The 72,089-nt window shown below is 44.1% G+C and overlaps 1 protein-coding gene across 1 annotated transcript; it reads left to right on the forward strand.

Annotated features, from left to right (window-relative positions):
* Positions 1–47,090: 47,090 nt before the first annotated feature.
* LOC124619862 (GTP-binding protein Rit2-like) lies at positions 47,091–47,956 on the forward strand. The gene has a single exon (XM_047146480.1). The coding sequence runs from the start codon at positions 47,113–47,115 to the stop codon at positions 47,785–47,787; it is 675 nt and encodes a 224-aa protein (XP_047002436.1). The 5' UTR covers positions 47,091–47,112; the 3' UTR covers positions 47,788–47,956.
* The last annotated feature ends 24,133 nt before the right edge of the window (positions 47,957–72,089 follow it).

The following is a 72,089-nucleotide window of genomic DNA, read 5'->3' on the forward strand; positions in this document are numbered from 1 at the left end:
AGAAACTCGCCGTGTGCAATATGTACATTATGTGTCAGGAGCCAGTCTCTCTCGCACCACATACCGCGTGTGCGTCACGGATAACAATGTTTCACTACTGTTGTCGTAGATCTCTAAAATGATCTTGAGATATAATTCTGCTCACGGAGCTTTTCATAAATCCGAGATCGATGCTGCCAATTGTTCTGTTTCAGATCTAATATTTCAGATGAAAACTTATTTGTTCGTCATAAACTAAATTCTACATAATAGAAGTTGATGCAGATAAAACATACAGACACTTTTAGTCACTACACAAATTTGCTTGGAATTATCCGTCCTTTTCAATACAAGACTTATTATTTACTTCTACTTCAGTCCGCCCTCGGTAGCTGAGTGGTCAGCGCGACGGACTGTCAATCCTAAGGGCCCGGGTTCGATTCCCGGCTGGGTTGGAGATTTTCTCTTCTCGGGGACTAGGTGTTGTGTTGTCCTAATCATCATCATTTCATCCCCATCGACGCGCAGGTCGCCGAAGTGGCGTCAAATCGAAAGACTTGCACTAGGTGAACGGTCTACCCGACGGGAGGCCCTAGCCACACGACATTCCATTTCATTTCTTCTACTTTATCAGCTTCTCCCACGTGGTTAAAATTTGCATATTTCATATGTCTTTTAGAAATTACCCCAGCGTTCCTGACGTTTCTTGGAAATCAGAACCCCTCTTATTCGCCGTGACGTAACAGATTATGTGGGGTGTGGATTCCATCCACTAATCTTTCCAGCCTGGTATGAGAACACTGTTCACTTTAATTTGGACTTTTATTTAGAAGTAAATGTACAAGTAGAGACAAAAAAATGATTATAATTTCAGAAAAAAATTGATAATTTATTCAAGACAAAGAGTTTCACATATTGAGTAAGTCAATAATAACGTGTTGGTCCAGCAATCTCCAGCCCTTATGCAAGCAGTTATTCGGCTTGGCACTGATTGATGGAGTTGGATGACATACTGAGTGACATCGTGGCAAATTCCCTCCAATTAGCGCGTTAGATTGTTAAAATCCCGAACTGGTTGGAGGACCCTGCGATCCTGCGATCTTGCTGGCCAAGGTAGGATTTGGCGTGAGTGAAACCATACAGCAGAAACTCTCGCCGTGTGCGGGCGGCGATTATCTTGCTGAAATGTAAGCCCAGGATGGCTTGCGACGAAGGGCAACAAAACGGGGGTAGAATATCGTCGACGTGCCACTCTACTGTAAAGGTGCCGCGGATGACAACCAAAGGGGTCCCGCTATGAAAAGAAAGCTGGTGGAGGCTCTGTAATGGTGTGGGGCGTGTGCAGTTGGAGTAATATGGACCCCTGATACGTCTAGGTACGACTCTGACATGTGACACGCACGTAAGCATCCTGTCTCATTACCTGCATCCACTCATGTCCATTGTGCATTCCGATGGACTTGGGCTATTTCAGCAGGACAATGCGACACCCCACTCCTCCAGAATTGGTACGGAGTGGCTCCAGGTATACTCTTCTGTGTTTAAACACTTCCGCTGGCCAACTAATTGCACAGACATGAACATTATTGAGCATAATTGGGATGCCTTGTAACGTGCTGTTCAGAAGAGGTCTCCACCCCCTGAATTTACGGACAGCCCTGCAGGATTCATGGTGTCAGTTTCCTCCAGCACTACGTCAGACATTAGTCGAGTCCATCCCACGTCGTGTTGCGGCACATCTGCGTGCTCTCGGGCGCCCTACACGATATTACGCAGGTGTACCAGTTTTTTTTTTTTTTTGGCTCTTCGGTGTAGGAATTTGTGCATTTCTAGGAATGGTAGGGAAGCTTCATTACATACTTCGCCTTTTCTGCATTCACTAGGTGTATCTTGTGAATAATCGCAGCACGTTTCGTGGTTTTGAACGAAGGAATGCCCTTCTTCAAAACACCACAACATACTTCTGATCCAGAGAAATGCGTCATTCCAACAGCACATTGATTCTTACCATTGGTTTGTCCGTAAGTTACTGTTCGTATATTCACCATTTTGACAGGTAAGGTAGACTTCAGCATTTCTTTAGAAATCCGTTTCGAGTCCTAGGAAAACCAGTGTTCTCTCTGCCTCGACACCTTTATAATTTTCGCTAGAATATTCCTGTATTCACAAGCTGGTATTATCTCTTTTTTTCTTCCGATGTTCCTTCTCAGCTCTACTGAATACACGATCCTGTGGCATGAGACTACGTTCACGAACAGAAAAATTGTGGTTGAAATCAGAGAACAGTGTAGTGCATTCCATAAAATTTACCAGCATGCAGAGCACTGTGGAATTCTTGTTCTGGCTGGTGCCGAATCTGAAAAAATCTCAAACCTCTCTTAGCAATACTTCTAGTCCTCTCTTCCAAATAATGTAGGAGAACATGTAGTGCAGATGTGATTTCATTTGCATCTCTTCCAGCTTCTGTTTCACACCAATTATACTGAAAAATTCATCAAATGTATTCGCAACTGTCGATTTTGATAGCTGTATAATGGTGATAGAAGGGTTAATGAACCACACCTGTCGCGTATAAAAGACTTTTCCAATAGAGAGGTTTGGCAGACGTTGATTTCGTTGCATGTCAAAGATAACTTTTACAGTGTATTAAGAGTATTTGTTCGTGATACTGTGGAACTTCTTTACAGGGGCTTTACGCAATTGCAGGATAGTCTTTGGTTTCTGTGACCTTTATTTCAGTTCGAGCTCCTTGCATATTGTACATGTGTCACTGTTTGGGTTACCAAACCTGGGATTAAAATTCTTATAAGGCACTGTCTCAAATTTTGAGACAGGACAGCTTTTATTGCTGCTTGTCTGTGTTCTTTACAAAAATAAGTTTTCTACATTGTACACTCCTGGAAATGGAAAAAAGAACACATTGACACCGGTGTGTCAGACCCACCATACTTGCTCCGGACACTGCGAGAGGGCTGTACAAGCAATGATCACACGCACGGCACAGCGGACACACCAGGAACCGCGGTGTCGGCCGTCGAATGGCGCTAGCTGCGCAGCATTTGTGCACCGCCGCCGTCAGTGTCAGCCAGTTTGCCGTGGCATACGGAGCTCCATCGCAGTCTTTAACACTGGTAGCATGCCGCGACAGCGTGGACGTGAACCGTATGTGCAGTTGACGGACTTTGAGCGAGGGCGTATAGTGGGCATGCGGGAGGCCGGGTGGACGTACCGCCGAATTGCTCAACACGTGGGGCGTGAGGTCTCCACAGTACATCGATGTTGTCGCCAGTGGTCGGCGGAAGGTGCACGTGCCCGTCGACCTGGGACCGGACCGCAGCGACGCACGGATGCACGCCAAGACCGTAGGATCCTACGCAGTGCCGTAGGGGACCGCACCGCCACTTCCCAGCAAATTAGGGACACTGTTGCTCCTGGGGTATCGGCGAGGACCATTCGCAACCGTCTCCATGAAGCTGGGCTACGGTCCCGCACACCGTTAGGCCGTCTTCCGCTCACGCCCCAACATCGTGCAGCCCGCCTCCAGTGGTGTCGCGACGGGCGTGAATGGAGGGACGAATGGAGACGTGTAGTCTTCAGCGATGAGAGTCGTTTCTGCCATGGTGCCAATGATGGTCGTATGCGTGTTTGGCGCCGTGCAGGTGAGCGCCACAATCAGGACTGCATACGACCGAGGCACACAGGGCCAACACCCGGGATCATGGTGTGGGGAGCGATCTCCTACACTGGCCGTACACCACTGGTGATCGTCGAGGGGACACTGAATAGTGCACGGTACATCCAAACCGTCATCGAACCCATCGTTCTACCATTCCTAGACCGGCAAGGGAACTTGCTGTTCCAACAGGACAATGCACGTCCGCATGTATCCCGTGCCACCCAACGTGCTCTAGAAGGTGTAAGTCAACTATCCTGGCCAGCAAGATCTCCGGATCTGTCCCCCATTGAGCATGTTTGGGACTGGATGAAGCGTCGTCTCACGCGGTCTGCACGTCCAGCACGAACGCTGGTCCAACTGAGGCGCCAGGTGGAAATGGCATGGCAAGCCGTTCCACAGGACTACATCCAGCATCTCTACGATCGTCTCCATGGGAGAATAGCAGCCTGCATTGCTGCGAAAGGTGGATATACACTGTACTAGTGCCGACATTGTGCATGCTCTGTTGCCTGTGGTTCTGTCAGTGTGATCATGTGATGTATCTGACCCCAGGAATGTGTCAATAAAGTTTCCCCTTCCTGGGACAATGAATTCACGGTGTTCTTATTTCAATTTCCAGGAGTGTATTTCCATTTAATGCAGGGGGCAAATGTGACCTACTGATTTTCCCTCTGCTATAACGACACACTCTAGACGTATACTTTAAAATGTGCTCTTTCGCTTGTTGGATCACAATTTTGTCTGCTTGAGTTGTTCTTGAGTCACCTCTTTGTTAGTGTAATGCTGTCCTATGTTCTGATAGTGCCGAGAAATCCGGGCTTTTTGACCCCTCGATAGACCCAAAATTTTATTAAATGTAGTTGCACAAACTGGTAATTGGGATCAATCTCGAAATTTTGCCTTATATTTGATAGACACTTATTTAGAAGCCTTAGCTTCAGTGGAATCTACAACATATGTAGCTGGTTCTGAGATATCCGTGTATCACAGAATGAATGCTTCTTGCTTGCTCTTATCTCCTGAAGAATATAACAGATTACTGAACTAAAATAAGTTGGCATAAGAGAGCTTACCTGTATGACAGTGTTTGCCTCCAAGGTTGCTTGTCCCTCTTCTTTCAGCATGTCGGCAGTCAACATCAGGCGCTGCATTTTGGTTTGAATGTCCAGATGATTTTGCTTTGGAGATGGTTTAACTGCTTCGTTTCTCTTCTTTTATGCCAACCACGTGTTTTACTCACGTGAATACTGTGTTCACCATTACCTCCAATATTCACTATTTAACGCAAATCTAGTCTTCTACAGTTAATTTCCACGAAATACCTGGCAACCACATCACATAACAGCTGTTGTTGTGGTCTTCAGTCCTGAGACTGGTTTGATGCAGCTGTCCATGCTACTCTATCCTGTGCAAGCTTCTTCATCTCCCAGTACCTACTGCAACCTACATCCTTCTGAATCTGCTTAGTGTATTCATCTCTTGGTCTCCCTCTACGATTTTTACCCCCCACGCTGCCCTCCAATACTAAATTGGTGATCCCATGATGCCTCAGAACATGTCCTACCAACCGATCCCTTCTTCTGGTCAAGTTGTGCCACAAACTTCTCTTCTCCCCAATCCTATTCAATACTTCCTCATTAGTTATGTGATCTACCCATCTAATCTTCAGCATTCTTCTGTAGCACCACATTTCGAAAGCTTCCATTCTCTTCTTGTCCAAACTATTTATCGTCCATGTTTCACTTCCATACATGGCTACACTCCATACAAATACTTTCGGAAATGACTTCCTGACACTTAAATCTATACTCGATGTTAACAAATTTCTCTTCTTCAGAAACGCTTTCCTTGCCATTGCCAGTCTACATTTTATATCCTCTCTACTTCGACTGTCATCAGTTATTTTGCTCCCCAAATAGCCAAACTCGTTTACTACTTTAAGTGTCTCATTTCCTAATCTAATTCCCTCAGCATCACCTGACTTAATTCGACTACATTCCATTATCCTCGTTTTGCTTTTGTTGATGTTCATCTTATATCCTACTTTCAAGACACTATCCATTCCGTTCAACTGCTCTTCCTAGTCCTTTGCTGTCTCTGACAGAATTACGATGTCATCGGCGAACCTCAAAGTTTTTATTTCTTCTCCATGGATTTTAATACCTGCTCCGAATTTTTCTTTTGTTTCCTTCACTGCTTGCTCAATATACATATTGAATAACATCGGGGAGAGACTACAACCCTGTCTCCCTCCCTTCCCAACCACTGCTTCCCTTTCATGTCCCTCGACTCTTATAACTGCCATCTGGTTTCTGTACAAATTGTAAATAGCCTTTCTCTCCCTGTATTTTACCCCTGCCACCTTCAGAATTTGAAAGAGAGTATTCCAGTCAACATTGTCAAAAGCTTTCTCTAAGTCTACAAATGCTAGAAACGTAGGTTTGCATTTTCTTAATCTAGCTTCTAAGATAAGTCGTAGGGTCAGTATTGCCTCACCTGTTCCAACATTTCTACAGAATCCAAACTGATCTTCCCTGAGGTCGGCTGCTACTAGTTTTTCCATTCGTCTGTAAAGAATTCGCGTTAGTATTTTGCAGCTGTGCATGCATTTCTTCAATTTCTTCGTCATCTGCAGAGCTAGTTGGCATATAAACTTGGCACATAACAGCTATCGCCAACAATCCTAATGTAATACTGCCCACGCAAACTAAACAGGCACTTGGCACGGTAGCTAATGTTAGCTCCAATCAGCCACAGCGGCGGCTGTCAGCTTAGTTGGCACGCACAGTAATACGCTGTGCCATGTACAGCCAAGCAAAACAGTTATTCCAGGAGTGCCATAACACAGTCAGAAAATTACTTATCTGACACATATCACCCGCAATGGAAATTACGAGAAAACCCACCAATACCTCTAACGTATTTGGGAAACCATGGCATAAAGAGGATGAGCCGTGGTCAGCTCGCGCTGATGCCATTTTTCTTTTTTGGCATTTTGTCACCATCGAGTGGCGTCTTATAGCTCCCTCAGTTACTGCCTGAACGAGTTCCTCACTTACCTCTGTCAGTGACAGCAGCAGTGTTTATCGATACTATTATTGCTGCACCTCCTTTGGTGTGGCCCCTATATTTCCGTGTCGTGGTGTGTGTGTGTGGGGGGGGGGGGGGGGGGGGCAGTGGGTCGGTTGCGACGGAGCAGCGACGAAGTCTCCGTCTCCGCGGCGTGAGGTCAGGCCGGGGACGTTGGCGGCGTGCACGCGCGGTCGGAGTTGTGTGGCACTAAAGTGCGCGTCATTTATGTTGGCGGCCGAGTTTAGGTTCGTTCTGCACATCTGACGTCACAAAACACAGTCAGCCAATGAACAGAGAACGACGTTGCCACATCTCGACTGCAGTGCAGAGCATGGACGAGTGTCTTCAGTTTTAGAAACGTTCAGTCATAAATAAAGTAACAGAACAAAAGCAATGTCTTGATAGCAGACATTCTTTTATAGAAAGTTTGGAAAAAGCATTCTTTATACCAATTGCTTCATATTCTATGAATTAATTAAACCAAACAAGCAATAAGACTCCTAATTCAGGCGATAGCAAGGAAAGGTGTTTGTATCAATCTCACGAACCACTTTTTCGCAATAAAGAACAGCGGTAATTGTTTATTTCCTGTTGTACTTCGACGAAGCGTGAGTAATTCATAGTCATACCAACAGTGTTTGTCAGTATTTTCCCAGTTATAGTGCTCGTGGCATTGTGTAAGCAGACGAGGTTCGTTAGCGTAATGGTTAAGGTGTTGGGCTGCTATGCAAAAGGTTATGTGTTCAAACCTTGTGTGGTGCTTAATACGTTCATTATTTAAAAACAATATCGAAGTGCCTTACTTCACAAATTATATTCGTTTGAATACAATTTTTTGAAATTTCTAATGTTGTGTCTCTTCATTAGCCCTTTCGCTGCTCCAGACACGTGCTCGCCACATTCCACACTGTGCGCGATTTTGTCATCACTGCACTGCACTGCACTGCACAGTAAATTTTATATGAAATTTAGGTATCTTGTCCACATTTCATTCTCAACATTGTGGCAACTAAAATCGACCATTTGGAAAGTATACGCTATGGACTTCTACCGCTGTAAACTCTTCAAAATTTCGTGCAATGGTTTACTAGATTTAATGCTGCATAATAACTGCGTTGAACATCGAAACAAAATTAAGTCATTTATGGGGGGAAGGTGTCAGTCAAGAAGACGTGTAAAAATCAAAGTTTTGGGCCAAATAGTTTTTGCGAAATCGAATGATAAGTGTGTCAAAGCAGTGGGAACACCATGCGTCTGCACAGGCGAGCAGTGCAGTGACAAAATCGCGCACAGCGCGGAATGCAGGGAGCACGTCTTTGTAGCAGCGAAAGGGTTAATGCGGCCGTGGTGACTTTACTTCATGAATTGCGCGCTCCCCCCTAAACGTAAGCTTGCGAACTATGCTATACTATGGCGCTGCTTCTATTGGCGCGTGCGTCGTGTGCAACTGGCAACGCAGCAATCTCCGCGTCTGGGCGGGCATGCGCGAGCCGCCAAGATAAAAGAATTCAACTATAGCTGCGAGAGCTGCAAAGCTCGTCGCCCACCGAACCTGCATACTGGAGTCGAGTAATCAGTGAACCTGTTATGAAACCTCACCTGTTGTGACATCTCTTCGTTGATTACTGGTTGTTGTTTCCTGGGCTGTTTCCACATGAAGCAACGTGATGGGGTGCTGGAGTCGGCAAAATTTAGCAGCCGTCTTCCTGTACGGTGTTTAACTTTTGAAACGATTATAATTTATTAGTGAAGTGCACCAGCAGTATCTTCTGCCTTGTGGCCGTTAACGTTCCGGTTACCTGCCCTGGTCGTTAGCGTAGTTTTACGGCTGTGTGTTTTTCCCGCCGTGTTGATGCTGTCCGGCACGGCGTGTAGTTCGACAGCTTGATGTTGTTCTCCCTTTTTCTTTGAGCGGTTATTGTGCCTTGATTGTGTTTAGACGCCAATTATTAAGACATACAAGGGGAGGCCGCCAATTGTGAAATTCAGATTGGATTCATACTGCGCATAATAGAAGCTCATGGCCAGAGGTGTAATGTGGCAAAGCACCAAGATGCACTTCTCAGCCGTTGTCGAGAAAATCGACAGTTAAAAGAAACCGTTGCGGTGAAATACTCTCTACGATTAATAATTTCCTACAGCGTCGTGGCGCAGCGGTAAGCGCTCGGGTTCGTAATCTGAAGGTCGCTGGTTCTTCAGCCGTCCCTAGGTCATGCTGCCACCCGATTATTTAGTGTTACGCTTGGCTGCTTGTCTCACCTAAACTGTTGTTGGAGCTTCCTCCCCAGGCTGACCCTTGGAACGATTCTGAGAATCACTGTTCTGTTGTTTGTGATTGTGATTTTCTTTTGTCACAAGTACTGTGCCAGGCCTTCAGCCGTGTATTAATTTTGTCTGTTCTATGTTCAGTATATAGCCTTCAGCCTCACCTTATGTGAAGTATTTTTAGATTAGGGTTTCAGCCCTGTTTTATTTAAAATTCTTGTTTGCTCTGTATTTAGGCCTTCAGCCACGTTTGTTTAGAATTTGTGGCTTTCAGGCGTAATGTGTAAATTTCTGTCTGTAAGGTTTATCTTTAATTATCTTGAATTCTTAAAATGGCCTTCAGCTGTACTGTGTAAATGCTTATCTTAAGGTTTGTCTTTAATTATTTCGAATAATTGTTTGGGCCGTCAGCCGTTAAGACATGTCAAGTTTTCTTAAGATGGTTTTTTGCTGTATTGTGTAAATGCTCGTCTTTAAAGGTTGCCTCTTATCATGTTGATATATTATTGGGCTTTCAGCCGAGGGCCGGCGGAAGTGGCCGTGCGGTTAAAGGCGCTGCAGTCTGGAACCGCAAGACCGCTACGGTCGCAGGTTAGAATCCTGCCTCGGGCATGGATGTTTGTGATGTCCTTAGGTTAGTTAGGTTTAACTAGTTCTAATTTCTAGGGGACTAATGACCCCAGCAGTTGAGTCCCATAGTGCTCAGAGCCATTTTTTTTTCAGCCGAGGAATTAATTCAAATTTTCATTAATATGGCTTTTAGCCGAAATTAGTAAATGCTTGTCTTTTACAGAATTTCATTTGTTGATCTGAAATATTATTCGGGCTTTTAGCCGAGAAGATATTTTAATTTTACTTAAGCAAGGCCTTCAGCTATTTATCCAAATTCTTGTGCCTTAAAAGGATATTTTAAGCATATTTTAATTTTACTTAAGTAAGGCCGTCAGCCATTTCTCTAAATACTTGTCTTTTAAAAGGAATTATTACAACCTTATTATTGAGAAGTTACTCCGGCCGTCAGCCGTGAATTGATCCTTGTTGTTTTAAAGAGAAAACTGTGCATTTTGTTTTCGTGGAATAAAGTTGTCTGTGCTCGTGTAACTAACAGTAAATGATCTTGGCGACTTTCCGCAACGTGATCCGCTCTGTAAAGCGAAACCAGATTTCAGCGATTTTTGAAGAACCTCTACATACGCAAGAGGGAAGTTATGCAAAAACGGGCTGTATTCTCTGTTCTGTAAGTGTGGAAAAAGCAAGCTTTGCTGAAGGCGGCTGCGTAGACTTGTACAGGAAGCCGAGCAGTATGTGTTAAGTTAAAAAAAATGTTTTTGGAAATATAAAAGAATAAATAAATTGTAAATTGGGTTTTGCGAAAACGGTCCTCAATTCCACGCTAGTCAATAAGATTCCATACCAAAGCCGCGTCTAGAGACGACCAAGTACACTACTGGCCATTAAAATTGCTACACCACGAAGATGACGTGCTCCAGATGCGAAATTTAATCGACAGGAAGAAGATGCCGTGATATACAAATGATTAGCTTTTCAGAGCATTCACACAAGGTTGGAGCCGGTGGCGACACCTACAATGCGCTGACATGAGGAAAGTTTAGAACCGATTTCTCATACACAAACAGCAGTTGACCGGCGTTGCCTGGTGAAACGTTGTTGTGATGCCTCGTGTAAGGAGGAGAAATGCGTACCATCACGTTTCCGACTTTGATAAAGGTCGGATGTTGTACAGGGCTATTACAAATGATTGAAGCGATTTCATAAATTCACTCTAGCTCCATTCATTGACATATGGTCACGACACACACTACAGATACGTAGAAAAACTCATAAAGTTTTGTTCGGCTGAAGCCGCACTTCAGGTTTCAGCCGCCAGAGCGCTCGAGAGCGCAGTGAGACAAAATGGCGACAGGAGCCGAGAAAGCGTATGTCGTGCTTGAAATGCACTCACATCAGTCAGTCATAACAGTGCAACGACACTTCAGGACGAAGTTCAACAAAGATCGGCCTGCAGTGAGCGAAGAAACGGTTGAACGCGTGCGGGCAAGTTTCACGCTTAGCTCGCGGAAGTCGACGAATAAAGCAAGCAGGGAGCTAAACGTACCACAGCCGACGGTTTGGAAAATCTTACTGAAAAGGCTAAAGCAGAAGTCTTACCGTCTAAAATTGCTACAAGCCCTGACACCCGATGACAAAGTCAAACGCTTTGAATTTTCGGCACGGTTGCAACAGCTCGTGGAAGAGGATGCGTTCAGTGCGAAACTTGTTTTCAGTGATGTAGCAACATTGTTTCTTAATGGTGAAGTGAACAGACACAATGTGCGAATCTTGGCGGTAGAGAATCCTCACGCATTCGTGCAGCAAATTCGCAATTCACCAAAAGCTAACGTGTTTTGTGCAATCTCCCGGTTTAAAGTTTACGGCCCCTTTTTCCTCTGCGAAAAAAACGTTACAGGACACGTGTGTCTGGACATGCTGGAAAATTGGGTCATGCCACAACTGGAGACCGACAGCGCCGACTTCATCTTTCAACAGGATGGTGCTCCACCGCTCTTCCATCATGATGTTCGACATTTCTTAAACAGGTGATTGGAAAACCGATGGATCGGTCGTGGTGGAGATCATGATCAGCAATTCATGTCATGGCCTCCACGCTCTCCCGACTTAACCCCATGCGATTTCTTTCTGTGGGGTTATGTGAAAGATTCAGTGTTTAAACCTCCTCTACCGAGAAACGTGCCAGAACTGCGAGCTCGCATCAACGATGCTTTCGAACTCATTGATGGTGACATGCTGCGCCGAGTATGGGAGGAACTTGATTATCGGCTTGATGTCTGCCGAATCACTAAAGGGGCACATATCGAACATTTGTGAATGCCTAAAAAAACTTTTTGAGTTTTTGTATGTGTGTGCAAAGCATTGTGAAAATATCTCAAATAATAAAGTTATTGTAGAGCTGTGAAATCGCTTCAATCTTTTGTAATAACCCTGTATATGTGTAGGAGTAATTTAATTCGATCTACATTGCATGTTTTTGAACAATAGTAGATACCTCAGATAAATTACTGTAATGTGTAAGCATATAATATTTTTCCGCTAATCAGAGGGTTTCAGTTATATTCCCAATGTATATCCTAGTGCACAATGTAGGATATTCTTTTTTTTTTTTGTCTTCACTTACTTTATATAATTTTGTTTATGTTGCTTCACTTATTTTATACGTAGTTTTATCTAATTAGCTTTGTGAACGTTCTTGTGTTCGCAGACATAAGTTTGTATAAAAAAGCTACATTGTCGTGTTATGGAAAGAATAGCTTCTCAGTTTTTTAGACTGGACTACGTTTTTTACGGGGGCTAACCTTTCAATAGCATTGCGTGAGGTTAGAGAGCTGCCGTAACCGCCAGCTTCCATTAGCAGACTGATGCTGTTGCAACGGGTCGAAATGTTATTATCACCTGGTGAAGGCTGCGCACGTGTATTTGCTTTTGATTTCTGTGGTGCCACAGACGTTTAATGCGACGGCTATATCATTTGTTTCCCGGTGGGATATACAGGCTGTATCAAAAAGAATCATCTAATTTTCAAAAATCATAACTATTATGTTATTTGAGATACAGGGTGTTTCAAAAATGACCGGTAGATTTGAAACGGCAATAAAAACTAAACGAGCAGCGATAGAAATACACCGTTTGTTGCAATATGCTTGGGACAACAGTACATTTTCAGGCAGACAAACTTTCGAAATTACAGTAGTTACAATTTTCAACAACAGATGGCGCTGCGGTCTGGGAAACTCTATAGTACGATATTTTCCACATATCCACCATGCGTAGCAATAATATGGCGTAGTCTCTGAATGAAATTACCCGAAACCTTTGACAACGTGTCTGGCGGAATGGCTTCACATGCAGATGAGATGTACTGCTTCAGCTGTTCAATTGTTTCTGGATTCTGGCGGTACACCTGGTCTTTCAAGTGTCCCCACAGAAAGAAGTCACAGCGGTTCATGTCTGGCGAATAGGGAGGGCAATCCACGCCGCCTCCTGTATGTTTCGGATAGCCCAAAGCAATCACACGATCATCGAAATATTCATTCAGGAAATTAAAGACGTCGGCCGTGCGATGTGGCCGGGCACCATGTTGCATAAACCACGAGGTGTTCGCAGTGTCGTCTAAGGCAGTTTGTACCGCCACAAATTCACGAAGAGTGTCCAGATAGCGTGATGCAGTAATCATTTCGGATCTGAAAAATGGGCCAATGATTCCTTTGGAAGAAATGGCGGCCCAGACCAGTACTTTTTGAGGATGCAGGGACGATGGGACTGCAACATGGGGCTTTTGGGTTCCCCATATGCGCCAGTTGTGTTTATTGACGAAGCCGTCCAGATAAAAATTAGCTTCGTCAGTAAACCAAATGCTGCCCACATGCATATCGCCGTCATCAATCCTGTGCACTATATCGTTAGCAAATGTCTCTCGTGCAGCAATGGTAGCGGCGCTGAGGGGTTGCCGCGTTTGAATTTTGTACGGATAGAGGTGTAAACTCTGGCGCATGAGACGATACGTGGGCGTTGGCGTCATTTGGACCGCAGCTGCAACACGGCGAACGGAAACCCGAGGCCGCTGTCGGATCACCTGCTGCACTAGCTGCGCGTTGCCCTCTGTGGTTGCCGTACGCGGTCGCCCTACCTTTCCAGCACATTCATCCGTCACGTTCCCAGTCCGTTGAAATTTTTCAAACAGATCCTTTATTGTATCGCTTTTCGGTCCTTTGGTTACACTAAACCTCCGTTGAAAACTTCGTCTTGTTGCAACAACACTGTGTTCTAGGCGGTGGAATTCCAACACCAGAAAAATCCTCTGTTCTAAGGAATAAACCATGTTGTCTACAGCACACTTGCACGTTGTGAACAGCACACGCTTACAGCTGAAAGACGACGTACAGAATGGCGCACCCACAGACTGTGTTGTCTTCTATATCTTTCACATCACTTGCAGCGCCATCTGTTGTTGAAAATTGTAACTACTGTAATTTGGAAAGTTTGTCCGCCTGCAAATGTACTGGTGTCCCAAGCATATTGCAACAAACGGTGTATTTCTATCGCTGCTCGTTTAGTTTTTATTGCCGTTTCAAATATACCGGTCATTTTTGAAACACCCTGTATATGCGTGAACAGTGTACTATTGGAAAGAGCAAACTCTCGAATTGTACATGGTTTCCGCTAGGTGCGCCCACTTCAGTTCTAGTAAAAATGGTGTCAGGACAACAGAAAGCGTTTTGTGTTCTACGTTTTGCGCACTGCGGGTGAGTAATAACTGTTCAGCGTGACTTTCGTACTAGGTATATTGTGGATCCTCCTAGAGCACAGAGCTTTATACGATGGCATGAACAATTCTGAGAAACAGCTTGTTTGTGTAAAGGAAAATCCCCGAGCCGTCGCCGAGTATCTCACAAAGATGTCGAACGCATCCGCCGTAGTTTCACAAGGGCTCCGCAGAAATCCGTTCGCCGTGCAGCCCGACAGCGCAACATGCCCCCGATGTCCGTCAGGCGTGTGTAGCGTCAGCTACTGCAAGCTCTTATTGAAGGTGACAAACAACGTGTTGTGTTATGTAATTTAGTTCTTGGCAAGATGGAGGACGACAGTTTTCTTCCACGCGTAGTGTTTAATGACGAGGCAACATTCCACTGAAATGGAAAGGTGAACCGTCATAATGTGAGAATATGGGATACGGAAGAACCCCATGGCGTTGCACAACATGAGAGGGACTCTACCAAATTTAATTTGTTTCGTGCAGTTTCATGGGGAAAGGTGTATGGTTCATTTTTCTTTGCCGAGAACACTATTACAGGAAGCACATATCTCGATACGCTGGAGAACTTTCTTTTCCCAGAGTTGGAGACTGATTCGAACGACTTCATTTGCCAACAGGATGGGGCAACGCCACACTGGCATCCGGAAATGCGGGAATTTTTAAATCAAAGTATTACTGGACAATGGATCGGTCGCACTGGACCTAGTGATTCAGCCTTACATTACTGGCTTCCAGAGTCACCTGCATCTACATCTACATCTACATCTACATGGTTACTCTGAAATTCACACTTAGGTGCCTGGCAGAGGGTTCATCGAACCATTTTCATACTATCTCTCTGCCATTCCACTCTCTGATGGCGCGTAGGAGAAAGGAACACCTAAATCTTTCCGTTCGAGCTCTGATTTCTCTTATTTTATAATGATCATTTCTTCCTACGTAGGTGGGTGTTAACAAAATATTTCCGCATTCGGAAGGGAAAGTTGGTGATTGAAATTTCGTAAATAGATCCCGCCGCAAAGAAAACCGCCTTTGTTTCAGTGACTGCCACCCCAACTCGCGTATCATTTCAGTGACACTCTCACCCCTATAGCGCGATAACACGAAACGAGCTGCCCTTCTTTTCACTTTTTCGATGTCCTCCGTCAATCCTACCTGGTAAGGATCCCACACCGCGCAGCAATATTACAGCGGAGGACGGACAAGTGTAATGTAGGCTGTCTCTTGAGTGGGTTTGTCGCATCTTCTAAGTGTTCTGCCAACAAAGCGCAGTCTTTGTTTCGCCTTCCCCACAATATTATCTGTGTGGTCTTTCCAATTTAAGTTGCTCATAATTGTAATTCCCAGGTGTATAGTCGAATTGTCAGCCCTTAGATATGTACGATTTATCGTATACCCAAACTTTAACGTATTTCTTTTAGTACCCATGTGGATGACCTCGCACTTTTCTTTGTTTAGTGCTAATTGCCACTTTTCGCACCATACAGAAATTCTCTCTAGATCATTTTGTAATTGGAATTGATCGTCTGATTTTACTGGGCGGTAAATTACAGCGCCATCTGTAAACAATCTAAGGGGGCTGCTCAGATCATCACCTAAATCATTTATGTAAATCAGGAACAGCAGAGATCCTATGACAATACCTTGCGGAACGCCAGGTAATACTTCTATTCTACTCGATGATTTATCGTATATTACCACGAACTGTGACCCCTCTGAGAGGAAATCACGAATCCAGTCACACAATTGAGACGGTACTCCATATGCACGCAATTTGATTAATAGTCGCTTGTGAGGAACGGTATCAAAAACCTTCTGGAAATCTAGGAATATGGAATCGATCTGAGATCCCCTGTCGACAGCACTCATTACATAATGGGAATAAAGAGCTGTACAAGAACGATATTTTCAGAATCCGTATTGGTTATGTATCAATAGGTCATTTTCTTCAAGGTGATTCATAATGTTCGAGTACGGTATAGTATATGCTCCAAAATCCTACCGCAAATTGAGGTCAGTGATGTAATTCAATGGGTTACTCCTATTTCCTTTCTGTAATACTGGTGTGACCTGTGCTACTTTCCAGTCTTTAGGAACAGACTTTTCGTCAAGTGAGTGGTTGTATATGATTCCTAAGAAAGGCGCTATTGTGTCTGCTTACTCTGAAAGGAACCTGATTGGTATACCATCTGGACCGGAAGACTTGCCTTTCTTAAGTGATTTGAGTTGTTTCGCAACACCTCAGATATCTACTTTTATGTCACTGATGCTAACAGATGTTCTGGTTTCGAATTCTGGAATATTTACTTCATCTTCTTTCGTGAAGGAATTACGGAAAACTGTATTTAGTAACTCTGTTATAGTGACACCATCATCGGTAACATTTCCATCTCTAACGCGCAGTGGCGGTATTGACTGTTCTTTGCCACTGGTGTACTTTACATACGAGCAGAATCTCTTTGGGTTTTCTGCCATATTTTGACACAGTTTCACTGTGGAAACTATTAAAAGCTTCTCGTACTGACCTGACTGTAAGTGATTATTTCTTGTGGAGGTTTGTAAAAGATCCTGTTTGTGTGCCTTTGTTACCAACAACAGTAAATGAACTGAGACACCACATAACAGCAGCTGTGGAGGCTGTAACTGAAAACATGCTGGCTGCAATGTTGGAACAATGTGAATACCGCATTGGCATATGTCGGGCATCTCAAGGGGTATATTGAATACCTATGAAAAGGTACGAAAAAGAACTTTTTGAGTTTCCCGTTCATCAAAAAACAAAATTCATTGTATATGTTCATTACTTTTAGAAATATAGACGTGCCAAATCGGATGATTCGTTTTGGCACACCATATGTCTTCTACTAAACTCGGTAATATCATTCAGTGCCTCTTTCGAATGAAGGTATTTAGTATTTATAGGTGTAAAAGTAACGCCTAAATTTAGAGCTGGATGTGTTTGGTTTTCTCATCTAGTCAGCTGTTACAAGGAATTCGTTACTCGTTAATGACCAAAATTATTTTGACTGCTCAAGAGGTTGTTACTCGAGTGCTGCAACTTTTTGTCGTTGCACATTATACATTATTTAAACTTTATCTCAGTAAACGTAAATTAAGCATCAATAGCTGCAGTAACTCGCCCAAAGTTTTTGCATTTGGTCTCTATGAAGTTTAGTATGTCAACAGAATCTTAATTTTATACACTGGAAGAAAGATGGAAATTTTAATTTAAGACTAGTTTTTTTACAACGTTACGATCATGAATTCACGCAGAACATGAAAGATATTACTATTTTTATTGTTTTACATGTATACAAGTACCCGTATTGTGAACAAGAAAACATTATTCCAGTTACTGTTCTGTAAACGTACATCTCCATGGATGAATAGCACTTCTATCTTGTCTTCGTTAGGATGTATTGTACTCAACAAACCTTCAACTGAAGACGGTCGACTTAATGGCCGGTGTGCATTTTTTTGTTTCCACTTGTTTACTGTCAACTCGAGCATGTGGATGAGTATTTGCCCTGTATGTGATTACTGGAGAGTCAAAGTCTGTTTCACATTACGTTTTTAATCCCGCCATTTTTACGTGAATGATACAGGCTTATTCGGTTTTGAACGAGTGTTGAGAAAAAGAGAGTGGATTAAAAAAAAAAAAATATTGGGTGCTATTTAGAAGAGACGCACCACTGTTCATATCTTAGTAACGAACAAAGTTACAAGAGAGGCAAACAAGTTTTCCTGGTGGCTAAATAATTTCTACTTGATACCTATTTTAATCCGGAAGTCTATGAATGCCACGCCAAAAAACAGTTCTTCTTTTGAAGCGAACCAGTCAGCGAGCCATTTTCGTACATTTTCATACGAACTGGAGCGTTGGTCAACGAGAGAATGTCCCAGTGATGCAAATAGATGATAATCGGGCGGAGCTAAATCTTGAAAATATGCCACATGCCCTAGTATTTCCCAACTGAATGCCTCGATCATTTCCCTGACCCGTTTTGCTGTGTGAAATGGGGCGTTATCATGGAGCAATATGACTTTGTGTTGCCTTTTTCCATATTTCGGTCGTTTTTCACCTAATGCTCGATTTAAATCGATCATTTGCTGTTGGTAGCGATCAGTGTTAACGGTTTTACCAGGTTTTAGCACCTCATAGTAGATGACACCCTACTGATCGCACCAAACACACAGCATTATCTGCTTTCGAAAGCGATTTGGTCTTGAAGTAGATATCCATGGTTTGTCTGGATTCGCCCATGGTTTACGGCGCTTATGATCCATTTTTATGACCTGTCGCTATTCTCTGGAGAAACGACTTTCTTTTGTATTAGGTGAGAAGCATTTCATATTAGGTCTTTCGATTTGCTTGCTGTCTTTCATTCAGTTCATGCGGAACCCATTTTCCCACTTTCTGCACCTTTCCCATAGCTTTCAACCGAAGAGAAACGGCTTTCTGTGTCATCTACATATATACTCCGCTGGCCACCAAGCGGTGTGTGGTGGAGGGCACTACTCGCGCCAGTCATATTCCCCCCCCCCCCCCCCCCCCCCTCCATCTGTTGCACTCGCGGATCGCGCGAGGGAAAAACGACTGTCTGAACGCCTCAGTACGAGCTGTCATTTCCCTTTGAATGGTGCGCGATTTGAAAGTTGGTGGTAATAATATATGCTCTACATCCTCGGCCAAGACTGGATTTTGTAATTTAGTGAGCAGCTCCTTCCGTTTTGCGCATCGTCTATCTGCAAGTGTGTCCGACTTCAAACTTTCTATGAGATTTGTAACGCTCTCGCGATGGCTAAATGTACCAGTCACATTCAATTGTTCCGCGAGGTCATGTTGAGTCTGAGTATCATCTTCATCCAATAAGGCCTGTAATTCGTTGTCTCTGAACTTTTTCAGTGGTTTCCGGCGCTCGTCGTTTCTCACGTCAAAATCTCCACTTTTGAATTTTTGGAACACTCGAAACACTGTGTTTTCAAAAATGATTCAAAAGGCTCTAAGCACTATGGGACTTAACATCTGAGATCATCAGTCCCCTAGACTTAGAACTACTTAAACCTAACTGACCTAAGGACAGCACACACATCCCTGCCCGAGGCCTGCGACCGTAGCAGCAGCGCGGTTTTGGACTGAAGCACCTAAAACCGCCCGGTCACAGCGGCCGGCCATTGTGTTTTCCCAAGAACATGTTCGCCGAAAGCTTCGACAAGCATTCGATGAAATTCTGCAGCAGTTTTCTTCAAATTGCAAAAGAAAAACAATGCTGTCCGCAAATCGTAGTTCGTAGGCACGAAACTCGACATGTTTACGGTTTTGAAACAATTCAGACGTTTGGTACTTGGGTTACTGTGTGTTGATATTTGTCGTCAGCCGTTACAGGAAGCAGATGGCGCTGCAGACGCGGTCTCACGGGCCCTACACTGACGGCTAGCACCATTTGTAGGGAAATTCCGGTTTCATACTTCTACGCCACTGTTAAATGCAGGGGAGAGAGCAGATAGGTGGAAAGAATACATTGAATGCCTCTATGAGGGTGAAGATTTGTCTGATGTGATAGAAGAAGAAACAGGAGTCGATTTAGAAGAAATAGGGGATCCAGTATTAGAATCGGAATTTAAAAGAACTTTGGAGGACTTACGGTCAAATAAGGCAGAAGGGATAGATAACATTCCATCAGAATTTCTAAAATCATTGGGGGAAGTGGCAACAAAACGACTATTCACGTTGGTGTGTAGAATATATGAGTCTGGCGACATACCATCTGACTTTCGGAAACGCATCATCCACACAATTCCGAAGACGGCAAGAGCTGACAAGTGCGAGAATTATCGCACAATCAGCTTAACAGCTCATGCATCGAAGCTGCTTACAAGAATAATATACAGAAGAATGGAAAAGAAAATTGAGAATGCGTTAGGTGACGATCAGTTTGGCTTTAGGAAAAGTAAAGGGACGAGAGAGGCAATTCTGACGTTACGGCTAATAATGGAAGCAAGGCTAAAGAAAAATCAAGACACTTTCATAGGATTTGTCGACCTGGAAAAAGTGTTCGACAATATAAAATGGTGCAAGCTGTTCGAGATTCTGAAAAAAGTAGGGGTAAGCTATAGGGAGAGACGGGTCATATACAATATGTACAACAACCAAGAGGGAATAATAAGAGTGGACGATCAAGAACGAAGTGCTCGTATTAAGAAGGGGGTAAGACAAGGCTGTAGCTTTTCGCCCCTACTCTTCATTCTGTACATCGAGGAAGCAACGATGGAAATAAAAGAAAGGTTCAGGAGTGGAATTAAAATACAAGGTGAAAGGATATCAATGATACGATTCGGTGATGACATTGCTATCCTGAGTGAAAGTGAAGAAGAATTAAATGATCTGCTGAACGGAATGAACAGTCTAATGAGTACACAGTATGGTTTGAGAGTAAACTGGAGAAATACGAAGGTAATGAGAAGTAGTAGAAATGAGAACAGCGAGAAACTTAACATCAGGATTGATGGTCACGAAGTCAATGATGTTAAGGAATTCTGCTACCTAGGCAGTAAAATAACCAATGACGGACGGAGCAAGGAGGACATCAAAAGCAGACTCGCTATGGCAAAAAAGGCATTTCTGGCCAAGAGAAGTCTACTAATATCAAATACCGGCCTTAATTTGAGGAAGAAATTTCTGAGGATGTACGTCTGGAGTACAGCTTTGTATGGTAGTGAAACATGGACTGTGGGAAAACCGGAACAGAAGAGAATCGAAGCATTTGAGATGTGGTGCTATAGACGAATGTTGAAAATTAGGTGGACTGATAAGGTAAGGAATGAGGAGGTTCTACGCAGAATCGGAGAGGAAACGAATATGTGGAAAACACTGATAAGGAGAAGAGACAGGATGATAGGACATCTGCTAAGACATGAGGGAATGACTTCAATGGTACTAGAGGGAGCTGTAAAGGGCAAAAACTGTAGAGGAAGACAGAGATTGGAATACGTCAAGCAAATAACTGAGGACGTAGGTTGCAAGTGCTACTCTGAGATGAAGAGGTTAGCACAGGAAAGGAATTCGTGGCGGGCCGCATCAAACCAGTCAGTAGACTGATGACCAAAAAAAAAAACTTCTACGCCTTGTAGGTTCAGCCATCTAATCGGAAAGGATTTCCTTGCGTAGCGAACAACAGTCCCTTTCTCAATGCTGTATGAGTGTTGCGTCCTAAGTGTCGCTATAGGGTCAGGGTGACTATACAGATGCGTGTGTAACGTGGTGTAGTTTCTGTGTTGTATGAGAAGAGAGAAGGGAGAGGATGCGTGAAAAACGGCGCTGGGCTTCGGTGATCTGACGGGAACAGGTGTTACCAGTGCGGCAAGGCCGTTGGCTTTGATTGCATAAATCACAAATAATTACATTTTTTTTCAAATATCTACTAGAATCAACGAGTGACATAGTTTGGTGGAGGTTACTGCTTGTGAAGCGAATATATGAACACCTTCCTCACATAGTGCGCCCACTATAGACGTATTTTGTACTTGTACCAGTGACAGTAAAACTGAGATATATTCATTACATATACTTAGCTACGTGATGAAGACGCCTTCTCGTAGTTGTGCCAGTTTCCGCAACAGACCATTATTTGCTGCATTAATTACTTCACAACTGTAAGCTAATTGACAGCACAGCGCAGCAGTAACTAAGAAATGGCTACTGCACTGCTACAAGACTTACAACGTATTGTTGTTGTTGTTGTTGTGGTCTTCAGTCCTGAGACTGGTTTGATGCAGCTCTCCATGCTACTCTATCCTGTGCAAGCTTCTTCATCACCCAGTACCTACTGCAACCTACATCCTTCTGAATCTGTTTAGTGTATTCATCTCTTGGTCTCCCTCTACGATTTTTACCCTCCACGCTGCCCTCAAATACTGAATTGGTTATCCCTTGATGCGTCAGAATCTGCCCTACCAACCGATCCCTTCTTATAGTCAAGTTGTGCCACAAATTTCCCTTCTCTCCAATTCTATTCAATACCTCCTCATTAGCTATGTGATCCACCCATCTAATCTTCAGCATTCTTCTGTAGCACCAGATTTCGAAAGCATCTATTCTCTTCTTCTCTAAACCATTTGTTGTCCACGTTTCACTTCCATACATGGCTACACTCCATACAAATACTTTTAGAAACGACTTCCTGACACTTAAATCTATACTCTATGTTAACAAATTTCTCTTCTTCGGAAACGCTTTCCTTGCCATTGCCAGTCTACATTTTATATCCTCTCTACTTCGACCATCATGTATCATCAGTTATTTTGCTCCCCAAATAGTAAAACTCCTTTACTACTTTAAGTGTCTCATTTCCTAATCTAATTCCCTCAGCATCACCCGACTTATTTCGACTACATTCCATTATCCTCGTTTTGCTTTTGTTGATGTTGTATTAATAATCGTATTAGTGGCAGTGGTCAGGCACAAAGCATCGGCTCCCTGAAGTTTTGCACCAGGTCTGAAGTAAAGAGAGGGAAACAATGGACATAAGTATAGAGCACGCATGTTAATTTGGTTGATATTAAATGGGGATGTAGGGTGTGGTCGTGGCAGATGTCGCTGGGTTCTAATGGCTCTAAGCACTATGGGACTTAACAGCTTAGGTCATCAGTCCCCTAAACTTAGAGCTACTTAAACCTAACTAACCTAAGGACATCACACACATCCATGCCCGAGGCAGGATTCGAACCTGCGACCGTAGCAGCCGCGTGGTTCCGGACTGAAGCGCTTAGAACCGCTCGGCCACCGCGGCCGCTACGGTCGCAGGTTCGAATCCTGCCTCGGGCATGGATGTGTGTGATGTCATTGGGTTAGTTGGGTTTGAGTAGTTCTACGTTGTAGGGGACTTATGACCACAGCAGTTGAGTCCCATAGTGCTCAGAGCCATTTTAGTCACCGCGGCCGGCCAAATATCGCTAGGGAGAGTAGTTTTGTAATTAGTGTCTGACCTCAATGTGGAGAGTTAGCTTTCTTTTCTCAGAAGCAGTTGTCGGTGGCACTCCCGATGCACTGAGAATTGCTTTAGCATTTTTTAAAAATAGGTTGTTAGCAATAAGTGGCACTAGTACGTCTTTCGAGTTGTAGTCTTTGGAAATTAGCCTATACCATGCTACTGGTTGACAGTGTGACAACTATTGAACTTTATGAAAAAGAAAACGTAAATTGTTTACAAATTACGGCGTGTACACAGTTTACTCAACATGTAAACATCACTTCAGATATTCGGATTTAAATAGATAGATATCTAGCGACCACAGGCCCTGCAGACCACGCGCTGCTTCCAGAAACTGCCTCCATTCCTTCCTGTTTTGTGCCCGGTTTCTCCAGGTCAATACCCAAGGCTGTTAGGTCCTTCGCCAGGTCGTCCATCCAGCGCTGCCTTGGTCGTCCAGTGGGGCGTTTGGTGTTTGTTTTCCCCGCTAGTGCCATCTTCGCCTGTCTTCCATCTGGCATACGGGCTACATGGCTCATCCATTGCTCTTTTGCTCTTTATCTTCTGTAGGATAGTTGGTTGTCGTATCAGAAGGTACATTTCCTCGTTTTTCCTCCTCCTGCCTTCTCCGTTATCTAAAACTGGTCCCCACATCTACCTCATTACTCTTCTTTCAAATATTAATAGTTTTCCCTTTCTCGCTTAGTCATGCTCCATGTTTCTGAACTTTACATTACTGCTGGGCATATCACAGTGTTGTAGATTTTCATCTTAGTGTTCACTGAGATAGATTTAGAGCCGAGAGTCTCTCTGGGGGAATGCATGCATTTCATTCCTACTGCTATTCTTTCCTTGATGTCCATTTTTATGTTGTTGTCCGTGGTAAACCAAGATCCCAAGTATTTGAACTGGTGTACTCTCTTGAACCTCTTGCCATCTTTCTCAAGGAATTCTTCCTGCTCTTGTCTTCTTCCTAACTGCATGAACTTTGTTTTGTCTTGATTCAGTTTGAGCCCTACCTTCTACATCTACATCTACATCTATATTTATACTCCGCAAGCCACCCAACGGTGTGTGGCGGAGGGCACTTTACATGCCACTGTCATTACCTCCCTTTCCTGTTCCAGTCGCGTATGGTTCGCGGGAAGAACGACTGTCTGAAAGACTCCGTGCGCGCTCTAATCTCTCTAATTTTACATTCGTGATCTCCTCGGGAGGTATAAGTAGGGGGAAGCAATATATTCGATACCTCATCCAGAAACGCACCCTCTCGAAACCTGGCGAGCAAGCTACACCGCGATGCAGAGCGCCTCTCTTGCAGAGTCTGCCACTTGAGTTTGCTAAACATCTCCGTAACGCTATCACGGTTACCAAATAACCCTGTGACGAAACGCGCCGCTCTTCTTTGGATCTTCTCTATCTCCTCCGTCAACCAGTTCTGGTACGGATCCCACACTGATGAGCAGTACTCAAGTATTGGTCGAACGAGTGTTTTGTAAGCCACCTCCTTTGTTGATGGACTACATTTTCTAAGGACTCTCCCAATGAATCTCAACCTGGTACCCGCCTTACCAACAATTAATTTTATATGATCATTCCACTTCAAATCGTTCCGCACGCATACTCCCAGATATTTTACAGAAGTAACTGCTACCAGTATTTGTTCCACTATCATATAATCATACAATAAAGGATCCTTCTTTCTATGTATTCGCAATACATTACATTTGTCTATGTTAGGGGTCAGTTGCCACTCCCTGCACCAAGTGCCTATCCGCTGCAGATCTTCCTGCATTTCGCTACAATTTTCTAATGCTGCAACTTCTCTGTATACTACAGCATCATCCGCGAAAAGCCGCATGGGACTTCCGACACTATCTACTAGGTCATTTATATATATTGTGAAAAACAATGGTCCCATAACACTCCCCTGTGGCACGCCAGAGGTTACTTTAACGTCTGTAGACGTCTCTCCATTGATAACAACATGCTGTGTTCTGTTTGCTAAAAACTCTTCAATCCAGCCATACAGCTGGTCTGATATTCCGTAGGCTCTTACTTTGTTTATCAGGCGACAGTGCGGAACTGTATCGAAAGCCTTCCGGAAGTCAAGAAAAATAGCATCTACCTGGGAGCCTGTATCTAATATTTTCTGGGTCTCATGAACAAATAAAGCGAGTTGGGTCTCACACGATCGCTGTTTCCGGAATCCATATTGATTCCTACATAGTAGATTCTGGGTTTCCAAAAACGACATGATACTAGAGCAAAAAACATGTTCTAAAATTCTACAACAGATCGACGTCAGAGATATAGGTCTATAGTTTTGCGCATCTGCTCGACGACCCTTCTTGAAGACTGGGACTACCTGTGCTCTTTTCCAATCATTTGGAACCTTCCGTTCCTCTAGAGACTTGCGGTACACGGCTGTTAGAAGGGGGGCGCATAATTGTCCATTTTCTGGTACATTTCTTTCAACTCGAATTTAGGTTATGAAATTTTCGTTATGGCTGCCATTATTGGCGATGTTCTGGCGCAGACGAAAGCGAAATTCTGCGTGACTCGCTGAAGCGTCGGTACATTGATGCTATCGATTTCCTCCTGAGCCGGCGGTGGTGGCCGAGCGGTTCTAGGCGCTACGGTTTGGAACCGCACGACCGCTACGGTCGCAGGTTCGAATCCTGCCTCGGGCATGGATGTGTGTGATGTCTTTAGGTTAGTTAGGTTTAAGTAGTTCTAAGTTCTAGGGGACTGATGACCTCAGAAGTTAAGTCTCATAGTGCTCAGAGCCTTTTTTTGTCCTCCTGAATGTCTGTTTTCAGCTCAGCAATGGTTTTGCCTTGTCTTTAATATAGCCCCATAAAAAGGAGTCGCATGTGTTCAGATCCTGAGAATAGGGCGGCCAATTGAGGCCCATGCCAGTGGCCTCTGGGTACCCCAGAGCCAGAATGCATTCCCCAAAGTGCTCATACAGGATATCAAACACTCTCCTGCTTCGATGCGCGTCGAGCTCCGTCTTGTATGAACCACACCTTGTCGAATTCATTGTCGCTTTGGATAACAGGGCTGAAATCGTCTTCCAAAACCTTCACGTAGTGTTTGCTAGTTACCGCGCGGTGAAGGAACATCGCCCCGATTGTTCCGTGACTGGACAATGCACACCACGCAATCACCCGTTGAGGGTGAAGAGACTTCTTGATCGCGAAGCGTGGATTCACAGTACCTCATATGCGCCAATTTTGTTTATTGACAATCCCATCCAAATGAAAGTGGGTTGGTTCAAATGGTTCAAATGGCTCTGAGGACTATGGGACTTAACTTCTGAGGTCATCAGTCCCTTAGAACTTAGAACTACTTAAACCTAACTAACGAAAGGACATCACATACGTCCATGCTCGAGGCAGGATTCGAACCTTCGACCGTAGCGGTCGCGCGGTTCCAGACTGTAGCGCCTAGAACCGCTCGGCCACTCAGGCCGGCAAATGAAAGTGGGCTTCGTTGCTAAACCAAACTATACGATTCCCATCATGCTCCGCAGCCAGCTGTGCAGTTTGAAAGTCCCAACGCAAAACCATTGAGAAGTTGACTTTTTTTCACGTAGTTCAGTATTGTCTCCCTGTAACTACTTGTTCAGCAGCAGCAACCATTCCGCTTGATGCATCAATGTGAACGTTCAGCAACTAACAGATAGAAAAGTAAAGCTCTGCGCTCAGGCCCTAGAAAACCAAATGGAGACCGACCGGCCGCCGTGTCGTTCTTAGCCAAAGGAGCTAGCGGATGCGATACGGAGTTGCACGTGGTCAGCACACCGCACTTCCTCCCGTTGACGGGTTTCTTGAGCTTGGGACCGCAACAACTCGGTCGTGAGGCTCCTCAGCCGGCCTCGCCATGCTCGGGGAACCCCGTACCAGTCCTCCCACCGAGGAAAAATCCCTGACAGTACCGTGAATCGAATAAGGGTCACGGACATGGAAGTCAGAAGTGATGACCACTCACCAGCAGATGTGGAAAGGTAACAGATAAGATTGCACATAATACAATTAAAATATTTCTGCATGTATACTCTCCGAGTGAACGCTATTGCGTTCCACCGTTTGCTACTGCTTTACACTCACCAGTTGCGAAAGGACCAAGGTGTGTGTGTGTATGCCTCTGTACACGATCTAATCTCTCTTATCTTGTTGCTGTGGTCCTGACGCGAGATATAGGATGGGATGAGTAGAGTCGTCTTACAATCTCCCCCAAGCATCCGTTTTCTTAGCTGGTCCAGCAACAGCTCAGAGGAAGAACTTCTTCTTTTCTCGAAATATTCTGTCTTTTATTACTGAGAATCTCCGTAAGACTTCTGCTGACCACGCTGACTGGTTCTGAACCTAATATCACGCATGTCAAATACTTCGATCTATCGATCTCTACCTTTACAGTAAAACGACACGCTAAGGATCCCCAACACAGACGCCCTACTGTTTATCGTATCAAAGTCGTCCATGTGTACCTCCCTGGCGCACGTCACCACCTCTCTTCCCTTACCAGATACTGACAGTGAATATTTCTCTAGCAATTTTGGCAAAGAATAGTCTTTCTTCTCTTTCCTTTTGTTTCAATTACTTACTTTCTGACAGTGAGAAAGTTGTCTATGTTCAGCCATTTCATTAGCAAAAATTTCTCGTTTAACGTAAAATAATGTAGCAAATTAAAAAGTAGGTGACAATGTTACTGAATCGTTCTTGGTAGAACAACATTATAATAAATGAAAAGCACTAGTTTGCTTTTATTCTACAGTATTATTTTTCTTGTGTTAACCAGTTCTCGGCTTGCAACGCCAGCATCAGACATTTACTGACTTTTGTCGCCAAAGAAGCTACAAAGTTTGTAAACAATATTGGAAGAGAAATTACACATCTACATTGAAGCAGAAACATACAGTAAGTAACATCTTTGACAGAGTGGTGGTAATGCAATGTAAAAAGTAAAAAAAAATTGAACAGTAAATAAATAAAAATATAAACGGAGTAGACAAGAAAAGAATTTAACACAAAGTAGGAACAGCATGCCTACACAACAGTTTCTAGAATGAGACTTTCACTCTGCAGCTGAGTGTGCGCTGATATGAAACTTCCTGGGAGATTAAAACTGTGTGCCCGACCGAGACTCGAACTCGGGACCTTTGCCTTTCGCGGGAAAGTGCTCTACCAACTGAGCTACCGAAGCACGACTCACGGCCGGTACTCACAGCTTTACATCTGCCAGTACCTCGTCTCCTACCTTTATGTTATTACTCCCTGAAAATTTGAATACTCTACTCGAAGTGGTTTCTGAGATTTAGGGAAAATGCAACAGAAAATGTAAATTTTCAGAAACGGCTTCTAAAGTTTCAAAAGATTTTCACTTGATATAAGCTTAAAATTTTATTTTTAGTCACTCAGCAGCACCCTGCACCATACTGTATATCATACTCATGACCTTCTTCCAAGTTTTTTTCTTCTTTTCTTCTTTGTGGATTCCTTAGTGGCCAACTGTGCTGCATTCTCTGTTTTATCAACGCAAACTATGTCCATCCGTTCAAGTTCTCTGATGCAGTTTGCTCCAGGATTAATTCCCATACGCTGTAGCACTTTCACCCTACCAATGTTGCCATCATTAGAAGCAATAACAGCATCATTTTCCCCCCACTTTAGTGTCCTCATTCCAACAAAAACATTTTTTGATAACGAGTCCATATAAGATTACTGAACGACTCATTCGGATTTTGAGTCTGACCATCCAGACACTTCTTCAGTAATTCAGGATTTGCCAGGTCTCTGTGATTAGGTTTTATGACATCCATGACTGCTGCTAGAATGGAATGTTTATGGCTGTATGAACTGTTAGAGTACTAGACATTGCAGTAATTGCACCGTGAATGAGGTCCAGGAGGGCAAAGGTGGTGTACTGGATTTTCATCAGTTGACAGTCTGCGGAAGAAGGTAGCCCATACTGCCTGCTTCATTTTCAACAAATCCTCAATATTACTTCTAATGGACATTCTATAATACTGCTGTAGTTCATCATACATTTTGCCTGTCGCCTGCCTCTTATGGTTTTACCATCAGAAAGTTTCTTGTCTCTCAAACTTTGTTTCAACTTCCTCAACCTGGTGCCCATCCTCTTCTGGATATGACCAACAAATTTCAGTTTTGTGATAATCTTCTCACCACACGGCTGACGGCTACTACACTGTTATATGATTTTGCGTCTCCATCACCTAAGAACTTAGTGTAACACACTTCCCTTTCGTTCTCAGATCGACTAAAAATTTCAATAGTTGCAGATGCCTCCATACCACCATTTGTTCCTTCATAATATCTGTCACAGATATTCCCTTCTTCATTCCCTGATTTACACTTTTAACAATGTTTGGTTAAAATATGGAAATCTATTACCTTTCCAGTATCCACACTGATCACCGTAGCAATAGAATTCTTAGAACTGTAGCCGCGCTTCTGCCAAGTGCCATCAAAAGCTACTGGTATGTCAGTCATACCATCATTTATTTCCACAGCTTCTTTTGCAGCAGCCTCCATTGACTCACATGCAACAGATTCCATATCAGCTCCAATAAATCCTGCACACATGTCGATTTTACAAGGTGGGCGTGGCATATTCATCACGTCACACATTGTTTCTGATGCAGTGTGTCTTTTCCCAGTAGCTCTAAATCCATGAAACCACCTAAGATTTACTTCAAAACAATTATTCTTCTACTTATCAGAATTCCAAAATGAATGAGTATATTTACAACTTGCACAATTAATGATAAGTTTCCTGGCTAGTGTATTTGATACCTCATAGTCTTCATAAAAACTAACTGGCCCTCCACATATTTTACAACATACATTCACCTAACACTCTTGTTAGGATGTGTAAATCAACCAGAATATAATCTAACCTATCATTTACATCACTTTCGTTTTGAGAAACGGTGTGTCACAACGTTTTACTTTAATCGTCGAAGCATTAATGCGTGTTTTTCTAGATACTGACGAGTTTGCCTGTATTTCATTGTCTGTAACTTCACATGCCACACGTTGAACACAGTGTTTCCCTTTATTCGAAAATCTATTACCGTGAAACCCACGTTTCTTAAAAACACTTCATTTTGGCGTCGTACTTTACTTTTTGAGAGATTTGCCAATCTATCTGTCACTTTTCCTCAGAAAAAAGTTAGCACTTCGAATACAACACGTGTTTATACTATGAAACGATATGATACTGTTTGTAACAGTGCTACCAATACAAACACGTAATTTAACCTTTATAACACAGCGTTCCACAGCCTTCTATATAAAAAATTACCGATTTTATTAGATCTTGAAGTAGCGCAAGTAAAAATTTTAATATTTTCAACTGGTGAAGATTATGTTTAAAAAGAAATAAAATAAAATACTTCCATGTGAGTTTATAAGTGATATATATATATCATTTTATTCGGAAAATTGCATATTTTATAATGAGATAAAAATCCGAAAATGTGAAAAAACCTTTTTGCGTTCTAACTCCCCTTAAGGAAAAAAAATATCCTGCCCCGAGAGTTCCAAAAAACACGAGCGTTTTCGGCATCAGTGAGCGTCTCCTTACAACTAAGTAAGGCATTAGCTTCACGGAGTTAGGTGTAGCATGTCTACATACGTATCAGGCTGAATCCATAACTGAAAACGAACTCATAACCAATTGTCACATATTTGGCAGAAAATTCAACTCCCATGCACATCTTGGAAACACACTAAGTAACAAGAAGTTCATAGATTATATGCACCTACTGTTTTGTCTTGTAGTTACACGCCGACCTTTTATCCACTTACGCGCCAAAACAGTTACAGAAGGTCAGAGTTCAGTCGTTTCTGTTTAATAAATACGTATTGCTGTGTCAATGTACAAGTAAATATTAGAGCTAGTTGATTTCTGGTTTCAGTTAGTTAGCTCTGAAGGCGCTGTTTTGAAAAATATTTACAACTTATTACATGGAGAATTGAAACAACCTTAGTTTCTTTGCTTTCGGAAAACATTCTGCCCATTGTAAGTCTCACTGAAGATATTTTTCTTTCAGCCAAATTCCAGCTGGATGGGTAAGAGAAACTCGAAAGCAAATATATGAGAGCGGGTCACTAGTTCCAGCTATTGGTTTCATCCGAGGTAAACCTGTCGAAAACATAGAACGGTAGGACTGGAGCTATTTTTAATATATTTCTGGGACAATATGTTCTAGACCAAAATGTAAACAAGAAATGTATTCAAATGGCTCTGAGCACTATGGGACTTAACATCTGAGGTCATCAGTCCCCTAGAACTTAGAACTACTTAAACCTAACTAGCCTAAGGACATCACACACATCCATGCCCGAGGCAGGATTCGAACCTGCGACCGTAGCAGTCCCGCGGTTCCGGACTGAGCGCCTAGAACCGCTAGACCACCGCGGAGAAATGTATTCGCAGTTGCGAATATGGACTACCATTAGCTGTATAATGGAATGAAGACAATGAAAATCTGTACTGGATCGGGAATCTAACTCGGATTTCCTGCCTGTCGCGAGCGACCGCCTTACCATTCTTTCCTTTTTTTTTTATCTGTGGTGTGTGGGAGGAGATCAGGCTGCAGAGTGGGCAGCGGTCGCATCTCGAGGCCTGGCCAGCTGCACTTTGTGGCGAGGGGAGAGAAGCGGAGGTATACGGCAAACCAAAAAAATAACACAAATATCGTAATATAGAGCTATAAGGCAACAATTTTTTTCGATTTTTTTTCACATGAAGAAGGCAAAGACCTATGATACGCCATGCTAATCCGGAGGGGAAGAACTAAATGACACTTCTAGCTCCTGACATTGAGGACGAAAATGAAAAATCAAAATAGTAACAGACACTGTGGAAGTGACGCACCATCCATACGTGGTGCTGGGACGCCCCGCGTAACTGACTCGTTTCAGTCGGTGCTGTACCAGGTTCGTTAAGGTGTGTAATCAGTCGATCAGCTTCTCGTGCCGGGGACGTTACAGCCACTCGGTGGATGGTGCAATACACTCCATAGCTAGTGTAGCAAAAGCTGACCGTATTGTGGGTGGCGAAAGTGGCGTGGTGCCGCTCTTGGAGACAACACCAGAAATCACGGCGCCATTCAGCTATCCGAGCACAACTCACTGCGAGACCCAAACCTCCATATGTCGTCAACTATGTGTCTACAAACTGTACTCGTACATACATTATGAATATTCCCATACGGAGAAGATATTTTACTTGAAGGTCACTTGCCCAGTGTCGGTGCATAAATGTGATATTGCAGTGTGTGCGTTGTTCCGAGTACGGCCTATCGTCGCCGCAGTGCTTGTTCTGTCGCACAGGTGCGTGTGGACGAAGGAGCATTGTATCGTAATTCGGAATAACCGAGGCAGTGCAATACGGCAATAGGTAAACGCCTAGTGTATGTTTGCGTGTCGTCTTTCGTGTGAAAGAGAGCAAGATCAATCACTTTTGCAGTGTTCCTGTCTCATTAGAAATTCCACTTTTCCTGAGTGAGATTTTCACTCTGCAGCGGAGTGTGCGCTGATATGAAACTTCCTGGCAGATTAAAACTGTGTGCCCGACCGAGACTCGAACTCGGGACCTTTGCCTTTCGCTGGCAAGTGCTCTACCAACTGAGCTACCGAAGCACGACTCACGCCCGGTACTCACAGCTTTACTTCTGCCAGTTAGAGTTCGAGTCTCGGTCGGGCGCACAGTTTTAATCTGCCAGGAAGTTCCCACTTTTCCTTTTTAGTGGCCTTTTCATTCATCACCCCTAAAATTATGGTGTGCTATTATTGAGTGCCGATCTAGTGTAGAGGCAGGATACTTTCAGTAAAATCCCAGAGGAGCTGGTATGAGACGGAGGTAGACCTTTCCGGGAATAGTTCTTGGAGGTGACGCGGCATGGTGCGCAGTGACCGATTCAGAAGGATGAAAGAGTGGTTCTTCTATAACAACGGAAAAAATCGCAACACTGCGGGCATTTCAATTAATAACAAATTGAATGATATGGCGTGATGAATAAAAGGAGGTGGCCCTCAACTACGTACCCTCCAACTCAGAGTTTCAATATTAAAAGTTTTGGCTGGTTTCGTTGTCTGGGGGCTGGGATACATAGTTGCCGTATACCAGGACAAATACTGCTGAGCCTACAGGATACAATATGAATCCACACATGAATCGAGTGGTCGAAGGTTTCTATCACTTGGCAGTTGCGAATTATGAATGTAACATATAAATTTATAAATGATAGATTCCAATTAAATATAATCTGCAGGTACCATCTTAACAACTTTAAATGATGTGTACGATAGTAGTAGTACTTTTGAGAATGCGGTATATTTCTGCGAAACACTTACTGGTGTCGATGGTCCAGCAATTAAATAAAATATAAGTCGAATAACAGGGAAACAATAGATTTCTACTTCACGTAATTAGTTATGAACAGCAACATAGCTCACGACATATTCACTTCTAAACACATACTAAGTCTTCACTGCTGAAGCCACGGAAATCACACAAGAGCACAAGTCGGCACTCCGAAATATTTCTATCTCTAATGACCACGCGCAAACTGTTCTACTGTCTCAGTCTTTCCCTGAGACCCTGTGTCCGTCGCATTCCTCGCGCTGCACCCTTCAGCACTCCTCGCGTGCTCCCCAGAAACGATGCTCTTCTCCCACTTCCATCCAGTCTCCCCATTCACGAGTGCTGTGATTGGCTAGAGCGCTCCCTCCATGTCTCCGAGCCGATGCAAACCTACAAACATATTGAAACACATACGAAATGCTGGACTTATATTTAAACAACTCTAAATTAAATAAATATTCCTATGGCTGGACCATAAACACGCTCTAACACACATTATTAAAAACATAAACAAATTAAATAGATATATATCAAAGGAATAGCAAGTAAAGGTAGGCCAGTAGCCTAACGTCTCTGTGCGTTCTAAAACAGAGTAGATAATTGACCAGTTCGTTCATAAATAGCGCATGTCGGATATAAACAAAGACATAGATGAATAAATATATGTATAAGCATGCTGCTACCGTTTTTTCGTGTAACTATGGAGTACTTATGACCTGACGCGATCGATAGTACTCGGCCACTTTGACCTACAATAACTCATGTACTATTCAGGTTACATGCCTGTAATTCATACCAATTTAGGTTTACACTAATAGCTTTCTAAAGACACGTAGATCGACGAAATCGGACGAACCGTTTAGAATTTGGAAATTTGTTGCTGGGTGTTACTTGTATAATTTATCGTCAGATACTAAATTTTAAACTATAAAGATATTGAAAATCTGATCACACCATCCGAATCGTCATGCAAATAATGATAATGTACATGTTTCTTTTTGAGCTATCATGATTCATCTGGCTACTGTTAATTTCTATACGAACTACGAAATGTCTGCCATAATGGTCTCACAAAGTCCGCCATCTCTGGCGCTACCGGCGTACAAATCTCCTTCATCGACACAAAGCAGAGTCCTCGACACAGTGTGAACATGGAATTCCCAGCCACGCGGTCGGCCTGGACCACTTGCTGGGGCTTTGAATATTTTCAGGGCGCCACAATTCACCCGTTACCTCACAACACGAACAATGAGTTGTGCGACATAAATGAAAGTTGGTAGGCGTGTCTCGACATCTGAAAGAAGACATCAGTTCAAATTTCAAGCCAGTCGCCTGAGAACGGCGTTAGTAGCGCCACTAGGAGCATGCAAATCAGATTTGCTGAACACACACGCCGAAGCGGTCGTGAGCTTTAGTTACCTTTGAGACTGGATATTGTGAGTTGATGTTAGTCAAGAGCGCCTTTGAGGCGGCAAAGACGCCGCTATCGACATCTCACTGACAAGGGGAGGCCGCCAATTGTGAAATTCAGATCCGATTCATACTGCGCATAATAAAAGCTCATGGCCAGAGGTGTAATGTGGCAAAGCACCAAGATGCACTTCTCACCCGTTCTCGAGAAAATCGACGGTTAAAAGAAACCGTTGCGGTGAAATACTCTCTACGATTTGTAATTTTCTACAGCGTGGTGGTGCAGCGGTAAGCGCTGGGGTTCGTAATCCGAAGGTCGCCGGATCGAATCTCGCTCCATGCAACTTTTTTTTTTTTTAGTATTTGTTTTTTGTAATTCACACACACACACACACACACACACACACACACACACATATATATATATATATATATATATATATATATATATATATATATATATATATATAATTCCCGGCAATCAGTTGCAACAATTATGCATATAACAAGTTGTTGAAAGTGGTTTGTCGTGGAAAAACTGGCGACTTCGAACATCATTAGGTTTTCCGCAAACAAAGTTGTATTTCACAAATGTTATTAATTGCCTTCATAATGTTAACCACGTATAGTTAACGGAAGACGTCGAAACGAATACGTATAGCGTAAGTCAAACGTTCGAATTAGAATAGAGACCCCACGAACACAAACTTGCTGTGGCAGATATGAAATATAAACTCCGTTACTTGCTCGTTACACTTGAAGGACAGATGTTGAATGGGCCGAAACGAGCCGCCCCATAACAGCGTAGTTGCCTGCTAACTTCGAAAGAAGGCAGATGCGGTCCCTAGCGCAACTTACAACATCGTCGAAAATCAGTGCGGACGTGAGAGCTTTGGTACACCCTGTTAAACAAACGGAAAAATGGAGGCGGTACAATTGGACAGCGACCCGCCTTCACCAACATGCATAAGCAATTCATGAATTGCAAAAAACTAATAATAAAAAAATATTGCATGGCGCGGGATTCGATCCGGCAACCTTCGGATTACGAAACCCAGCGCTTACCGCTGCACTATGATGCTGTAGAAAATCATTAATCGTAGAGAGTATTTCACCGCAACGGTTTCTTTTAACTGTCGATTTTCTCGACAACGGCTGAGAAGTGCATCTTGGTGCTTTGCCACATTACACCTATGGCCTTGAGCTTTTATTATGCGCAGTATGAATCGAATCTGAATTTCACAATTGGCGGCCTCCCCTCGTGAGTTTAAACGACGTCGTGTGGAAGGGCTACGAGAAGGCTGATGTTGCTTCTGCGGCTTGGCAGCAATGTAGCCACAGAACATACCTCTTGGCAGCGTTATGTACGGTCACGAGCAGACCGGGGTCCGAACGGTCATGTGTCACTACAGACAGGGTTCAAATGGTTCAAATGGCTGTAAGCACTATCAGACTTAACATGTGAGGTCATCAGTCCCCTAGGCTTAGAACTACTTAAACCTGACTAAGAACCTCACACACTTCCATGCCCGAGGCAGGATTCGAACCTCCGTCTGTAGCAGCAGCGCGGTTCTGGACTGAAGCACCTAGAACCTTTCGGCCACGGCGGCCGGCGCAGAATGGGAGGACCATCGTGTTCGGTGTGTGGCGCTGTCGCATCGTACTGCATCTGCAGCGGCAATTTGAGCAGCAGGTGGCTCCAGAATGACCCGAACTGTTACAACTCGGTTACTTCGAGAGCAGCTCCGAGCCAGACGACCTGTAGCGTGTATTCCACTGACCCCAAACCACCGCCATTTGCGACGTCTGAGATGTCAACGAGCGCTCAGTGGAGGGGAGTGTGGGTCTGTTGGGTTTTCTAACAAGGGAACCTCCCCATCGCACCCCCCTCAGATTTAGTTATAAGTTGGCACAGTGGATAGGCCTTGATAAACTGAACACAGATCAATTGAGAAAACAGGAAGAAGTTGTGTGGAACTGTGAAAAAATAAGCAAAATATAGAAACTGAGTAGTCCATGGACCACGTAGGCAACATCATGGACAATGTGAGCTCAGGAGCGCCGTGGTCCCGTGGTAGCGTGAGCAGCTGTAGAACGAGAGGTCGTTGCTTCAAGTCTTCCCTCGAGTGAAAATTTTTATTTTTTTATTTTTGCATAGTTATTATCTGTCCGTTCTTTCATTGACGTCTCTGTTCACTGTAATAAGTTTAGTGTCTGTGTTTTGCGACCGCACCGCAAAACCGTGCGATTAGTAGACGAAAGGACGTGCCTCTCCAATGGGAACCGAAAACATTTGATCGCAAGGTCATAGGTCAACCGATTCCTCCACAGGAAAACGCGTCTGATATATTCTATACGACACTGGTGACGGCATGTGCGTCACATGACAGGAATATGTTGTCGACCCACCTAACTTGTACACTTGGCGAATGGGTAAAAAGATTCTTCTACCTTGCCCGATTTATGTTTTCTTGTGGATGTGATAATCACTCCCAAAAAAGTGATGAAAACATAAGAGTTTGTCACACAAACTGAAAATAAAAAATTAAACTTTTCACTCGATGGAAGATTTGAACCAAGGACCTTTCGTTCCGCAGCTGCTCACGTTACCACGAGACCACGGCGCTCCTGCGTTCCCAGTGTCCTTGATATTAAATATCTTCCCATGAACCACTCAGTTTGTATATTTTGCTTATTTTTTCACAGTTCCACACAACTTCTTCCTGTTTTCTCAATTGATCTGTGTTCAGTTTATCAAGGCCTATCCACTGTGCCAACTTATAACTAAATCTGAGGGGGGTGCGATGGGGAGGTTCCCTTGTAAGGAAAGCTGATGACGGCTGTATGTTGGTTAGAAGCAGGCCTGTTGAGAGTCTGAAAGCAACCTGCTGCACTAGACGCACTGAATTTACACCTGGAAGTACGGTCAGGAGTGCGGCTTCGTACGACAGAAGGAGCACTCTCGTGGTTATCCCACGCACCTGGTTGCAAAATTGTACGTCAGTCTGGTGATTCTGTCTGTTGTGTTGCCATTCGTGTATTCCAGGGAATGTTTCCTAAAAAGATAACGCTCGTCCACATACCGCTGGTGTAACCCAAAACGCTCTTCAGAGGGTCGACGTGTTACCTTGGCCTGCTCGATCTCCATCCAACAAACTGACATCTGGCACCTGTACAACAAACTGCATGACCGTTTGCATGTTTGCATTCAACAATGTGGTGGTTACACCGGTTAGTAATGTACCAGCATTTCACATTTGCTGTAGTTTAGCTCACACATTCATTAACATGTCGTCTTGCTGTGTTAATCACAAAGTTGTAAGGTGACAGAATAAATGAAGGTCACATTCGCACCTTACATGAGAGCTTTACACATTGCAACGGGATGGTGAAAATGACACCTAACTTAATTCGGCGGTTATGAGCAAATTTGCCTACCAGTATGTAATGCAAAATAGGGATGACACTCAATCGATGGTAATTAAGACACCGGTCCTATATAATGGATGTCTACGAGCAGAATCAACGAAAGGATAACGTTCTACGAGTCGGGGCGTGGAATGTCAGAAGCTTGAACGTGGTAGAGAAACTAGAAAATCTGAAAAGGGAAATGCAAAGGCTCAATCTACATATAGTAGGGGTCAGTGAAGTGAAGTGGAAGGAAGACAAGGATTTCTGGTCAATTGAGTATCGGGTAATATCAACAGCAGCAGAAAATGGTATAACAGGTGTAGGATTCGTTATGAATAGGAAGGTAGGGCAGAGGGTGTGTTACTGTGAACGGTTCAGTGGCCGCGTTGTTCTAATCAGAATCGACAGCAGACCAACACCGACAACGATTGTTCACGTATACATGCCGACGTCGCAAGCTGAAGATGAACAGATACAGAAAGTGTATGAGGATATTGAAAGGGTAATGCAGTATGTAAAGGGGGACGAAAATCTAATAGTCATGGGGGACTGGAATGCAGTTGTAGGGGAAGGAGTAGAAGAAAAGGTTACAGGAGAATATGGGCTTGGGACAAGGAATGAAAGAGGAGAAAGACTAATTGAGTTCTGTAACAAGTTTCAGCTAGTAATAGCGAATACCCTGTTCAAGAACCACAAGAGGAAGACGTACACTTGGAAAAGGCCGGGAGATACGGGAAGATTTCAATTAGATTACATCATGGTCAGACAGAGATTCCGAAATCAGATACTGGATTGTAAGGCGTACCCAGGAGCAGATATAGACTCAGATCACAATATAGTAGTGATGAAGAGTAGACTGAAGTTCAAGACATTAGTCAGGAAGAATCAATACACAAAGAAGTGGGATACGGAAGTACTAAGGAATGACGAGATACGTTTGAAGTTCTCTAACGCTGTAGATACAGCAATAAGGAATAGCGCAGTAGGCAGTACAGTTGAAGAGGAATGGACATCTCTAAAAAGGGCCATCACAGAAGTTGGGATGGAAAACATAGGTACAAAGAAGGTACTACGAAGAAACCATGGGTAACAGAAGAAATACTTCAGTTGATTGATGACAGGAGGAAGTACGAACATGTTCCGGGAAAATCAGGAATACAGAAATGCAAGTCGCTGAGGAATGAAATAAATAGGAAGTGCAGGGAAGCTAAGACGAAATGGCTGCAGGAAAAATGTGAAGACATCGAAAAAGATATGTTTCTCGGAAGGACAGACTCAGCATATAGGAAAGTCAAAACAACTTTTGGTGAAATTAAAAGCAACGGTGGTAACATTAAGAGTGCAACGGGAATTCCACTGTTAAATGCAGAGGAGAGAGCAGATAGGTGGAAAGAATACATTGAAAGCCTCTATGAGGGTGAAGATTTGTCTGATGTGATAGAAGAAGAGACAGGAGTCGATTTAGAAGAGATAGGGGATCCAGTATTAGAATCGGAATTTAAAAGAGCTTTGGAGGACTTCCGGTCAAGTAAGGCAGAAGGGATAGATAACATTCCATCAGAATTTCTAAAATCATTGGGGGAAGTGGCAACAAAACGACTATTCACGTTGGTGGGTAGAATATATGAGTCTGGCGATATACCATCTGACTTTCGGAAAAGCATCATCCACACAATTCCGAAGACGGCAAGAGCTGACAAGTGCGAGAATTATCGCACAATCAGCTTAGCAGCTCATGCATCGAAGCTGCTTACAAGAATAATATACAGAAGAATGGAAAAGAAAAATTGAGAATGCGCTAGGTGACGATCAGTTTGGCTTTAGGAAAAGTAAGGGGACGAGAGAGGTAATTCTGACGTTACGGCTAATAATGGATGCAAGGCTAAAGAAAAACCAAGACACTTTCATGAGATTTGTCGACCTGGAAAAAGCGTTCGACAATATAAAATGGTGCAAGCTGTTGGAGATTCTGAAAAAAGTAGGGGTAAGCTATAGGGAGAGAGGGGTCATATACAATATGTACAACAACCAAGAGGGAATAATGAGAGTGGACGATCAAGAACGAATTGCTCGTATTAAGAAGGGTGTAAGGCAAGGCTGTAGCCTTTCGCCCCTACTCTTCAATCTGTACATCGAGGAAGCAATGGTGGAAATAAAAGAAAGGTTCAGGAGTGGAATTAAAATACAAGGTGAAAGGATATCAAAGATACGATTCGCTGATGACATTGCTATCCTGAGTGAAAGTGAAGAAGAATTAAATGATCTGCTGAACGGAATGAACAGTCTTATGAGTACACAGTATGGTTTGAGAGTAAACCGGAGAAAGACGAAGGTAATGAGAAGTAGTAGAAATGAGAACAGCGAGAAATTTAACATCAGGATTGATGGTCACAAAGTCAGTGAAGTTAAGGAATTCTGCTACCTAGGCAGTAAAATAACCAATGACGGACGGAGCAAGGAGGACATCAAAAGCAAACTCGCTATGGCAAAAAAGGAATTTCTGGCCAAGAGAAGTCTACTAATATCAAATACCGGCATTAATTTGAGGAAGACATTCCTGAGGATGTACGTCTGGAGTACAGCATTGTATGGTAGTGAAATATGGACTGTGGGATAACCGGAACAGAAGAGAATCGAAGCATTTGAGATGTGGTGCTATAGACGAATGTTGAAAATTAGGTGGACTGATAAGGTAAGGAATGAGGAGGTTCTACGCAGAATCGGAGAGGAAAGGAATATGTGGAAAACACTGATAAGGAGAATGGACAGGATGATAGGACATCTGCAAAGACATGAGGGAATGACGTCCATGGTACTAGAGGTAGCTGTAGAGGGCAAAATCTGTAGAGGAAGACAGAGATTGGAATACGTCAAGCAAATAATTGAGGACGTAGGTTGCAAGTGCTACTCTGAGATGAAGAGGTTAGCACAGGAAAGGAATTCGTGGCGGGCCGCATCAAACCAGTCAGTAGACTGACGGAAAAAAAAAAAAAAAAAAAAAAAAAAAAAAAATACGAGCAGAAGGTGCAACAAGCAGCGAGAGGGGGCGTTTTAGTGTGGAATTTGAGAGGGGCGAGCAGAGGCAAGGCAGCACTACAGGGGGTACCACAGAAACCACTTGAAGGGGAGCCCCAGGTGGAAGGTCAACGACCGACCAGGTGACTCAGATGGGAAGAGCTAGTATAATGGCCCATCTGTTGAGGGACAGCAAAGAAAGCTTTTAAAAACTGTGTTTCGGAATTTCAAAGGGATATGAACGAAACCAGTGATGCATTTTCATGTGAGAGAGTCAATGTGTGCATTTAGGTGTCTGGAATGGATACAAAACGTCAGATTGGCGGAAACGCGCTAGGAAGGAGAAAAGGGCCGAATTTTCCACACAATTTAATGGTAGGGACCTTGTAATTGGTAGAGAGTTCCACAATATAAGAGGAACTCTCCTATTGGTCGAAAAAAGCCGTGATTTGAAGAATGAAAGAACCCAGATGGGAAGACAGTTCAGCTATGAGTAAGACAAGACGGAAATTTCAGAGGACTCGTCTCTGAACTGGCGTCAAGTGCAGAACGGAGAGCGTAACGCTGTGTATGACGCAGAGAAGAAATTTGGGTGAACACTTCGTTCACAGCGGTTGACATACAGCTAAAAATTAGCTGTAGCACCGTTTAGCTCCAGCTGTGGAGAAACGAACCAGACAATTAGTTAATTGTTCTTGTGAGAATTGAGAGGGAATTATAATATGCACGCTGCTCCAGCCATGCCCGTGTATATCGCTACTTTCTAAGACTAGGGGTGAGTACATGTTTTCTTGCATAATGAGAAACATAGGGAAAGTTTCTGCTGGGAAATTCAGCAAAGGTTTAATTAGTTTTATAGGAATTTCAGCGGAAGAGAGCGGCCTAGCCCACGACAGCTCATCGCAGCTGAAGATAAATACTGTGTGCCGAGGTATGAAACTGTTGGTACACCAGCTTGCGTCCACTGTAAACTCGAGCGACTTTGGGTAATCTTTTCCTCAATTTGTCACATCACTAACCATCCCCTGAAGACTTGACTGTCACCCTAAAAATAGTACCGAACTTTGAACCGGAATCGGACGATTTTCATAGTACTGACCAACATCATAATGTAAGCGTAGGAACACTTTTGTAAAGAAACTTCTAGTTAAACTTCAATATTGTTGTGTTTAGAATTATTTAACTTTCTGAGAGGTGAGATTTAGTATTGTTGTGTTTAGGATTATTTCACTTTTGGATGTTGACAGCTGGTTTTTGTTGTCACACTGAAAACGGTGTAAAGGCGTGTATTTTTGTGCTAATATTGCGACTTTCAACATGTCATTTCAACTTACACAGTTGTCTTCAATCCTAGAATGAGTAAACCAAAAATATTGCACCTTAGAAAGTGTATTACCTAAACAAATGTATACACGAAATGTCGTTATTCTACATTAATTATTTTTGGTGTTGCGATTTTTTTCCGTCAGTGTAGCTTAACGGTCGGCAACCGGCGGACAGCGGTCCAGGCCCGGACCGCGGATGGTCAAAAATTGGACGACAAAAAATATTTCCAAAGTGCAGCCAAGAAAAGTATTTAAAAAAATTTAAGGTGGCCGGCCGGCACAGCGTGTTGTGTTGATCTGCACGAAGGCATTTATATAAAATGTAATGGCCAAAACGTTGCTTACAACTTATTTTCTTCATAAAAACACATTAGCCAGGTTTCGATAACTCTAAGGCTACCTTCATCAGAATGATAAAAGTTACGTGAACTCACATGACAACTTTCAAATTTTCAGCAAACAGTGCTATCGTCAAATAACAGTTTTTTTCCATGTGTCAAGAATATAGGTCATAATAAAAAATACAGACAGTTATCCTAGAGTAATACAATCATAGTTGAAAGCGGTGGCACAAATTAACTGCTGTACAGAGCGCCAGAGGCATCAGACTAAACGGCGTGTAAGCCTACACTGCCGTGAGAGGGACACGAGGATTAGAAGAGCCATCTACTAACAAAACGGCAAACTTATAAAACATCTACGTTAAGAGCAAAAATTACATACACGAAAGCTCTGTACACCCGAAAGCAATACAAGAATTGTACATAATTAAATAGGAAATTTTATGAATCGATCCGACAACCGATGAAGCCAGTTTTAATCGGAGCAGACATATTAATTTTAACCCAGTTTTTGTGTTCCTAACTGGAACGAAAGCTTAACGCCGCTGTAGGAAACTTTGATGTGAAATGACAATTTTATCTTTCGGGCGGGTGTACACGGCGGCGGCGACCTGTGACGTGGGAGCGGCTCCTTTAGGTGCATCGGCACAAGCCTTGTGCCGGGCGGCGGTATTTTTATAAATAAAGTAAAGAAATTTTAGCGTCACTTCGTTGCCATTTCGTACGGAGCTGTTATTAATTCGTCTTTTAATAACAAAAAGCTTATAACGTTTGTATGCATCGACATGGATCCTGAAATTCGTAAAAATGATAATGAAAGTAGGAAGTGTTCGTCTGAGTGGACTGAACAACACTTTTTTACGCTGCCTCATAGGCTTCCAGTTGGGTTTATATGCAATAAAGCTGCCACTTGCGTTAAACGTGGCAATTTAAAGCGACATTGCAGAACATGTCCTCAATACTTCCACAAAAATTTTCCTCTGGGTAGTGAAGCTCTTCAGAGAAATCTCTAGGCATATCTATTGTAAGTAGGCTGTTTATGTTTTCTTATTGGCAACGATACGTAGCGCTCTGTATGAAAATCACTGGCTGTGCTGTGTGTAGTCTGTGGCTGCTTTGCATTGTTGTCTGCCATTGTAGGTTGGGCAGCTGGATGTGAACAGCGCGTAGCGTTGCGCAGTTGGAGGTGAGCCGCCAGCAGTGGTGGATGTGGGGAGAGAGATGGCGGAGTTTTGAAATTTGTAATACTGGATATCATGAACTGCTATATACCATACGACTTTTGAACACTATTGAGGTAAATACATTGTTTGTTCTCTATCAAAATCTTTCATTTGCTAACTATGCCTATCAGTAGTTAGTGCCTTCAGTAGTTTGAATCTTCTATTTAGCTGGCAGTAGTGGCGCTCGCTGTGTTGCAGTAGTTCGAGTAACGAAGATTTTTGTGAGGTAAGTGATTTGTGAAATCAGTTTAAACACAGTCATGTATAAATTTTTCTAAGGGGAAGTTTCACTATCTTACTACAAAAAAAGCACAGCCTTACAAAATAAGTCTATGAGCGGGCAAGCAAAATGTGCCGAAATGTGTTGCCCACTTGTTGGGCGCTTAACACCAGAACCCACTTTCAGACTCTGAGATACTAAAAAGAATTGTGTTAGATGTGACCGCGACACTTTTTGAAGAGAAGATTGAAGTAGTTGCGGCAATTGATGGTGTTCATTGTCAGCAACAAGCAATACAAGAACTGAAATTTTAGTTGCTGATAGTAAAAGTAGTTGCTCGAACTTCTGCAGAAGACGTCTTGCCACGCCGTAACACTTGATGAATCATTTGACATTTTTAGTGAAGAACAAATGCCTAATTTTTTGCGAATTTTCGATATTGAAATTAAAACATTTGGAGATGAATTGCTAGCAATACTGCCGTTCTAAGACAATACTCGCAGAGAAGTTTCATTCGAGATAATCTCATGACAAAATCAACCATTAGATACAATAATATGTCTCTTTCAACCGACGAGGCCGCAGTGATAATTGGTAAAGAAAAGGGACTAGCAAATACGAATTCTGTGCTACTATCTCATCAGTGCATAATTCACCCGACAGCCCTTTGTGGAAAACTTAGTTCAAATGGCTCTGAGCGCTATGCGACTTAACTTCTGAGGTCATCAGTCGCGTAGGACTTAGAACTACTTAAACCTAATTAACCTAAGGACATCACACACATCCATGCACGAGGCAGGATTCGAACCTGTGACCGTAGCGGTCGCTCGGTTCCAGACCGTAGCGCCTATAACCGCACGGCCACTCCGGCCGGCGGAAAACTTAGTGCCAGTCTGAAAGAAGTAACGGACAGCTTGTCTAGTTGATTATTAAGGTCTTGTTTTGCTCTTCATCACCGACAGTTCAAAGAGTGTGATTCGCCACATTTTGAGTCAATGCAGGACAACGTTGTTCATTGGCTAAGTAAAGGTCAGGTGACAATGTTTTTGGCAAACAAAAGAAAAAGTAACCTCTTCCGTAGACAAGAAAGAGGACGTATCTGAAGTTCTTAGCAAACGAAAGCAGTATTCTGTCTGTGGCTTACCTGAGAGACGTTCTGAAACGTTCAATTGCTCTCAATACCGAGCTACAAGAAAATGGGAAACTAACATGTGATCTGATGCAAAGCGTGTGTTCTTTCTGTCGCAAACTGGATATCTTTGAAAAAGATATTGCGAGTCAAGAATTTATTCACTTTCCAACAATTCTTGAATATAGAAATAACTTTAAAATAGACTTTGAAGTATTTTAAGATTTTATGTCAGATCTTAGTAAGGAAATGGCAGAGATAGAGATTTGCTGCAATTCTTAAAATCGCCTTTTGAAGTTTCTCCAGCAGCAGAGCCTGCGAAGTTGTTCCGCCTTTCAAAGCATTTCCTCCAGACGGAGATAATGGGTTAATGGAAGACATTTCCTTGTGAAAACTGGTAGTCAAGGCGAGGCAGGATTCGGTTACGATTGTGGACGGGGCCGTAATCTGTTACAATTGGTTCCCTTTTACAGTTACACCCATTTATTTTTAAACCAGTAATTCCAGACTCAGCAATAAATAAAAAATACCGCACGCTATTAATGAAGGAATAAACAACTGTGTAAATAAAAGTGTTTTCAGTGCGTTACAATTTAGCAAATCACCATAAAATACATATACAGATAATGTTTAAGAGAAAAAACAAGCCACTCTGATCACGACTGAAGGCCTTACACGCCGAGAATGGCAATAAACTAAGAATGTTTAAGAACTCGCTGCAATTTACAACTTACAGGTATTGAAATATTAAAAGGAAAGTGGCCACAAACACAGCAGAAGTTATCAGACGCCAGGAATGGCAGTATTTAAGGTTTTAAGGCTTACTGCTAAAATACAAATACCAAATTATTTTTTTTTAAAGCAAACGACCACAATCACGGCTGAAGGCTTTACACGCGAGGAACAGCAATTATATAATAAAATTTAGAAACCTGCTGTAAAACAGCAAATACAAGCAAAGGTTAATTAAAAGAAAGAAGCAACTGACCACCAAACGGGCGAAATCAGAATGATGGTAAACCTTGTAACACAACCCTTACAGGCCGGCCGAAGTGGCAGCTGTCACTTCACACATGAAGCTATAGATGGCAAAGTTGTTCTCGAGCGTGATTGCTTGATGGGGGTGTTTACCTACATAAGTCCTTTGAGGGTCTTTTAGCGTTTTAAAACCCTAGACCATTCTGGCAATGGTCTAGGATAATAGAAGAATTTCGGAAGAAAACGTCGTACCTTTAGATTACAAGTTTGAAACCGAAATAAAAAGAAACAGAGCTGGCGGCTGGTCAAGCAGGCCCTTCTGGGTCTGGAATTGCGCCCGTAACTCCGGGCGAAAGACCCGGCAGAATGGGCATTGCTGATGATAGCAGAGGTGTATCACAAGGTCGACCCGAAACTACAAGAGGTGGATTAAGAGTGTACAAAATAGTGGTATTGGGAGACGGGGGGGTTGGGAAATCAGCTCTAACTCTACAGTTCGTCAACCATAGGTTTTTGGATTATCGCGACCCAACTATTGAAGATGCATACCAACAACAAGCTGTAATTGATGGTGAAGCATCACAACTGGATATACTGGATACTGCGGGCCAGGTGGAGTTCACTGCTGTGAGAGATCAGTATATGAGATGTGGGGAAGGTTTTATGATATGTTATTCTGTAACTGACAGACACAGCTTCCAGGAAGCTGTTGAGTACCGAAAGTTGATAAATCGTGTAAGAGCCTCTGAAGATATTCCTCTAGTGCTTGTCGGAAATAAATTTGATTTACAGCATCAGAGGAAGGTCTCACCAGAAGAAGGCCGTGCCTTGGCAGCCCAATTCGGGTGTCCATTCTACGAGACATCGGCAGCTTTACGACATTTTGTTGATGATGCGTTCCATACTTTAGCGCGTGAGATTCGACTCAAAGAACGTGACAGACGTCATACAACTACTAAACTGAATAAACACAGTCGATGGCGACGACTGCGCTCGATACTTGCCATCGTCTTTAGGCGTAAACGTAATTTCTCTCAGTAAGAAAATGGTTACACTCCCAGACAAACAGCTTTACAATTAAAATGGCAGATACCATTAGCATTTTGTGTGTTCTTTTTAAGTCATTTTCTTCTTCCTCCCTTTCTCTGTGAACTTAGATTATAGTGGATAACTTTAAGATCTCATGATTTTCGTGTCACTTTTATGTAATATCAGGACCGTTGCTTTTGATATTTATATTTATTTTGTTAATATTTTACATCTGTGTAAAAATGTAATCATAATGATGTTGTATGTTACAACATGGAAGTACAAAACATCCTTTGTTGGCAAGTTTGCCAATGTGAAGGAAGAACGTATAAACTTAAATACATTTTATAATAAGGTTAATTCATTTTGATTATGTTTCAATAAAACATAAAATATTTGCTTAAATGTTGGGTACTAGTTCCCATTCTGGGACTTGCGTACATAGAGAGAACCTCGAATCTTCACTCTGATTACTGAGGAATGTATATGCATATGTATCACAACAATTGGCCATAAGCATGAAGTATCCAGTTTACGTGCCTTTCTGAGAAGTATATTAACATTAACCCTGAAGCGAAAAATCCCACCATGAATTACTATTGTAACTTGTAGGAAATATTTCCAAGCACAATTTCAATAGTTTTGTTGGATATTTTCTATATGAAGACAATGTCAGTCTCTTAGTTTAATTTGCAGTTACTATAGTATGAAAGTTTTGATGAATGAAGACCAGTTTCTTTCCCTCACCATATTCTACTCACTGGAAAACTGAAAGTGAACCATGGAATTGTGAATGTAATCAGTGAAATTTCATGCATGTAGTTTAACTTATTGTACTGGCATTTGGGTTGTGACTGTTCCTGCTGGTTAAAAAAAAAATAAAAAATAAAAAAAAAGAAAGTGCGGTTAAAGGCGCTGCAGTCTGGAACCGCAAGACCGCTACGGTCGCAGGTTCGAATCCTGCCTCGGGCATGGATGTTTGTGATGTCCTTAGGTTAGTTAGGTTTAACTAGTTCTCAGTTCTAGGGGACTAATGACCTCAGCAGTTGAGTCCCATAGTGCTCAGAGCCATTGAACAACCTTACACTGCTAGATTTATTCCAGAAGGCGACCAGAACTATTAACTAGACATACATAACATTTAATGTAGCCATTACAAGGTATGGAAATGAATAATACAATAATAAAACACAAGGACCAGTCACAGACGGTGCTCCAGGAATCGAGCTCTGACAAGGTCCGGCAACAAACACTTTCGCGAGCGATGAGATAGGCAGCCAAGAGTTGCATTCACTTCACAAGATGGTAACTCAGACTAGTGGCAGTCTAACGAATGACTAATGATAATCTTGCTAAAGCTACCTGACGTCCAACAAGCCAAATGCAAGAATGGAACAACACGCCAAAGCTGGAACCGGCGGACTGCACTACGCCCCCAGAATACTGCGCTTAGAGCGCCCAGAACGAGAATGGAATCACTACCACCAGAGCAGAAGAATCACATACGGCCTACAATCAAGGAGAGCCGTGAAAACTATACGCCTTGCCACACAGCAGCGGCAGGGCGAGGAAATGTGCACTGCCATTACATACACTAACCCCCAGGGCAGGTAACTGGGGCGTTAGCGGCCACCAGGCAGGAAAAATACCGCTGGTTGAACTTAACAAATTGTAACAAGCTGAAAGCAGTAAATACACTCCTGGAAATTGAAATAAGAACACCGTGAATTCATTGTCCCAGGAAGGGAAACTTTATTGACACATTCCTGGGGTCAGATACATCACATGATCACACTGACAGAACCACAGGCACATAGACACAAGCAACAGAGCATGCACAATGTCGGCACTAGTACAGTGTATATCCACCTTTCGCAGCAATACAGGCTGCTATTCTCCCATGGAGACGATCGTAGAGATGCTGGATGTAGTCCTGTGGAACGGCTTGCCATGCCATTTCCACCTGGCGCCTCAGTTGGACCAGCGTTCGTGCTGGACGTGCAGAGCGCGTGAGACGACGCTTCATCCAGTCCCAAACATGCTCAATGGGGGACAGATCCGGAGATCTTGCTGGCCAGGGTAGTTGACTTACACCTTCTAGAGCACGTTGGGTGGCACGGGATACATGCGGACGTGCATTGTCCTGTTGGAACAGCAAGTTCCCTTGCCGGTCTAGGAATGGTAGAACGATGGGTTCGATGACGGTTTGGATGTACCGTGCAGTATTCAGTGTCCCCTCGACGATCACCAGTGGTGTACGGCCAGTGTAGGAGATCGCTCCCCACACCATGATGCCGGGTGTTGGCCCTGTGTGCCTCGGTCGTATGCAGTCCTGATTGTGGCGCTCACCTGCACGGCGCCAAACACGCATACGACCATCATTGGCACCAAGGCAGAAGCGACTCTCATCGCTGAAGACGACACGTCTCCATTCGTCCCTCCATTCACGCCTGTCGCGACACCACTGGAGGCGGGCTGCACGATGTTGGGGCGTGAGCGGAAGACGGCCTAACGGTGTGCGGGACCGTAGCCCAGCTTCATGGAGACGGTTGCGAATGGTCCTCGCCGATACCCCAGGAGCAACAGTGTCCCTAATTTGCTGGGAAGTGGCAGTGCGGTCCCCTACGGCACTGCGTAGGATCCTACGGTCTTGGCGTGCATCCGTGCGTCGCTGCGGTCCGGTCCCAGGTCGACGGGCACGTGCACCTTCCGCCGACCACTGGCGACAACATCGATGTACTGTGGAGACCTCACGCCCCACGTGTTGAGCAATTCGGCGGTACGTCCACCCGGCCTCCCGCATGCCCACTATACGCCCTCGCTCAAAGTCCGTCAACTGCACATACGGTTCACGTCCACGCTGTCGCGGCATGCTACCAGTGTTAAAGACTGCGATGGAGCTCCGTATGCCACGGCAAACTGGCTGACACTGACGGCGGCGGTGCACAAATGCTGCGCAGCTAGCGCCATTCGACGGCCAACACCGCGGTTCCTGGTGTGTCCGCTGTGCCGTGCGTGTGATCATTGCTTGTACAGCCCTCTCGCAGTGTCCGGAGCAAGTATGGTGGGTCTGACACACCGGTGTCAATGTGTTCTTTTTTCCATTTCCAGGAGTGTAGTAATGAGAAGTCGAGGAAAGGTAAACAGGTCCACTTTCCCCAAGCACTCCACTCGCTGCTCTTCACCTCGGCAACACAACGAGCGACAACACGAACCCAAGTCACTGGAGAACCGCGAGATCTCACAATGGTGGCGGTTTCTCTACTTGAATTGAAATGCACTCATTTTAAAGCCTGCAGGATCTGGTTTACGACGACGTCTTGCACCCTCGTGCCCACAGTCCTTCCATCCGGCAGTCCATGTGCGCCGCCAGCGGTCCCGGCGTGTTCTCGCACTGTGCAGACCTGACTCCTCCTGAGTCCCCAGCCGAACCGCCACACTCACACGACACGGAAAACAACGATGTCGCCCCAAAGTTACTACATATCGATAACCGCCGCTGGTGCCACTAGCGGACAGGCAACGCTTGCGAAACCGAGTGGCGTCACTCAACACAAGAAGACAAACAACCGCAACCATGCCAACTAAACGATACCGTCTCACCTCCAAAAACAGGGCGGAAACCTACAACAGCATCAATGTGAGCCGCAGCACGGCTCACCTTGTGAAGAATTCTGGATTAAACATGTCCTAGTAGACAGTGTCGGAAGTTCCATGCGGCTTTTCGCGGATGATGCTGTAGTATACAGAGAAGTTGCAGCATTAGAAAATTGTAGCCAAATGCAGGAAGATCTGCAGCGGATAGGCACTTGGTGCAGGGAGTGGCAACTGACCCTTAACATAGACAAATGTAATGTATTCCGAGTACATAGAAAGAAGGATCCTTTATTGTATGATTATATGGTAGCGGAACAAACACTGGTAGCAGTTACTTCTGTAAAATATCTGGGAGTATGCGTGCGGAACGATTTGAAGTGGAATGATCATATAGAATTAATTTTTGGTAAGGCGGGTACCAGGTTGAGATTCATTGGGAGAGTCCTTAGAAAATGTAGTCCATCAACAAAGGAGGTGGCTTACAAAACACTCGTTCGACCTATACTTGAGTATTGCTCATCAGTGTGGGATCCGTACCAGATCGGTCTGACGGAGGAGATAGAGAAGATCCAAAGAAGAGCGGCGCGTTTCGTCACAGGGTTATTTGGTAACGGTGATAGCGTTACGGAGATGTTTAGCAAACTCAAGTGGCAGACTCTGCAAGAGAGGCGCTCTGCATCGGGGTGTAGCTTGCTGTCCAGGTTTCGAGAGGGTGCGTTTCTGGATGAGGTATCGAATATATTGCTTCCCCCTACTTATACCTCCCGAGGAGATCACGAACGTAAAATTAGAGAGATTTGAGCGCGTACGGAGGCTTTCAGACAGTCGTTCTTCCCGCGAACCATACGCGACTGGAACAGAAAATGGAGGTAATGACCGTGGCACGTAAAGTGTCCTCCGCCACACACCGTTGGGTGGCTTGCGAAGTATAAATGTAGATGTAGATGTAGAATGAATATGGAAATTACAAAAACTTACCCATTTACTATGTTTAGCTCTACATATGTTTGTGAAACTTTATTTTCAAAAATGAATTTATTGAAGATAATATCGCTCAAAATTAACAACCGTCTGCCTTCAAGACACTCTTCGCATAAACTGTTCCCATTGTGATATAACTTTAAAAAACTGCCTCAAGACCGTAAATGTAATTTCTCGCATTGATTTTTGAACACAATTATGCCTACCAATTGGTTTTCATATTATTTTGTGAGTGGAAATTAAAACAAAAATTAGTAAGTAATATAAGATGCTTTTTTTTTTGGATCTCGATGAAAATTTTCAAAAGTATCTGGACCCCGCCTAGAATTACTTGCCGAGTGGCGTTCGAATCTCCCATTTGGGCGTTGCAGGCTTAATGGGTTGGCGAGGCCTACGGGAGACCGTCAGAGGACTAAGGTTTCTGCAGCAAGCGATACGGCCTGCAGGTATACTCATTACTGTTTCAACAAATTTGTGCAGCTACAGGTGCGCGCCCTGGTCGTGTGTCGCAGCCGGCCGTCCATCTGCAGTAGACTTGGCCACTGTTTCTATGGGCCACTGTTTCTATGTTTCGATACAGTGTCTCGATACGTGGAACTGTTCCAGTGTTTCGAAACGGCTATGTTCCACCGTTTCGAAACAGTGGTGTCTCGGATACTGGGACCAGATTCGATCTCTTGCCAGCCACAGAAACTGTATCGCTGTTTCAAAATAACGCTGTTTCAGTCCCCTTATGCTTGGAACGGGCTAATTGTATCGAAACAGTGACTTTTCATTCCGCTCTGTCTCGGACGAGACTCAGGCACGGTACAGATACTGAAACACATTTAACATCTCACTTCATGAAACACTTTCAAGCGTGTCGAAATCTTTTTGACACACAACAGCATAAAACTTAAGGTTTCCGAAAATAAAACTTCGTTTCTAATTGACTGCCCTATTCTGAAATGGCGTAATATTTGCTTTATTAACACCAACAAACAGTAAAATAACGCACACTATTCGCATTCAAAATAATTAAAGTGCGAAAAACATTCAGTCAAATTACACACCTCTTATAACATACACGTGCTGCAGCTATAGTCGAGCTTGATAAATATATGAGGATGCCACTGATACACGGATCACAAGATCCATTGGTGTGGTGGAAAGAAAATCATGTGTTGTTTCCTACGCTGTTTGAAATAATGACACGATGTCTTTGTGATATGGCCACCTCTGTTCCATGTGAGTGCTTATTTTCAAAGCAGGGGCAAACAATAATAGACAGACGATCCCGTCTTTCAAGCTAAGAAGTATCAAAAATGATATTTCTAAAGTACAACTTAGAATAGGGACAGTAGATCTACTCAGAAATGAAACAGTAAAATTTCAGATGATTTTGTTCTTCTCTGGCCAATGCGCACTGAATTTCTATTTGACTGTATTTTGTTTAGTCCACTAAGAACATTTTTCCGAGATTTGTTGCACGCAGAAGACACTTAAGTTTTTCCTCACCGTTCAGTGAGTTTAATTTTTTGAATATATTTATTTATGTGTTCGAGAATAATTATCTGACTTATGTATGTATGTGTTTGTGTGTTCTAAATGTGCTATGTTTGGTTATTACACAATATAGGCATCTTAATACTTGTTTATCATAGATCATTCTCAGGAAAATCAATAACGGGATTTTGATACTTTTGTTTTTGGCTTTCAGATACTATGACAAAAATTGCATTTCAACAGCAACTTAACTTTATCTCTGATTCCCTGGGGAAGTTTGTAGTAAAATGATAATATATCTGCTTTCTGTGAGTACTTGAAGGAACTCCATGTACCCGTACCTCGAACAGACTTCCTTAACAAGAATTGTAAGTGGTGTAGAGCCAGATCTGCCATGATATAGGTATCACTGTATGAACTGATTTAAATTTTATTCTTGATTTTATACTTCAAGGAAACATACCGAAAACAATGGAAAATTAAACTGTGGGAAAGAAAAGTGTGAGTGGCACACTCATAAATGTTAATTCAGTGCCTCGCTTCCCAGAATGCTATCTCAATAAATTATATTCCATGATATGCCTTTTCAAGAGCACATACAGGTCATCACTTATAAAACCTATCAAAATTAGGCACTCGAATCCAGGGAAACGAGTTTGGCAAAGTCTGTTATGTCAAACATACATACTCTGACCTTAGCCAATTGGAAAACATGAAAGGCACATGACAGCAGCGCATTTCCTGCAGGAAATACGAAACTGCCAAGACATCTAAGTGAAATTTCCATACTTCCTGCGACATGATTGGCGCTCTCGCGCTCTGATTTGTGTTTATATGACAATATTTATACAGTAGACACTCAAGATGATATAATGTGTAGGCCTATACTACTATGAAACACAAACTGTCTCACTGTTTCGAAACATTATATTGTACTGTCTCATTTGTTTCGATACAGTTATATGTTTCTGTTTGCCCATGGCTAATCCGCAGCGTCCATGTACTGCCTGTTTGGTCAAGCGCCGATACTGCGGCCCTCGAAAAGCGTTGCTGTGAAGGCGGTAGTAGCCGTTACTCTCGACACGACTCGAGGACATACGGTACTAACCTGGCGCAGTAAACACTGCCTAGCGGTGCTGTGTCAGATGCTTCTGCGGCTGATTCCGTTGCTACGCTACTTGCGAGACGGCCGAGAACAGGACGTACTGGCCACCTACACATGCTCCGAGGAGCGACGTGAGCATATGCCAGCGAGGTGAAACTCATACAGGGACTCGGCGGTAACTCGACGTTGGTTCGCTGTCAGAACACTTGGAGCGCTGCAAGTTTATCAGTCCATGAACTCGGTTTCTTATTGGGCGATTTACACTCTTCCACATTTGTTTTCGTTTCGTAGTAAACAGCTGGTTTCATCGCCTTCTGTTCCTGATTACGACTTCTTTCAATTCGATTGTGAGTACATTACTCGTATTATGCTTGATTTTTGCTCCCATCTGAACTCTTGGGTGGAGTAACTGAATTCACATTTATTTTTGGTTCGTATAAAAGAGAAACTGGTCCTATAGTGTTGTTCCCATCATCTGTCCAAGCTACCACCGTCTGCCCTCGGCTGTGGTATGTCATATTTGTGCCAACTTTTTAGTGCAGTGTTCAAGTGAGTGTTCAGTGTTGTGCGTCTTTCCAAAGTGTTGCGAACAGAAATCATGCTGTCGCTGAGTGTGAATTTTATATCTCTTGCGAACAGAAACCAGACTGTCACCCTGTTTTTTAATTGTCTGTCTATTACTTTACCTGCCTGCTTCCTGTGTATTTTATTAGCATCATCAACCCTTTGTTTTATGTTTTAAGTTCCACAATTTTCCTCCATTTTACCATTTAAGTCACCGATTTTATCGCCTGCTTTTATTATTTATTCGTCTTTTTAAAACAACTTCTGTAGCTTGAAGAGCGGCGCACTAAGCTGCTGCCAGCCCGCCCCCTTCGGGGGAATCGAAACTCAGTAAATTAAAAAAAAAAAAAAACATAGTGTTGTGTGGAAATTAGTTCCTGCGTACAAATCCGTGTGTGAACTGTTCCATCTATATGTACTGTAATTATGTTGTTCGTATTCTCCTTTATTTTAGTTCGCATCCATTTTCCATTCTTTCTCGCATTTGATGGAGAACTCCATGTTAGCAGCTTTTGACAAAATTGTTATTGAACTTCGTGACCGCTTATCAAAGCGTGAGTATGAATTTATGCTTTGAATGGTGTTGCTTTGTAGTATTAGTGAGAGTATGTAGCTACTGTGCCAGGTATTATTATGCAGCCAAATATTCTAGACTGAAATTCATGTTTGTGCATAGGATCATGTAATATAGTGTGAACGCACTGTCACCCTACTGAATGCTGCTGCATTTAGTGAACTTCAGTTATACAGAATTCACTAGTGGATCCAATATGAGAGTATGATTAAGCAGCGATCAAAAAGTTTCCGCTCGAAGGCTTTACAGTCCAGAATTGGTACTGCAGGTGGGAAAAATCGTCGTGACCATTGAGGCAATATCCAATCGACGCACCAGGCTCAAGATATCCGTTTGGTAAACACTGTGTCCTGCTGTGTGAAGAACTCCGTAACTGCATGCTCCACATCCTCGTCTGACAGGAATCATGGACCCTTCAAAGTCTTTAGTTCACGTTTCCGCATCTGCCGCAACCACGTCGGAAAGACACGAATGAAACAATAATTCGTTGGATTTTTTTTTCTTTATTGTAATTTCATTCCCCTGCCTCGTATGGGCAGGGGAGGGCTGTCAGTGGCACAATCTGCCGCTCTTCAGCCGAGTGACATGACAACTAAAACAAGAATAAAATGTTACATATAAAAGGTGATAAAAAAGGGGAACATAAAACAGTGTAAGGGGAGATAATGGAGGTAAAAATACGCTGACAGGGAGACATTCATGGGGGGACAGTTAAAAAAGTCACCATAAAGTTAAGAAACACAGTTGGCGATTCTTAAAACACAAAGAAGACACTGAATGTACATGCACAGGTTAAAAGTCGGCCACAGTACTAAAAACACTCCAGAACAACACACTTAAAACCCACTTGGGGCACACACGATGAAGTATAAAACTGCCAGGTGGGACCTGCTGAGGGAAAGGTCAGAGAGGATGGGAAAGGAGGAGAGAGCAAGGGGTAGCAGGGGAGGTGGCGGGATGAAGAGAGTAGGGGCGTCAGCAGGTACACGAAGAGGCAGGAGACTGGTGGGGCAGGAGATGAAGGGGAAGACAGGGCAGGAGGGAGTGCAGAGACACTGAAAGGGAGCACAAGAGAGGGGGGGAGTAGGAGGGGGAAGCCGCTCAGGAGGGGGAGGAGAGGGAGCCCTGAGGAGGAAGCAGGAAGATGGGTAGATGTCAGGGTGAAGCTCATCATCTGGGTCGGGTAGATGGTGGAAGTCACATTGGGAGATGGAGATGGAGAGAGGGTGGGACACAGAGGTAAAGGTGTGGCAACAGGTTGGGGGTGGAGAGGAAGGGAGACACCAGGGGGTGAGGGGGATCAAGGCGGCAGACAATATATAGTGTGCGGATGTGGTCAAGGAAAAGGAGAAGGTGGGGGAAGGGGATGAGGTCGTAGAGGATGCGCGTGGGGGACGGAAGGTGGATGCGGAAGGCGAGGTGGAGCGCATGGCGTTCGAGGATTTGGAGGGCTTTATAGAACCGGGGAGGGGCGGAAATCCAAGCTACACTGGCATAACAGAGGATGGGGCGGATCAAGGATTTGTAGGTGTGAAGGATGGTGGAAGGATGCAGACCCCACGTCAAATGAAAGACCAACTCAAACAGTTTTACCAAGAACCTTATAAATGTTCAATGTGAGCACCATTTGTCACACAGCACACATTAAGTCTATAGCCGAGTTCTTCCCAAACGTTGATAAATGTGTCTTCAGTGATTGTAGCAACAGCTACTTCAATCTGGTTTCTTAATTCAGGGACGTCTGCTGGTAGCGGAGGCATGTAAACACGATCCTTGATGAAGCCCCAAAGGGAAAAATCGCATGGTATTAGGTCGGGTGAACATGGAGGCCGTGCAAAGCAAGCCCTGTCATTGGGTCCCTTGCTGCATATACAGCGCTTGGGTACAGTGAAGTTCAACCAATCGCATACTTCGCTATGCCAGTGAGGTGGCACACCATCTTGCTGGAAAATGAATTTCTTTAGCTAATCTTCTTCCAACTGAGGGAAGAGTCATTGCTCTAGTGTATCAAGGTAAGAAGTGCCAGTTACAGTAGGTTCACCAAAAAAGAAAGGCCCATAAGCTTTCCGCCAGGATACAGCACAAGAAACAGTCATTTTAGGGCATTCTCATTGCATTTGTATCACCTCGTGAGGATATTCTGAGCCCCAGATGCACACATTGTGAGTGTTAACATGTCCACTAAGGTGAAAGGTCGATTCATCACTGAAGACAACATGATCCAGAAAATCTTCCTCATCATGAAACAACATTTTGTTTGCGAAGTTGGCACATAATCTATGGTCTGCTGGCCTTAGAGCCTGTAATAACTGTAAATGGTAAGGAGTTAGTTGTACATGTTTTCTTAAAACTTTCCAAACAGTGGACACGGCAACTTGTAATTCACAACTAGCCTTCTGGACTGATTTCTTTGCGCTACGAGTGAACGACTCTCTCATTCGCTCAGCAGTCTCTTCACTAAGTCTTGGTCGTCCTGTGCTCTTCCCTTTACAAAGGCAGCTGGTATCTTCAAATTGACGATACCATGTACGAATGTTATTATCACTTGGAGGATCACAACCGAACTTCAGCTAAAACGCACGTTGCACAGTAACTATAGATTCGATCTTTGTAAACTGCAAAACACAAAACGCTTTCTGTTCACTAGTCGCCATCTTCGTTGCTACCGCTGTCTAGCAGACTGCAGCGGAAACATTGCGCGCTGCGCAAGCGGACTGGTGCCAAACACAACTGTCTGAGTTGCTATTTCATTTAACATATCATTTATAACTGTAAGTTTAATGTAATAAATATTATAAAGCGTTAAAACCCCGATAGTCATTTATAAACACCCTGTAATTTGTAAGCCTTGGGACCGATGACTTCAGCAATTTCTTCCCATAGGAACTTACCAAAAATTAAGAAAAAAAAGACCAAAAATTCGTTGTGTTTTGCAGATGACAGGGATAGTAGCGGTTGTCATGTAGAATACACATAATCTTATCTTGGCTTACATCATGTTGTTAGTCCACTTACCTGGATCTTGTACTAGGGTTCGTCTCAATATCCTGTGAATCCGGTCGTCCAAATCTGGTGTACGCACAGTCCGCCGCCTACCCGCACATTCCTCTGTCTGAAAGGACCATGATCACACATATATCCAAAAAGAGCTTGAAATGTTCTGTAATGTGGTTGAGTTGTATGAAGGTACTTGTTCCGGTATAGCCGTGCTGCCTCTCGACCGTTTCCATTTGCTAGGCGGTACACCAACACCGTCTTGGCTTCTTCACGACATGAAAACCGGACCATTAGGCTCACAGTTCGCTGCGTCGACCATACAGCCTGCAACGCACAAGGAACACACGGCACGTGGTCAGATCAACTGTTATTCATCAGCGCCATCCACCAAGGTAACCATGGATTTCCTGACACAAGTTCGTAGGACCTTTTTTCCTCCATTTCCAGTCAGGAGTCCGTCCCCAAAGTTTGTCAATTTTATTAATGTTCAGCCTGTATGTAATGGATGACCCGCCAGGGTAGCCGAGAGCGCTAAACGCGCTGGTTTCTGGACTCAGGTAGGCGCGCCGGCCCCAGATCGAATCTGCCCAGCGGATTAACGACGAAGGCCGGTGTGCCGCCCAGGCTGGATGTGGTTTTTAGGCGGTTTTCCACATCCCGCTAGGTGAATACCGGGCTGGTACCAACGGTCCGCTTCAGTTACATGCGTCGCAGACATTTGAAACATGTCCGCACTGTTTCACGATTTACACTCGCCACAGACAGTGGTATGGGGTGGCGGCAGGAAGTCCATCCGGCCATCCCTAAATCTAACATTGCCAAATCCGTTGTAACCACGCCCACCCTGCGATCGCTGCGGGACTAGGGCGCAATCGAAAGAAAGAAAGAAAAAACCCTGGATGTACGAGTACGGGTTGTACACACATCGTTGACGACATATGGAAACCTGGTCGGCAAGCGTGCTGGGTGAGCCTGCTGGTAAGACGACCGCTCGCGATAAGCGGGAAATCCGGGTTCAAGTCCCAGTCGACAACAAATTTTCATTGTAGTCATTTCATTATACAGCTGAGGGTTGTCCATATTCACAACAATGAATACATTTCGTGCAAGACACAGCTTGTGGCGATGCCATCCAGACTGCCCTTGCTGGTGCCAAAAACAAAGGAAGAGAGAGAGGGAGTGAGAGCGAGAGTGAGCGAGAGAGAGAGAGAGAGAAATAAAATTAATACAATAAATCCAATTGCAGATTCATGTTGCTGACGCGACGATGAGTTTATTTGTATCAAGCACAGACATATTAACTGCGTAATTAAAAATCTCACTATGTAAATCAATCAATTTGAGTTTCAAAACCAGTTTTCTCCAGTCCACAAACAACACTGATATCATGCCCGCGTTATGGACTATATGGTGGAGGGAGCTAAATATTTTTCCCCTTTCAGTATTCAATTTATATTATAATCGCTGAAGATGGCGAGTTTTCTTAGAGTTGGCGCCGTTACTTTCAGATTTGATGAAATATCATACCGGCCTGTAGGAACAGCTCTTATATCAAGTACCGTTTCTAAATTTAAAATTACCAGTAAATTTAGGAGTGAAACTTCCTGGCAGATTAAAACTATGTGCCGGAACGAGACTCGAACTCGGCACCTTTGCCTTACGCGGGCAAGTGCTCTACCAACTGAGCTACCCACGCACGACTCACGCCACGTCCTCACAGCTTTACTTCTGCCAGTACCTCGTCTCCTACCTTCCAAACTTTACAGAACCTCTCCTGCGAACCTTGCAGAACTAGCACTCCTGAAAGAAAGGATATTGTGGAGACATGGCTTAGCCACAACCTGGGGGATGTTTCTAGAATGAAATTTCACTCTAGCTTTCCTTTCTTTGCTAGTTCTGCAAGGTTCGCAGGAGAGCTTCTGTAAAGTTTGGAAGGTAGGAGACGAGGTACTGGCAGAAGTAAAGCTGTGAGGACGGGGCGTGAGTCGTGCTTGGGTAGCTCAGTCGGTAGAGCACTTGCTCGCGAAAGGCAAAGGTCCCGAGTTCGAGTCTCGGTCCGGCACACAGTTTTAATCTGCCAGGAAGTTTCATATCAGCGCACACTCCGCTGCAGAGTGAAATTTCATTCTAAATTTAGGAGTCTTTAAATTGCAAAAACAATGTGCGATTCTGTTACTGGGGGCAGTCTGCCGCCGGCAGTGCTGCGAGGCGGTCACGCGCCAGAGCGCTGCGGGCGAGGCGCGCACGGTGTGTTTGTGTTTACTTCGGCCGCTGTAAGTGCCGTTTTCCTTCTAGACCACCATGGCGCACAACTATCGGAAGAAGACATTACGTTTCAACTTTTGTTCCGACTTCGCCCGACCCAAGGCCCTGGAGGTAGAACGATTTATACGCGATGAAGTTAAAATACCACCAACGGATCTAATTGGCATCCACTTGTCCATAGTTAGCAGTACCGTCTACGTCAAAATGATCAACGATGCGGCGTGCGACAAGGTGCTTCAAGAGGCAAAACGTGGACTGCGCTTCTGTCATTCCGACGGCAACGTCGGACCCGTTACCGTCGATCACGCAGGTCTCGGCACACGGACGATAAGGATCTTCGAACTGCCGTTCGAACTACCTGCAGACGTCGTCATCGAGGCGCTCCGTCCCTATGGCAACGTTCTGGAACATGTTGCCGAACGATGGGTCCAATTTCAGACCTATCCAGTTTTAAACGGTGTTAGACAGGTCCGCATCGAGTTGCAGAAACACGTGCCTTCCTATCTACGTATCGGAGGCTGCCGTGCCATTATAATGTACGACGGCCAACCTCGGACCTGTTCCGGTTGCGGGAAAGAAGGTCACCTACGGTCTGAATGCATTCAACGACGTGTCGCGCAGCTCCCGTTGTCGGAAGCGTCCGTCACACCCACGATGACCGCCCTACCGGTCACTTACGCAGCGGCTCTTGCCACGTCTACAGTTTCGTCCAGTCCGTCGCCCGGTCCTTCTGGTCGGCACGTCCCACCGTCCCAGTCACCAACGGACGGTACAGACGTCCCACCTGACAATCTTACCGCCGAACAGGCTCCCGCACCGGACGCTGAGGAGACCAGTACATCTTCACAACACCTGTTTGACAATCTCATTGTACCCACCGACGCCTTCGAACCAGGTCGACGCTCCTCCTTGCCGTCGTCCGACACTGAGGAACACGTGCGCAAACAACGCTCGCCACGTAGGCGCAAACGCCGTCGCCGTTCCCCCACGGGCTCTCAGAGCGTTGCCACCCGCGACGACGAAGACGACACCCAAGCAGCCGACATTTCCACGCAGAGGTCGGCGGACAACTTTCACGATGAACAAGACGTTTCGCAGGACGGGACCACTAAGGAGGTCGCCACGCACAATGTAACGATCGGTGCGCCGGTTGAGACGCCTGTCTCCCCGCCGACAACTCCAGATCTCTCTCACCACGACGCAATTCCCATGGACATTGGACAGACCCACGGCACAGGAGCATGGGCCGACGACATTGAGGAAGGTACGCCCCCTCCTCCGGATGAGTTACCTCCGCCGGACGAGGCTGCCTGTTAACATCAAAAGCGAGGCATTGCAGCTGATGGGACGGGACTTCCTGTCGGTGCCCTCCTCTTACTTCCCTTGGTGATGGTAGATGCGCGTCCACCACCACTGAAACAAACATACCGGTTTGCCACACTGAACATCAACATGATCGGCACTGCACCCAAGCTGCAACTCCTATGTGACATGCTTCGGGCCTCTGACGTCGACGTCGCCCTTCTTCAGGAAGTACGCGTTGCCACACTACCACCAGTCTACGGCTACGACTCATACACGTCCACATGTGATGAATCAGGGCGTGGAGTGGCTTTCTACATACGCGAAGGAATCCCACTCACGGACACGACAATCCTTCCCTGTGGAAGAGGCATGGCTGTTACCATCTTCGACACGCGCGTCATCAATATCTACGCTCCGTCTGGCTCCACGAACCGTCGGCAGCGGTCCACTTTCTTCGGACATGACGTGGCGCCCCTGTTTTCTGGACGCTATGATCGCCTTATCATGGGAGGCGATTTCAACTGTGTCCTCCATCCGCAGGACCAAGTACCTGGTTATTCGCCATGCCCGGCGCTGCTCACCTTAATCGAAGATTTTCATCTAGTGGACGTTTGGGAGAAAATTCATGGCAATACCCCTGGTTTTACCCATTATACAGCACATTCTGCGAGCAGGCTGGACCGGTTTTATGTCTCTGCTCACCTCGGCAATGAAGTCGCCCAAGCTGAACGATGGCCCCTTGCATTTTCGGACCATTGCGCCGTCATTTGCTCCCTGGCTCTGCCCCCTCAGTCAGTGTGGCGCGGCAGAGGTTACTGGAAGCTTAATACCTCCCTCCTTAATGATCCACACTGCCGACAATGTATTGCCGCTACATGGGCGTCTTGCGAAAGACGCCTTCCGCAGTACACATCCACGTTCCATTGGTGGCTCAAATGTGCCAAACCTGCGATCAGAAAGGCCTTCATGCAATGTGGCAAGGAAGCAGCAGCATGGCATCGAGACACCACAAATTTTCACTACGCCGTCCTCCGTGAGCTCGATGCGCTCCCTCCATCACCTGACACCCACAGGGAACGACAACGTACTAAAGCTCGTCTCCTCTCTCTTCAACGTGCACGACTGCATGGTGTCGTGGTGCGTTCCCGACGACAAGACCTCCTCCACGACGAAACCCCATCCACAATCCATGCCGCATCCGACCATAGTCGTCGACGTCGGCTTTTCGTCCCCAACATCACGACCTCCGATGGTGTTCACCACACAACACAGGCGGCGGTCGTGTCCGCCTTTGCTGAACATTATCGCCAATTTTATGATGATGAAGCGATGGCGACGCCCATTCCTGATGATCTCCGTCCTTCCCCTGAACGGACCCTCACCGTAGCGGAGTCAACGTCCATGATGTCTGCAATCACCGCAGAAGAGGTGGTAGAAGCGATCAACAAAGGGGCCAAGAACAAATCACCCGGACCAGATGGTCTCCCAGTGGAGTTTTACCGGGCGTTCACCACGTTAATGCTTCCTCGCTGGACGGAAATGATTCAGGAACTCTTTACTCCGTCCTTCCCAATTCCACCTGAATTCGTCACTGGCATTCTTCTACCTGTGCCTAAACCGAAGGGAGGGTCTCATGTCTCTGCATATCGCCCCCTTACACTACTGAATGCAGACTATAAAATCTATGCACGCCTCTTAGCAGCGCGCATACGCACCGTCTTACCTACGGTCCTTTCTCCTGAGCAGACTGCACGTGGTTGTGGGGCCACCTTACAAACAGCCCTGGGAGAATGCCGTGACCTCATTGCACTGGCGTCGGTTTGTCGCCTTCGTGCAGCACTGGTATCCGTCGATTTCACGAGTGCCTTTGATCGCGTTCGACACCCTTTCCTCCTCATGGTGGCGACACGTATGGGGTTCCCATTGCTTTTTGTCGATGCCATTCGCCGGTTACTCCTTCCCGCGGTCTCGATGGTACAAGTCAATGGGAGGCTTGTAGGACCGATTCCTATACGCCGCTCTGTGCGTCAAGGATGCCCTATGTCTACTTTACTGTATGCCATTGCACTTGAGCCCCTCATCACTGGACTTACCTCTAGACTGCAGGGCCTCACTTTGCGTGACCACACCTTTCACTGTAGGGCTTATGCGGACGATCTCCTCTTTCTCACCTGCTCCTCCACGGAACTCAATGACGCCATCCAATGGATCCAGCAGTATGGACGTCTTTCTGGTAGCATTCTTAATGTCCGTAAATCGACTATGATGCACATTGGGCGCGGCCTCCCGGCTACGGTGCCGACCCCACTCCCAGTTAGTGCCACCCTTCGTTACTTGGGTGTCGAATTTACGAGCTCCACACACCGCACAGTGGCCCTGGCTTACCGGCGGCTTTTGCAGTCGATTCGGCACCATGTCCGCGGTCAAGTGCACCGTAACTTAAACCAACTCCAACGTGTGTCCTATGTAAACATCTATGTCGCCCCTAAACTGGTACACGTCGCCCAGATCCTCCCACTGCCGTTACTCCTTGGCCGCCGCATCCAATCAGCCTTTGGATATTTCGTGTCAGCAGGGGCACTTTTCAAAGTCCGCTACAACACTCTAACACTGCCTCCTGCAAAAGGTGGCCTCGGACTCATCAACGTGCGGGCACGCTCTTCTGCACTCTTTGTCCACACTCTGTTGCGGCACTGGCAGGGGCCGGTCCCGTCTTTAACACGCTGTCTCTTAGATATCCTCCGACCAGCTTCTCTCGATCCACCGATCAATGTGGCACCTATTTCTCCATTATTGTACTACGTCGCCAATTGTTTCATAGAACTCAGCTACGTTCGGGCCGATCTTCCAGTCACCCGTCCTCCCCGTACAAAAGATTATTATCGTTTGTTTATGCTGTCCAACCCTTGCGACCCCATGGTGCTACAGCATCCTGACGTTAACTGGCGCACGGTTTGGGGGTGTGTGCATGCACCCTTTTTACCGTCGTCTGTGTCTGCACTCTGGTATGTTTTAGTATATGGGAAATTCCCGACTAATAGTCGACTTTACCGCATAGGACTGGCCACCTCCCCACTCTGCCCTGACTGTCAGCTCGAAGACACCGACGAGCACCGTCTTACGTGCCCCCTGAAACAAAACGTATGGCTCCTCATCCAACGAATCGTGGGCTTTTACCTCCGTGCCCCGCCAACGACGGTAACCCCGGATTTCCTGTTGTTGCCCCAGACATTTCACTACCCTCTTGCTAAGCACCATACCCTAATCTGGTTTCGAGGACAGGCTTTAGAATATCTCTTTCGGAGTGGTCCGCATACGGTCCTTGACTTCTGGTACAAAGTTGTGACCGCGCATAGCACCCTCACCCGAAAACCATCTTACCGACAAATTTTTGCCGGTTATCTCCGCAGCGTCTTTCTTGACCCCCCTCAAAGTTGGGGTGTACCATGCCTACCTGTCACATGATGCAACGCCCTTATCCACGTTCTCATGCATCGACCAAAAACAAACACAATTTTATTTATTTATTTATTTATTTTTTTTTTTACAAAAAGGAAGAAGACAGAATATGTTATATTTTGTTGTATTTAATGTTTTTCTTTTTTAATATTTTTTTTTGTTTAACTAACAGTCATTTGTATATTTTTAAATGGTACCTTGAAGAACTCTTGCATAGTGAATATATATGTACCTTTAGTTTGTTCAATACAAATTTTTAAACAAAAACAAAAAAAAGGAAAACAGGATATGTTCTAATTTGTTGTATTTCATGTTATTCTAATAATTTGTTTACCTAACACTCCTTTGTATATGTTTAACTGGTACCTTGAAGAACTTTTGCTTTGTGTATATATATATGTACTCTCCGTTTGTTCCATAAAAAAAAAAAAAAAAAAAAAAAAAAAAAAAAAGTTGGTAGAAAAACAAAAAAAAAAAAAAAAAAAAAAAAAAAAAAAAAAAAAAAAGTCGGTAGAGCACTTGCTCGCGAAAGGCAAAGGTCCCGAGTTCGAGTCTCGGTCCGGCACACAGTTTTAATCTGCCAGGAAGTTTCATATCAGCGCACACTCCGCTGCAGAGTGAAATTTCATTCTAAATTTAGGAGTCTTTAAATTGCAAAAACAATGTGCGATTCTGTTACTGGGGAATATTTAAATACTCGATTCCAGTAACTTGCATTTCTTATTTTCGAGTTTCAGCTCTTGCCAATAGCTCTCTCTCTCTCTCTCTCTCTCTCTCTCTCTCTCTCTCTCTCTCTCTCTCTCTGTCTCTGGCCTACAACAGGAAGACAGCTCTCCAAACCGTTTGCAATTGTGAATGGATAATTGTAAATGTGTGGCAAAGCTGCATAAATTTGTGTTCATTTTCGTTTAGAATATACTCAAATGACGCAAATGGCTCTGAGCACTATGAGACTTAATATCTGAGGTCATCAGTCCCCTAGACGTAGAACTACTTAAACCTAACTGACCTAAGGACAGCACACACATCCATACCCGAGACAGGATTCGAACCTGCGACCATAGCAGCCGCGTGGTTCCGGACAGAAGCGCCTAGAGCCGCTCGGCCACAACGTAGAATATACTTTCACGGTTAAATTCACTGAAAACTTATCACATACTGTAGCCTTCCGCTGTCCCTTTTTAAATCAATTAGCAGCTATAAAACAAGCCCCTAGCGAAGAAGAGACAGAATTTCAGCAGGTGAGTGACACTCTCGCTGTCTGATAGGAAAATGGTCTTAGGTCATCTTCCATTCTTTTAACCTCAGTGCGCCGTGATGTGACGACAGCTACGATCACTGTAAAACCCAGTTACGACCATGTGATAAATACTCCAGTAGGTACAAACTGCGCGGACTGTTGTAGAATGTTGATTCTTGCACCCAGTAGGATCGAAGTGGGGTGGGTTCCCCACTGGGAATATTTGGAAGGGATTGCCATTTCTGGTGTCTGCCTGATAACCGAACCTTCTCCGGAACTGGGGGACTGGAATTTGTTTAGTTAAATTCTGGGACAATAGGGATTATTTTCCTAGTCCCTTTAATTTAAACATTTCTACCTCTGGGCTTATTACACCCAACAAAGTTCCTGATGCTCTTCCACTTTATATTAATTCCGCGTGTGTACTGAACGTACACATTCATGCATAGTGTCGCTTTGGTTCAAAATCATTTCAAATTAAATAAAACGCAGGGAGAGGCACGCTTCATCACTGGGAAAGCTGCAACAAATTAGTAAGTGTAAAATTCAGAAGTAGTTTGGAAACATATAACATAAGGTGGGGCTAAATGAGTCATTTCAACGGTTTGGGCCCCAAAACTGTATTCATTTTAAATTGTAGTGGTGAATTTTTATGTTACAAAGGGACATTGCTTTAAGATATACTCTTTTCAATTATAACGAGCAAAAATTGAAAATGATGAAACAACTGAAACATTAAAAATGTTTGAATCGTAAATGAGGCTACGTGAAGCATTGTAAACCGTTATACAGTTATTCACAGTATCGAAGATTACACTTTTTAACTGTTCCAATAGTTGTTATGTGTGCTTTCCACCACAGAACTGGTTACGACCAGCAGGCTACACACAAATTTTGCTAAACCATCACTGATCACACATGACCAATTGTGTGTATGTATTGAACAGGACAGCTAGATACGACGGTCAGGCTTCATCCCGCCGCAGCCCTTAGTGGTTCACAACCCTACAACAGGCCACAGCAGTCCACCCACCCCACCGCCGCCCCACACCGAACCCAGGGTTTTTGTGCGGTTCGGCCCCCAGTGGACCTCCCCGGGAACGTCTCATACCAGACGAGTGTAACCCCAAATGTTTGTGTGGTAGAGTAATTATGGTGTATGCGTACATGGAGACAAGTGTAACTGAAGCGGAATAAAGGGAACCAGCCCGCTTTCACCGAGGCAGATGGCAAACCGCCTTACAAACCATCCACAGGCTGGCCTGCACACCGGACCTCGACACTAATCCGCCGGGCGGATTCGTGCCGGGGACCGCCACGCCTTCCCGCTCGGGAAGCAGCGCGTTAGACCGCGCGGCTAACCGGGCGGGCTACCTGACCCATACTCCTTTCTTCACAGATCAAGGGTCGTGTATTTATGTTGCAGAAAGCAAAAGTATGTTTTATTCCTCCAACTCAGCTTCAGGTGGTGATGAAAATGAATTATTTTCTCTCTCTGAAGGTTTCTTCTGAACATATATCACATTTCTGTAACGCTTGACCTTCTTTCTTTGGAAATTTTCAAAATGCAATTCTCAGTTCCCTCTTGTAAGACTGAGATGAAATGGTGAAGTCTGATGGCATGCTGAATTTTTCTCTCTCGTCACACGCGTGGTTTTCGTTGGGGTTTGCAAAACAAAAGGAAATGATGGTGACGATGTTGCTGAGCTCTGACTTCCCGAATTTATTACGATTAGAAGGAGTTCCAGGAGCACGGTTTACTTCTGATTCTGTGGTATCAGAGCGGGCCTGATCATTCAGAAAGGTGGACGATGGAAGGAATTTGTATGATGGTGTTTTGTTGTGATTGAAGAGGAAAATTCCCGTGAACTCAAATCCCTTTACAGCACGTCCTACGTTACCTCCACATCTCCAGACGACGTCGACGATTTCACCAAAACTAAATTTTGTAATTGGGGCTGAGTGATTATTGTGTGCCGGCCGCTGTGGCCGACTGGTTCTAGGCGCTTCACTCCGCAACTGCGCTGCTGCTACGGTCACAGATTCGAATCCTGCCTCGGGCATGGATGTGTGTGATGTCCTTAGGTTAATTAGGTTTAAGTAGTTCTAAGTCTAGGGGACTGATGACCTCAGATGTCAAGTCTCATAGTGCTTAGAGCCATTTGAATCATTTTGATTATTGTGTATAATTAGACTTTATATTTTCTTTGATAAGGAAAAAATAATAGATATTATATTCCGATTCAGCAATCCCCACGAAGACTGTACACATAGCCCAATTCTCTTATTATCTTTTAAAGATAAGCAGTTGCTCAAATTAATGACAGATATCGAGATAGCATTCATGTATTTCAACACTAGAACTTATTTTAAATAGATTGTAAGTAGGCTGTTTAAGTAGGCTGTTTAGGTTTTTTATTGGTAACGCCACCTCTGTATAAAAATCACTGGCTGTGCTGTGTGCAGTCTGTGGCTGCTTTGCATTGTTGTAATACTCGCCATTGTAGTGTTAGGCAGCTGGCTGTGAACAGCGCGTAGCGTTGCGCAGTTGGAGGTGAGCCGCCAGCAGTGGTGGATGTGGGGAGAGAGATGGCGGAGTTTTCTAATTTGTCATGAGCTGCTATATATATTATGATGATATTAAGGTAAATACATTGTTTGTTCTCTATTAATATCTTTCATTTGCTAACTATCCCCATCAGTAGTTAGTGCCTTCCATAGTTTGAATCTTTTATTTAGCTGGCAGTAGTGGCGCTGCTGTATTGCAGTAGTGGGAGTAACCAAGATTTTTGTGAGGTATGCGATTTGTGAAACGCATAGGTTAATGTTAGTCAGGGCCATTTTTTTTGTAGGGAGTTTTGAAAGTCAGATTGCGTTGCGCTAAAAAAAAAAAATATTGTGTGTCAGTTTAAGCACAGTCATGTAGAAATTGTTCAAAGGGGACGTTTCATATGTCGACCCTTAGCCGAGGATATCTCACTGGAATCTTCTGATTTTTTTCTTGTAGTTTGTGTAATTAGTGTAGCTACTGTTTATTGCTAGCGCGTAATTGTAGAGAGAATCTCCTTTGTAGTTGCAGTCTTTCATTGTTGTACAGTAAAACAGTTGTGGCATGCATGTAGATTTGCAGCAAGTATTTCGCAGCTGCGCTTGCAATTAACTAGAAATTATTTTCAGTGCTATGTTAATGTGTTCCCCTATTTTTGCTCTTCAAATTGTGTTTTTCTGTGTTGTCGTGTGAAATATTGTGATAATAATGGCGTGTGAAAAACGTAACAATAGGCTCCAAAGTAAACTGAGAAATGACAGCGAAGACGAAAGCAGTGTGTTAGCGCCACTGTGTAATGAATTAACTAATGTTCAATAGTAACTTGGTAATTGTGCATAGGGAAATGGAGCGGGCGGCAAACAATGGCGTAGGCAGTGAAACAATTAGTGAACAGGGAAGCATTATCGATCGATCGGTCATTGTTATTACAGTTAATGCAACAAATGGGACAAAGGCTACAAAAATTAGACACAATGGAACAAAATCTTCAAAAGTTAGACACAATGGAACAAAATCAGAGACAAACACAGGAACAGTTAGACACAATGGAACAAAATCAGAGACAAACACAGCAAAAGCTTCAAAAGTTAGACACAGTGGAACAAAATCTTAAAAAGTTAGACACAGTGGAACAAAATCTTAAAAAGTTAGACACAATGGAACAAAATCTTCAAAAGTTTAGACACCACGCTTGAACAAACACGCGAAGATTTAACTACTGAGTTACATAACATCGAATCGAAATGTCAAAAAGTCTGTAATGACGTAAAAACACAAATCTGTGAGCATTTCCAACCTATTTTTTCGCGTCATGAAAATGCATTACAGAATCACGAAGCAGCCATAAAAGAGCTGCAAACTATTGTTCATGAAAATCACGACACCTTGCAAGCTAAAATTGACTCAGTTGCATCTACCGATTCGGTTACGCAACTTGCAAAAACTCAGGAAAACTTAAAGGACACAGTAGATTCGATTTCAACACAAATGGACACTCTAAAACTTGGTTCAGAAAAACACACTGAGGAAATGTGTTCACTATCGGAGAAAGTAGCCGAACTTTCGGATCAGGTCACTAATTTATCTACGAAGGTAGATGATAATCTGAATGACACAGAAGAGTGCAAACAAATTAGGAAATTCAAACAAAATCAGAATCAAATTAATACGCAACACCAAAGAGAAATCCGGGAAGTACAAGATCAGCTGACACAGGTAATACAAGAATTACGTATTTCAGAGGACACTCGCGCCCCAATACAGGAAGAGGGACATAGAAATACGGAACAGCCACAAAATAATAACATAGAGCATTTCGGAAATTATGAAAGAAATTGGCAAGGTGCACCGAATTTTGCAATGGAACCGCCGAAACGACGTAACAATGACCGATATTCGACTCGCCGACATGATGACTTTGACTATAAGCTGTTCATTACTACACGTAAATTCAAAACATTTAAGAATTCTGGCAACGACATTCATCCACAAGCGTGGCTCCATCAATTCTCTCATTGTTTTCCTCCCAACTGGTCATTGCAGCACAGATTAGAATTTATGTCTGGCTACTTAGAGAATGAACCAGCTGTAAGAATGCGATCGGTCATTCACGATTGCCACAGTGAAGGAGAGTTTTACCATGCCTTCCTCTCAGCATATTGGTTTCAAGCCACACAAGACCGAGTAAAACATG

This window comes from Schistocerca americana, chromosome 6 (genome assembly GCF_021461395.2).
Source record: "Schistocerca americana isolate TAMUIC-IGC-003095 chromosome 6, iqSchAmer2.1, whole genome shotgun sequence".
In the NCBI taxonomy this organism is placed as follows: domain Eukaryota; kingdom Metazoa; phylum Arthropoda; class Insecta; order Orthoptera; family Acrididae; genus Schistocerca; species Schistocerca americana.

Excerpts from the sequence above, each read along its gene's own strand:
- LOC124619862 (XM_047146480.1), top strand. The coding sequence starts at position 47,113 with ATGGGCATTGCTGATGATAGCAGAGGTGTATCACAAGGTCGACCCGAA.